Source organism: Dryas octopetala, chromosome 9 (assembly GCF_963921425.1).
Source record: "Dryas octopetala chromosome 9, drDryOcto1.1, whole genome shotgun sequence".
Taxonomy (NCBI): domain Eukaryota; kingdom Viridiplantae; phylum Streptophyta; class Magnoliopsida; order Rosales; family Rosaceae; genus Dryas; species Dryas octopetala.
Genome location: NC_141374.1, coordinates 6,036,453 through 6,106,288, shown reverse-complemented (window position 1 = coordinate 6,106,288; position 69,836 = coordinate 6,036,453). Strand labels below are relative to the sequence as shown.

The 69,836-nt window shown below is 35.1% G+C and overlaps 10 protein-coding genes and 1 non-coding gene across 15 annotated transcripts in view; 7 read left to right on the top strand and 4 right to left on the bottom strand.

Annotated features, from left to right (window-relative positions):
• LOC147273437 (proline-, glutamic acid/leucine-rich protein) overlaps window positions 1-554 on the bottom strand; it is a 13,368-nt gene extending 12,814 nt beyond the window's left edge. Inside the window, exon 1 of one of the 2 annotated variants that reach the window (XM_086256844.1) lies at window positions 429-554. The gene's annotated coding sequence lies outside the window, so the exon portion shown is untranslated. The remainder of the gene's footprint in view (window positions 1-428) is intronic. The other variant, XM_086256845.1, reaches the window with a different exon arrangement.
• A 5,457-nt stretch (window positions 555-6,011) lies between these two features.
• Window positions 6,012-6,602, top strand: LOC147273436 (uncharacterized). The gene has a single exon (XM_086228219.1). The coding sequence runs from the start codon at window positions 6,012-6,014 to the stop codon at window positions 6,600-6,602; it is 591 nt and encodes a 196-aa protein (XP_086084345.1).
• Window positions 6,603-13,626: 7,024 nt separating this feature from the next.
• On the top strand, window positions 13,627-14,387 carry LOC147273435 (agamous-like MADS-box protein AGL80). The gene has a single exon (XM_086228032.1). It carries the CDS (start codon window positions 13,688-13,690, stop codon window positions 14,333-14,335), a length of 648 nt encoding a protein of 215 aa, XP_086084158.1. The 5' UTR covers window positions 13,627-13,687; the 3' UTR covers window positions 14,336-14,387.
• A 4,089-nt stretch (window positions 14,388-18,476) lies between these two features.
• TRNAW-CCA (transfer RNA tryptophan (anticodon CCA)) lies at window positions 18,477-18,548 on the top strand. The gene has a single exon. It is a non-coding gene; the product is annotated as a tRNA-Trp (tRNA).
• Window positions 18,549-18,804: 256 nt separating this feature from the next.
• LOC147273433 (PCNA domain-containing protein) lies at window positions 18,805-24,704 on the bottom strand. Its single transcript, XM_086227840.1, has 8 exons — window positions 24,624-24,704; window positions 21,553-21,703; window positions 21,334-21,423; window positions 21,055-21,209; window positions 20,545-20,665; window positions 19,437-19,556; window positions 19,255-19,325; window positions 18,805-19,164 (listed from the first exon to the last, which is right to left on the bottom strand). The coding sequence occupies exons 2-8, from the start codon at window positions 21,661-21,663 to the stop codon at window positions 18,918-18,920; spliced, it is 915 nt and encodes a 304-aa protein (XP_086083966.1). The 5' UTR covers window positions 21,664-21,703; window positions 24,624-24,704; the 3' UTR covers window positions 18,805-18,917.
• A 3,809-nt stretch (window positions 24,705-28,513) lies between these two features.
• HSFA1D (heat shock transcription factor A1D) lies at window positions 28,514-34,767 on the top strand. The gene is made up of 2 exons (XM_086256419.1): window positions 28,514-29,083; window positions 33,078-34,767. The coding sequence occupies exons 1-2, from the start codon at window positions 28,793-28,795 to the stop codon at window positions 34,299-34,301; spliced, it is 1,515 nt and encodes a 504-aa protein (XP_086112545.1). The 5' UTR covers window positions 28,514-28,792; the 3' UTR covers window positions 34,302-34,767.
• A 938-nt stretch (window positions 34,768-35,705) lies between these two features.
• MKK10 (MAP kinase kinase 10) lies at window positions 35,706-36,743 on the top strand. Its single transcript, XM_086228217.1, has one exon. The coding sequence runs from the start codon at window positions 35,706-35,708 to the stop codon at window positions 36,741-36,743; it is 1,038 nt and encodes a 345-aa protein (XP_086084343.1).
• Window positions 36,744-37,212: 469 nt separating this feature from the next.
• On the bottom strand, window positions 37,213-41,430 carry SAMBA (valine-tRNA ligase). The gene is made up of 3 exons (XM_086227675.1): window positions 41,129-41,430; window positions 40,095-40,205; window positions 37,213-37,563 (listed from the first exon to the last, which is right to left on the bottom strand). The coding sequence occupies exons 1-3, from the start codon at window positions 41,292-41,294 to the stop codon at window positions 37,502-37,504; spliced, it is 339 nt and encodes a 112-aa protein (XP_086083801.1). The 5' UTR covers window positions 41,295-41,430; the 3' UTR covers window positions 37,213-37,501.
• Window positions 41,431-41,530: 100 nt separating this feature from the next.
• Window positions 41,531-44,623, top strand: LOC147273429 (phosphatidylinositol-glycan biosynthesis class X-like protein). 4 transcript variants are annotated; one of them, XM_086227673.1, is made up of 5 exons: window positions 41,531-41,649; window positions 41,814-41,935; window positions 43,140-43,530; window positions 43,664-43,830; window positions 44,219-44,623. In XM_086227673.1, exons 2-5 carry the CDS (start codon window positions 41,825-41,827, stop codon window positions 44,513-44,515), a joined length of 966 nt encoding a protein of 321 aa, XP_086083799.1. In that variant the 5' UTR covers window positions 41,531-41,649; window positions 41,814-41,824; the 3' UTR covers window positions 44,516-44,623. The 4 variants fall into 4 exon arrangements, with proteins under 4 accessions (XP_086083799.1, XP_086083797.1, XP_086083798.1 ...); XM_086227671.1 differs by having other exon boundaries at window positions 41,540-41,649; window positions 41,734-41,935; XM_086227672.1 differs by having other exon boundaries at window positions 41,560-41,665.
• Window positions 44,624-45,372: 749 nt separating this feature from the next.
• On the bottom strand, window positions 45,373-50,260 carry LOC147273428 (syntaxin-22-like). The gene is made up of 7 exons (XM_086227392.1): window positions 49,833-50,260; window positions 49,054-49,147; window positions 48,277-48,416; window positions 47,992-48,066; window positions 46,523-46,680; window positions 46,337-46,437; window positions 45,373-45,761 (listed from the first exon to the last, which is right to left on the bottom strand). Exons 1-7 carry the CDS (start codon window positions 50,021-50,023, stop codon window positions 45,696-45,698), a joined length of 825 nt encoding a protein of 274 aa, XP_086083518.1. The 5' UTR covers window positions 50,024-50,260; the 3' UTR covers window positions 45,373-45,695.
• A 12,240-nt stretch (window positions 50,261-62,500) lies between these two features.
• Window positions 62,501-66,564, top strand: LOC147273427 (binding partner of ACD11 1-like). The gene is made up of 5 exons (XM_086257437.1): window positions 62,501-62,674; window positions 64,087-64,190; window positions 64,278-64,353; window positions 65,514-65,594; window positions 65,676-66,564. Exons 1-5 carry the CDS (start codon window positions 62,669-62,671, stop codon window positions 66,237-66,239), a joined length of 831 nt encoding a protein of 276 aa, XP_086113563.1. The 5' UTR covers window positions 62,501-62,668; the 3' UTR covers window positions 66,240-66,564.
• Window positions 66,565-69,836: the final 3,272 nt, after the last annotated feature.

Genomic DNA, 69,836 nt, shown 5'->3' with positions numbered 1-69,836 from the left:
TTTTACATTTTCATTTCTATTTTTCCAAAATAGCCTTTCATTTATCTTATTAACTAAATTTTGTCTGCACAAAGAATTAATTCAAACTTTATAACAGTTAAGCCTTTATTACTATTACTTTTATATAATAAAGATAAAAGTAAAGATAAAGATAATTATAGGCTTATTAGAGGAAAAATAAATAAATAAATAAACCACTGCATGATGCATTTCTGTAAAGTTTGTGGGGAAAAAAAAAAAACTAGTCTAACGTCACAAGTTACAGAACCAGATAATTTAGCATTACCCATTAACAATTTTGTTTATATAATTACCAGAAAAAGTGCTAGACAACCAGAAAAGATAGGCAATAAGCTTATAGCTGTAAAAACAAAAACAGAAGAAAATCCCGAACTCAAATGTTAAAGAGGAAGAGGAAGAAGAAGTACCTTTTGGCCGTTTGAGAGCAGTCAGAGCAAGATTGGGGTTTTGGGGGGAACTGGGAATTGTGGGAGTGTGGAGGGAGGCTCGGGTGAACAACTCAACAAGAATGAAAAGGTTTGAAGAGGAACTTGAAGGGTGTGATGGGCTCTGCCGGGATCACGTATGGGCTGCTGGAGAGTGGAATGTGTTAACAAAAATGCTGGAGGGCATTAGGGCTTAGGATGATGGGTTAAAGCCCAAAAGGCCACCCAAAATCCATCACTTCAGAAACAATGCATGCCTATGTGAAAAAAATGTAATTCTATGAAAATAAAATGTTCTCTAGGTGCCCACATTCCCTAGACTTTCATGCTCATTTTAAAATTGTTTTTTGTAAGCCTCTGAAAAATTTTCTAAATTATTTGGAGTCACTTAAATTTTTGGTGGTTTATTGAAATTGGAGTGAATTTTTTACGGTTCATTGAAACAATTTGACCTCCTATTTGATTGAATTCGATGTCTAGGGTTTGGCTACTCTGTGTAGTTTATGGTTTTTTTAATTTTTTTTTTCACTAAGGATATAATAGGTAGTTTGGGGGGAGAAGGGATAAGGTGGTTTGAATAGCTGCCCTCTTTGTTTTGATTTGTTGTTTGGTTGGTTGTGCATTGTTCCCTTTTTGCTCCCTCTAGATTCATATAATCATAGGTCTCATTCTCTAAGTTGTATGACTTTCCCACATAACACCAAGGGTCCTATACATTTCAATCCTTTTTCAACTGACCTATTATGATTTGGATGAATAGATCCCATAAAACCTCCTTTTGTTATCTCCAAAGGCCCACATGGTCCCTTACCTTGCTATTTGAAGGGTATGGTCCTTTAGTGCATTCATGGGTCTCTTCCTTATATTTCTTATACTTCCCCTTATGCAATATTAAGGGCCCTATTCTCTCTTTGCTACCTTCCATGGTCTACATCCTTAATTCCTTATGTTGAGGATAGGTCCCCTATTTATATCATAGGTCATATCCATATTTCATTGGTCCTATATTTATCTCTCCAAGGTCCCATTTAATTGTGAAATTATGGTCCTACAAAAACCTCCCACTTAATTTACTAATTAAACAGCTAATAAGTGGCTAGTTTTTTAAATTTAGAATTTAATTTAAATGTGTCATTTTAGTACTATTTACCTACATGATATTAGATTGTTTTATTTAGTATTTTATTTATTAAAGAGATATTTAGGTGTTTATAAAAAAAAAAATATGTAAACTAAAATTTAATGCGGTGCACACGATCAATTTTTAGGGATGAAATTGTCATTTTCTCATTATAAAAAAAATAACTAAATAAAAGAAAAAAAGGGAGGATGCAGAAAGCCCTCCTTCCCCACCTTACTGTCCCACTTCGGTCGGCTACCTCCCCCCACCACGTCGACAACCCCCACACCTCTCTTCTCTTTCTCTCTTTCTCATTCTCTTTCCATGGGCACGAACACCGTCAGATCCAAGGGGTGTCGATGGAATTTGCGTCAAGTATAAAGAGAAAGACAGAGAGAGAGAGAGAAAGACAGAGAGAGAGAGAAAGAAGAGAGAGAGAGAGAGAGAGAGAAGAGAAAATGGGTCTCTTGCACGGGGTGGGGGGGTCGCCGCCGAGAGGGAATGGATGCCGACTGGACTGGGGAAGTGAGGTTGGGTGGGGGTGGGGAAATTAAAGATCTCTGTATCCTCCTCTTTTTTATAGTTTAATTTTATAATTATTTTTTCATATTGGTTGGAGTAAATTTTACCCCTAAAAATGATGGGCATTTTGATTGAACTAACAATTTATCCTCATTTGAGGCTTACGTTAGGTTTGAGTCATATTTTTTGTCAAAATGAAGGTCGTGTTCTAAATTGAGATTGACCCTAAGTTGGAGTCTTTTTTCTAAAGGTTCCCCTTTTCTTTTCCTTACGTAACCATATTGGTCTTTTTTTTTTTTTTTTTTTCAGTTAATGATGAATAGTCTATTCTACACTCCTATGTAAAATCAATTCACCCAATATTTTGAATGTAAAAAAGGTCCTGCCAATAATAAATAATCCTATGTTTAAAAAGGAGGCACTGAAATTGTCAAAAAGATTTGGCATTCTATATATAAAGCTCCTTATCGAGCTCTCGGTGTGTCCTTTAATTTTTTTTTCTGCGTATTGAACTGATAGCCACTATTTGACAATAACTTTACAGTGACAAATAGTAACAATGATTATTACTGTTGAAATTATGGTGGATGTGACTCTATAAGCTTGAATTTTGTGTTTATGTTAGTTTATTTAATTTTTGACATGTTTATGTAAAAATAAAAACAAAAGGCATAAACATAAGCTATAATATATATATATATATATATATATATATAACAAGGCATTAACATGATACTCATGCACATGTCAAAAGTTGATAAACCAACATAAAATGCAAAAATTCGACCGTATGGAGTCACATCCATTCTTGTTATATTTGTCATTGTAAAGTTTATGTCAAATAGGAACTATCGCTGCAGATTTTTTGTCGAATAGGATCTACCCACATTGTACAGTTTGTCAATTTGAGCCTTTTTTTATTAATGTGGGTTTATTTGTCTTTAGATGGACTTTTTTAACATTCCAAAACAATAGGTGGGTTGATTTAAGGGAAAAATTTACAAACATGACACATACTTTGATAGTTGTTTCATTTCAGGACATTAATTTTGATTCGTGTTAATGAAGGACACATACTTACAGTTTGTGCCAATGAAGGACAATTTATTACTTCAGTCAACATAACCGTCTAAAATAAACCATGTGCCACGCACATGATCTATTTTCAGGGGTATAATAGTCATTCCCCTATATGGAATCAGTGAACCTGATGACTATTATACTTTAAGGAAAGATATTTTATTTTTACAATTTACAAACTAAATATCTTGATAGATTTTTGATCTTTTTGGAGATATGATCTTCTAGTAAAGGTGTAAAGGGGATTTTGGCTTTCCAAAAGTGAGATTCTCTGCTGCAATTGAGATTGAGATTCGACATGGAGTTTCTGAGAGAAGAAGAAGATCCACCTGAATACAGTAAGTGGTCCCCTAGACTGCTTGAAGATTCTCTGTGTGGTTTTTTTTTTTTACTTTTTTGTTGGGTGAGTGTAGGTGTTGTGTTCTATACAGTTTGAAATTAGTTGTCTGTATATGAAATTTTTTATCATTGTTGACTGTACAATATGTGTTTTGTGTCCCATTTTTTATTGGAATTGTTTTGTCGTGTGACCCATATGCTCAAAAGCTTTTGGCCTTTTTTGCGTTACTAGTGCTTTGATAGGTAGATGAGACCAAAGAAGTTGAATAAATTATTGATGGTGTTGTGTGCAGTTGGCAATTGGTAGGTGTAGAATAAATGAGAATCTTGGAGTTGTGGTGACTTTTAGGCCGATGAGTGATATTGGAAAATATATTATACAAAAAGAACCAATACTGGTGGGTTTTTGACTTTTTGGAGTGTATAGAATAATAGAACAATACAATGTACAAATAAATAATAATTAAGAGTGATGGGAATTATAATAATAGAGTGTACATGGAATTGTTGTTGGCTATGTGAATTAGAATGTACAGAAAAATAGTAATTTTTAGGAGTGCTAATGTTCATTTATCTTTTCCCTTTTGTTTTGGAAATATATATGGTTTGTTTTTTTAAGTACCATTATTTTGATCATGCTAATTGTCATGAGTGGGGGATATTATATTAAAGGATACTAAACTATTAACCTCATAATCTAATTTTCCTTAGTAGCATTGTACTGTTATTAAAGTAGTTTTCTTTGTTTTTGTGGGCAGTTAATCTAGACCACTTCACTTTGGAATTTCACCATGGTGGTAAGTTGGTGGACTTAAATGATGATGGCAGTGAAAAGACCTATGTGGGAGGGAACGTCACTTGGGGGGATTATGCCAACATTGATTTTATGTCTCTACTGAAGATGGATGGGCTTGCTAAGCTATTAGGATACAATGAGAATATAGTATATTATTATAAGGAGCCTGGACATCCAGAGCACAGGGGATGGCCCTTTAGTGATGCATGTATATTGAGACTATGTGGATTTCAAACACCTCAGAGGGTAGCTGTGGTAATGAAGAACCAATAGAGATTAAAGATGATGAACCAGGGGTGAATGCTAATGAGCAACCTGCTAATGAAGGACATAATGTAGAGGTACTAGCTACAGATTTTGGAGAGGTACAACTGGAGAAGAGCATAATAAGGATGACACAGGTGGTGGCGAAGCTGGAGAGGTACCAGCTACAGATGGTGGTGAAGCTGACATAGATGCAGGTGATTGTGACACAAAAGGTGATGACTTTGATTATATGGATAATGATTATGAGCAGAGTGCAGATGAATCTAACTGGGATGTGTATGTGGACCCTGAAGTTTACATTGATGAAGATGGTGGGGGTTTTGGTGAGTTTGACTATGAGGATATGGCTGATTCTGATGAGATTGGGAGTGTACAAAGTGCATCAGAGGATGATGAAGAAGCTGAGGAGCTAAGGAAGAAACCCCGGTTCAAGCCTCCCAAGCTTACAATTTTTAGGAGGGATGTTGATATGAAAGATCCCAAGTTCGTATTGGGACAATGTTTTCCATCCATGGAAGTCTTTAAGGAAGCTGTGAAAGAATATTCCATTTTGAATGGAAGAGAGATATGCTTTAAGAAGAATCATGCTCAATGGTGCAGAGTAGTGTGTGCACCATTTTGTCCCTAGCATATCCATGCAACCAAGGATAGGAAGACTAACAATGTGATTGTTACGAAATTCTTGGATGAGCACACTTGTACAGCTCCTCCCTACAATATCCATATCAATGCCAAATGGTTGGCTAATAGATATGGAGATGATTTTAGGACCAACCCAAAGTGGGATGTTGGTGCTTTCCAAAAACAAATCATGAAACAATGGAATACACAGATAACCAAAACAGCTTGCTATACAGCTAGAAGGCTTACTGTAAAGGAGATCCATGGTCAGATTGATGAGCAATATGGGAAGCTATGGGACTACGCTAAGGAGTTACAGAGGAGAAATGAAAATACCACTGTGAAGATTAAATCAAACCTTCTTCCTGGAGATCAATGCCAGTTTCAAAGAATTTATATATGCTTTGGTGCATGCAAGAAGGTTTTTTTAGAAGGATGCAGACCTGTGATAGGTATGGATGGGTGTTTCCTTAAAGGCCCACATAAGGGACAACTTTTGAGTGCCATAGGGGTGGATGCCAACAATGACATGGTTTATAGAGATATGCAGTAGTAGAAATTGAAAATAGGGACACATGGGGCTGGTTTATAGAGCTATTGATGCATGACTTGCAGATGGAGAATTCGCAGATATGTGATAATTAGTGACAAGAAAAAAGGACTAACTGATGCAGTTAAGGATTTGCTCCCCAATGCTGAATATAGGCATTGTGTCAAACATTTGAGAGATAATTTTCGAAAGAAGTTTCCTAGTCTCTTGTTGAAGCAGATATTTCAGAATGCTGCAAAGTGTACTTATGAAGCACAATGGGAGGCATAGATGGACAAGATGAAGGCAATAGATGGTGAGGCCTACAAGTGGTTTGATGATAAGCCTCTTCATCATTGGTGCAAAGCTTTTTTTAGGACTGACTTCAAGTGTGATTTGATTCTGAATAATTTATGTGAGTCTTTTAATGCTGCAATTCTAAAGGCTAGGGACCAACCAATTCTGACATTGCTTGAGAGGTTGAGAATGTATATTATGTTATTGTTTGCAAGAAGAAGAGAGCAAGCTCAAAAATGGAAGTATGAGCTAGGGCCAAGGATCAAGGGGATAATTGACAAAAGAATGAAGGAATGCAATGTGTGCAGGGCATATTGGTCTGGTTCAAAGAAGTATCAAGTAATGACAGCATATGGTTATCAATTTTCAGTTGATTTGGATGGTAAGACCTGCTCTTGTAGGCAATGGGATGTAAGTGGAATGCCATGTTGTCATGCAATCTCCTGCATTTGGAAGCTGGGTGGGGTTGCAATTGAAGAGTATGTGGATGATAAGTATAAAGTTTCTGCCTATATGATAACATATGCCCACAGAATTAACCCACTACCTGGCCAAGAGCAGTGGGTTAAAACAAGGAAGGCATGACTAAAGCCCCCAAGCTATAAAAAGCAACCTGGAAGGCCCAAAAAGGTAAGGGCTAGAGATTCAAGTGAACCTCAACCCCCATCAAACCCAACAAAATTGAGAAGGTATAATATTACCATTACGTGCAAGACATGTGGGAAGGAGGGGCACAATGCAAGGGGATGTGGAAAAGAAAAAAAAACAAAAAAATGTAAGACTAACTATCTGGAAATGTATGTACTAGTTGATATGAGATTCAAATAATTTAGTGTGATTTGTCTTTTTAATTGCAGAGAAATGGACGGATGCAAGAAGAGAGACAAGACTAAACCCATAATGAACCAACTAAGAAGGTGACTATTTTTCAAGGGCAGTTTATTGTGTTCCTTATTTGATTGCAGTTCATGGCACAACATTAACATCCCCTAATTTGATTGCAGGTCAAAAGGAAGCCCCAAGTGCGCAGATTGAAGTCTAGACAATCATGTCAATCAAGAAAGGCTTCACTGAGACAAGCAATTGTTATAGGGTCTTCTTAACCTTCATCTTCATCCAACCCACCAGTGAGAGATGTGTCATCTCAGCCTCCAGTTTATGTGAGACCATCCTCATTATCCCAGCCAACATTCATATATCCACAAGTAAGACCCCAATCCTTATCACAGCCTTCTCCATCAAATGTGACTAACACTAAGGTCCCAAATACAAGATTCAAGTCACCTGCCAAGAAGAGAGTCCCTCGGAGGTTCCCTTGATGTGAAGACTGCTTTGTTTTGTTGCATCCATGAAATGTAGTTGGGAGAGAGGGAAATGTGACTATTTTTGTGCAGGTTATGGTGAAAATGTGTAGGTTATTGTTTTTGTGCAGCTTATGGTGATGGTGCAATGCATGTTATTGTTTTTGTGTAGGTTATGGTGAAATGTGACTATTTTTGGGAGATAAGGAAATATGACTATGTTTTGGAGATAGGGAAATTAGTAGTGCCTTTGACTATTTTTGTAATCATGCTGTGGTGATTTGGCAGGAAATTGTGACTTTTTTAAAATTGATTGTTAACAATGAAAGAAAACTCATTTCTTTTCAATCTTTGCAGTTTTGTCTTGCAGTGTTTTGTAGAGTAGTAGTGCCAAGTGACTGACTTTTGTTCTTTCTACTGTACCCTTTATAGTTCAATATTGAAGTTTATAAATTAAATGACAGAAAAGTTTGTTCTCTTTGAATCCAAAGTATGTTAAAGGGAAATTTGAAATGTAATATTTTCTATGCAAATGAGTCTCTTGGTATATTTTCTATGTAAAATCCCTATTTACATGATGAATATGTCCATAAAACTCAATTTGGTATAAAAATACAAGGGAATGCAATTTGGTTAAAAATTGTAATTTGGCCTAAAAATACAACTTGTCCAAAATAAATGGTCAATTTTCCCATATTAAACTGCAATTGGAGATGATATATAAACTAGTGCAAGTGGAAATTATTAATTATGCATGTGCAAGTAGAGAAAAATGCCATGCACTGCCACACTTGACAATTCGAAACAATCTAGAATTCATTGAACCAAAATGCCAAAATAACCATTCATTAAACCAAAATTCCAAAATAACCAACAATATTGCAATTACAATATAAGAGATCAAGCCTTCCATGTCATTCTAGACACTAACAAAAAGCCAAAACAAGACCAGCCTTTGTCTATTTTATTCTAAGCCTTAAAGAACCAACCCCAATACATTAAGAACCCGCAACCTACATTTCTGGACCAAACAAAAATAACCCCCAACCTTGCCATTCAATAAGACAAACACAAATAACACCCAAGAAATGACCAAACAAAACCACATATGTGACCCTTGCAGCCGAAAATCCTCAATAGCAGTGTCGTTGAGCCGCCGCTTCCATCGTCACAAACGTCCTCAGGTACGTTCTTTGAAACTCTAAACTCTGTGTATTTCCTCAGATGAACATAATTTCATGTTTCTGTGATGGGTTTCACATAAATGGGGTTTAAATAGACAGTTAGATTTATATTTTAGGAGGGAAGGTTGATAAAAATGGAGGAAAATTACCCAATAATAGCGGATAGTCAATGTACAGGTGATTAGTCATTGGGTTCACTGATTCCATATAGGGGAATGACTATTATAGCCCTGAAAATAGATCATGTGTGTGGCACATGGTTTATTTTAGACGGTTATGTGGACGGAAGTAACATATTATCCTTCATTGGCACAAACTGTAAGTATATGTCCTTCATTAACACGAATCAAAATTAATGTCCTGAAATAAAACAACCATCAAAGTATGTGTCATATTCGTAAATTTTTCCCTTGATTTAATATCAAGGGTACTGTAGAATGGACGCACTTATAAATCATTATATGTAAAAATTTCAGTTTTTTAACAAAACAATTAATAGAAATTGCCAAATTCAAAACTAAATTCAAAACAATATTCCCCAAAATAAAAAATCATCTCCCAAATTCATAATTCCCAATCACCGCGCCCACATCTCCATCTCTCACAATCCCATCAAATTATAGGGTTTTATATTAAATCTAGAAATTTGAATCTTATTGTAGAGAAAAAATGTTGTCCCATTTGATCACCAATGGTTCCATTCCTTTGACCCCAAGCAACAACAACGCGAGGGATTTTGAGAAAGAAGGAAAAGGTGAGATTTCAATTCTCTTCTCCAATTTCACCATTACTTTTCAGGTCAATCAAAGTCAAAAGGTAGAGACCCATTGAGTATATTCTAAGACATATGTAACACCTCAATTGAGTTAAATCCCCTTGGGATTCACCAAAAAAAGTAATTACTCTTCAGAAAAACCACTGTGAGATCAACAAAGAAGTGCAAGCTCAAAGCAATTTCTTCGAAATCAACAAAGAAATGCAAGCTCAAAACTATTGTGATGTCTGGCAAATTGAAGGTCAAACCTTGATATTGGAAGAAATAACAAAAAATGGTTTGAAAAGTTTTATGGAGGCTAACTGCTTGCATAGCGCTATTGAGGGGAATAGATGACCCTGCCCAAAAATGGAACTATCCATATCTCATTTGCTATCTTTGACATGAATTGCAATTTGGTAGTCGAAGAAGAGAGAGAAAGATGGTTATGTTGGTGGTGAATGAGAATTAGCGATTTGGAATTGGAATTGAAGGAGGATTTCTAATTGTGATGAAATTTGTTTTTTGAGGCAATTAACGTCCAATCTAACAGAGGTATAACATTGCTATGAATTGAAGATATTGGGTATGAGATTGTATTATCAAATGATCTAATATGATTCCTTATTGATGAAGGAGATATGATAATATTGTAGGAAATCATGTCAGTTTATTATTTCCTTTTATTGTACAGAATTCCCTTAGATTTAGGATCTATTTCTTGCTAGCAAAGTCTTGTAATTCTTATATAATTGTATGGTCTACCCATTGTTGAAACTTACAGAATATACAAGTATACTAGTTTCACAAATTGCAAGATTTTAAACATAGGCCCCGTTTGTTTGACCGGAATAGTAGAATGAGAATAAAAATTGTATTTACTTTTCTGGCAATTATGGAATGGAAAAGATTTGACATTTCCATTCTAGCGTTGGGAACACGTCAGGAATCAAAGTAGAAAATGGTTTACAATTTTAATTTTTGCGTTTGGTAAATCCCGAAATAAAATTAATATATTTTACAAAATTGACACTTTTTTAATATATCCTTTAAGAATGAACCATTTTCAATATTAGAATGAAAAATATTATTAAGAGCATTTTGGATTACTGAAATCTATATCTAATTTGATTAAACATTAAAACATATCCCAAATACAAATTAGAAAAAGAAATGTTTAAAAATGAATGAAATATATAATAATATACAAAATCATATAGGCCATCAACGTGTCTTCTGAAGAAGAAAGCCACACCTATGGATCATGATGTCATCGTTCTTCTTCAAGTTATGGAATGGTGCTAAGCTCCATTGGTGCGATGGAGTAAATCCACAGCAGGCAACTTGATACTAAAATTTTGAGCGATGCCGTAGAGGAGAGATCGAAGGGGTTGTGGGTGTTAAAAAACTTTTTTGGTTGTTAAAATGGCAATCTGCAGTGATTTTTTATTGTACTTTTGGATTAGTTTTGGATTCCCTATCTTGAGCGGAATAGAAATACCACCCCTGCTCCCGTATTTCATTTCCGCCTATTTGAAGGAATTAAATTCCGGTCAATTCTAGTCAACTCCCAACTTTTATTTCTTTTCCGGTTAACCAAACACTACATCTCAACGGAATAGGAAATCAATTCCCATTCCTAATCAAGAATACGGGCACAAACAAACGGAGCCATAGTGTATTAAACTGAAACTCCTAGTAGTAAATTTGAGGTATTGAATTGAAATTAATTCAATAAATAAAAAGTAAATGATTATAAAGTCCAGTGTTGGACTCCTATTCCCTCTTAGACCCACTTATTTAATTGAATTTCTCAGCCAGTCCACCTTATTTTCTTCCGGCCTACTTTTAATTTTCATTCATTCTCGTCTCTCTCCGTCTTTCTCCGTCTTTCTCCTACTCCCTCTCTCATTTTTCTCTCCTCACTCATGCCCAGCCACCCCTCCTTCTCGATCTGTGTCGTTCCACGTGGGCTCGGAGGTTGAGTGATGGTGCTTGGACGACGTTGCGACTCTAATCTCGAAGCAGCCGGGTTCAGTGGCTTTGCTACCACTGTTGAGCTACTGTTTTGAGTCCGATTGGCGAAACTGGTGTTGATGGGTTGGGTGTTGGAATGGGATCTGGGTCTATTTCTACCACTCAGGAGGTTTGCGCCGTCAACCGGGGACAGGTATAAAAATGCCTTCTTTTTGTGATTTTAAGTTGGGTTATGATTGATGGTGGTTTGTAGATTTTGGAGGTGAATGGATTCAAAGTTATGGCTTATAGGATGTGTCACTAAAAGTCAAGAACTAAAATAAAATCAGTGACGTAATTGAAGTATTGTGGTTGCGACGTCGTCTTAGAGCACTTTGGCCACTACTGTAGGAAGTTCATCTTCTAGGATAAACTATGAATTCCCACTCTAGCCATTTTATTTATTATTTTTCTAAAAAAAACCAACCCGATTTTTGTATTATTTTTCTCAACAACACCAACCCAATTTTTGTTTCGTTTCATTTTATTGTATTTTTTTTCCATTAAACCATGAATGAGTAGAAAATACTTTTGTTTCTTCGCTGCCAGATCGAACACAGGACACGTTGGCTTTTTAGATATACCCTAAAGCTAACAAGTCACTACGAAACCAGCAAAATACTATAGTTTCTAAGTTTGAATACTTTATTTTGTCTTTGAGAAGGAAATTTATGATTCAGAATAAAAAATCAAAATTGAATTAAAGATTTTGAGTATTGGGTTTTGTATATTTTTATTTTTATTTTTATTTGAAATTTCCATGTTGGGTAAGATTTTTCTTTTGACTTTTAATGATGGCTTATGGCTTATGGCTTATGGTGGTTTATTTGGAATTTCACTATATACTAAATTAAAGCAATGTACCTATCAAATGTGGGTGCCTTACAATCTTGATATCAGATCCTTGGAAACATAGAACTTAGAAGACAAATTGATCTGATTAAACAATTTGTTTATTTGTTTTGTTTTATTTTGTAACAATATAAGTGAGACTATGAAAATATGTAAGTGAAGTTATGATTGTCACTAACAAGTAGTAGCAATATGTAAGTGGAGCTTATTATTGACAAACAGTAACAATATGTAAGTGGAGCTATGTAAGTAAGGTTATGATTGTTATTGTTTGTCAGTAGTAATATGTAAGTGAGGCTACGGGTGTTACTGTTTGTCAGTAACAATATGTAAGTGGGGCTATGATTGTTACTGACAAACAGTAACAATATGTAAGTGAGGCTATGGTTGTTACTGTATGTGTCTAAACATAAACTTTTGGTGGTGATTGTAATTGTCAGGCAGTAGCAATAAGTGATTGTTACTGTCAGACAGTAGCAATATAATTTTTACAGCTAGGCAATAACAATAGGTAATTGTTACTATTCGATAGTAACAATTATATTTATTATTAAAACGCAAAAAATTATGGATGTCACATCTTGATTTTTTGTGTTTTATGTTGGTTATTATTTAACATGTTTATGGAATGAAAAATAACTAAATTATGATTTTTTTAATTTTTTTTTTAGTTTATGTACCAATTGGCACTGAAATGATAAAAAGAATAGAAAAAAATTGGCATTTTTTTTGAAAATTCTGTAGCGCACTACAATAACGGATGAACAATAAATTTTAAAAGTAGGCTGCTACAGTAGTTTTCTGTGGTGGGTGGGCCGGATGAACAATAAATTTTAAAAAATGGACTTTAAAAAAAAAAACCATAAATAAATACATATATTGTAGATACTAATTAATTTTGATTATTTGATTTTATGAAACTACATAGCCTACATTGTTAATTAAACAATTGTGTGAATGTATTTTACTGTGGTGCATATATTGAGGCCGCTTCTTATGCAAATATGTTATCATGTGGACGCAAACCACCCTATTGAGGATAATTGTATATATGTATATATATGTTATGCAATCAAATATTTTCATCATTTTAGAAGGATTTTTTTAATATATATATATATAGAAATATGACAATTAAGGAGGTAGCTAATATTTCAATGGGCGGGAAAAAGATGGTGTTTGAAAATCAAAACGAGAACTGAGATGGAAATTAGGTTAATTTGGCGCTTCTCACCACTGTCATCCTTTATGTTTGCATCCTAATTTTGTACCGACAAAGGTTATGTGTGGTCTACTACACAATTGAATCATGAGAAATACAATTGGCATTGGAATGGTACATGTATATTTCAGTACCTTGGATTTAATAATAATGGCCTTCCCTATTTTAGCTAGGTACGAAAATAAATACCCTAGCCTAATGAAACATTATAACAATATAGATTTATTAACTTTAATGTACCCCAACTTTAAAGACCAAAATGGCCCTGCGGCTACATATCCCTAGGCGTGTATAGCTTTAGAGCACTAGAGTTGAAATCCAAAGAGAAAATAGTATCAACCATGAATAGGAGGAAGGCCAAACTCGAATGGATAAGGAGCGAAACTGCTAGAAAATCTAGCTTCAAAAAGAGGAAGGGAGGGTTGTTGAAGAAAGTGAGTGAACTGTCCACCTTATGCGGTGTGAGCGCTTGTGTTATTGTTTATGGTCAGAACAACGACGAACATGCTGTGTGGCCGGCTCGTCCAGTAGTAGAAGAACTGCTCGAGAAATTCGAAAATGTACCGGAAAGTAAGCGATCCAAGAAGATGATGAATCAAGAGACTTACCTAGAGGAGAGGCAATGCAAAATGCAAGAGCAACTGAGGAAGACTCACAAAAAGAACAAAGAAATGGAGATGACAAACATCATGGACCAAATTCAAAAAGGTAAGCCACTTCATGATTTTGAGTTTGAGACTGAGGAACTAACTAGTTCGGTCATGTGGTTAAAGGAGAGGATGAAAGAGATTCAAAAACGGGTCGAGTATTTTGAGAAATATCCGAATCTTTACCCACTCGGTGCTTTCTCTCCTCCTCCTCCTCCTCCTCCTCCTCATCATGAGGAAGAAGAATCTAAGTTAGGTTATTTGAACAAAGAAAAGGGAAAGCAGATTGAGGAAGATATTGTTTCTGGTGGTGATGGTAGCAACGCTGGAAGTGACATCTAATTATGTTTGAATTATGTATTAATTTCTCATTTATAATGAAATAATATTTTTTTCATTTTAACTATGCCATTTTGTTGAGGAGTCCTTGCTCAAGCAATTAGTATAACTATACTAATAAGGCACCAAACAATGTTGGGTCCACACTCCACACCACAATATGTTGGAATTTGTGTGATTTAAAATCGAAAAATAAATTTAATTTCATATTTATTATTTTGGTGGTTACATTTTATTATTTTGATGATTTATATTTTATGTTTATGATGCTATTTATTGTAAAGTTTCTTATATTTATTTCAGTTTTAAATATTAATTTGATCCTTATGTTTTTAATTCTTATTGATGGTGATGTGGTAAGTAATGCTTATATAAGGTGGATGCTAGATATGGAGAGGAAGATATGCAATCGACTAAAGGTGGAATAACATTCTCCATTTGCAACCACTTTAGTTAGATCATTCTATCAAATTTCTTATATTATTATTTATATATTTTAAGTATTTATATTTTGAATACGTGCAAGGGAGATCAAGGTTCAATGATAGATTTTAGTTGTACCCAAGAGCTCATTAGGTTGTTGTATCTTGGGGAATGATGTCATTCAACTCTGCGCAGTAGGGCGAATCTTTATTAGGACAATGCATTTGCGTGTCTTAACTCCTATCCTATTTATAGATATATATTATTGTTTAATTTACTTTATTAATTTATGTAGCAAATTACATTTAAATCAATAAAACATTTCAATATTACATAGTGGTCAATGTGAATTTTCTTTTTCTATAAAGGTTAATGAGTTTTGAAATTTTATCCCACTTTAGTCAATAGGCCCAATTAACTTGCTGATGTCATGTATTTTAGTGCGTTGTAAAATACCAATTTATCCATTCCGTTATTTTCATTACTTATGAGCGTAATATTACGACGTTGCTCTTGATTTGGTTTAAGGTATATAAATGAAATTTAGGATTTAGAATTTAGAATTAGGGTTATGGAACTTATGGCTTAGGTGCCAAAACCCGGGAGCTAAACCACTAAGTTGTTTTGTTGCGTAGCAGCCAAACACAAACCTAATATAAATCTAAATTTGCATAGTAGTGTATGCTTATTGATCTATCGTAATTTATCTTTTTTCATTTTGGTCAATGATGACTAAAATGAAATTATGAAAAATTGCATTATGAATATGTAATTTTGAAAACGTTTTATTGATGTATTTTTAATTGGCCCATATTTTTATTTGGTCTACTTTAATGTTATGATATTATTGTTGTTATTTGCTAATTGTTTTATTTTTGAAGTCTACAACAATTTCATCATGTTTTTAGCAATCTAACAGAATTTGTACAAAATTTCTAGAAATCAAAACAACATGAATTTTGAATGCAAGTTGTCATGGAAATCCTATGGCTTTGAAAGAGGTCAATAGAGTCCATCATGCAAATTTGAACTTAAGAGTGCCAAATAACAAGCAATGGATCAAGATAAATAGAGTTAGTTACACCAATAGTTCACTTATTATTCACTTAGTCCAAGAAATAAAATTTCGGGTTTTGAGAAAATTTCGACGGAAATTTCGAAGATTTATAAATTTTGACAGAAATTAGACGGAAACGACGGAAATTGCTATCAAAATACGGAAATTTTGAATGAAACTTTACCATATGTTTTTTTAACATATTATCTACTACATTGATAAAAAAAACATTGAAAAAACCAAATTATATAGAAAGTTTCATGTGATATAAGATGAATATAATGCGCGCTGAAGGCAAATACTGTTAAATGAAATTAATATAATGAATAAATGAAATTAGTATATTATTTATATTCTATAATCTATACACTAAATCTTAATACTAAACTCTATATACCCTAATACTTTTTATACTCTATAATCTATATACTAAACCCTATATACTTTATAATCTATACTCTTTATTGTTTAAGATATCATATATGATATTAGAGTTTAGGTCCTTTAGGATATTTTTAATTATTTTTTATATAAAAATATATTAGAGTTTATTAGTTTAGGATTTAAAAACAATTAAACAAAACCCCAAAACGGCTAAACGAAATACCAAATCATTTTTTTTCTTTTCAATTGCCCAAAAGTCCTAAACCCCAATCAAAGAAAACCTTTTATTTTATTTTTTCTGTTCTTTTCTTTTCTCTTTTTTTTTTTTTTTTTTCTTTTTTTTTTCCTTTCCTTCCTTTTCTTTCCCCGTGACTCTCCTTTTCTCCTTTTCTTTCCTTCCTCCTTTTTCTTCTCATTTCTTCTTCTTTCTTCCTTCCGCTTGTGCAGCACTGCAGCTTCTCTCTCTCTCTCACTTTTATTCCTCTATCTCTCTCTCTCTGCATCACCATCACCATCACCATCACCAACTCACCCTCACCCTCACCCTCACCCTTATCTCTTTCTCCCTCATCTCCCCCTACCGCCGCTCACTGCTGCGGAAACCCACCGAAAAGCAACTACTTCCAAGCTTCAGCCACTCATCTCTTCCTCCCTCTATCTTTTTCTCCTTCATCTCCCCCATGCCGCCCTCTCTTGCTCTATAGATCTGAGATCGTCGAAAATTTCGGCGAAATTATCACGAAAAATTAACGATTATGCGTTTCGATTTCGAACCCTCCTAAAATCGAAATTTAAACCCTTGACTTAGTCCCGTGTTGGTCCATGAAATTTTTTTTTGGCCATATTCGTCCACAAACTATCTGACGTTTGCCATGTTGGTCCGATCCGTCAAAATACCTCAAACGAACGTCAATTTTGGTCACGTGAGGAGCACATTGAGGGGTAAATCAGTATTTTCCTGTCCCCTCTTCTCCCCCTGCAACTTCTCTCTCTTACTCTCTATCTCACTCACTCTCATGTCCCCACCACCGACCCCTACCCTCCCTCCCCCAGCCGTCACCTTCCCCTATGCTGCCTCTCTCTCTCTCTCTCTCTCTCTCTCTCTCTCTCTCTCGCTCACTTTTGTTCACCTTTAGAGGTAGAATTTTGCCTCTCCATGTGCGGCCCGCGTGACCAAAATTGACATCCATTTGGGGAATTTTGACGGACTGGACCAACGTGGCAAACGTCATCAAGTTCATGGACGAATATGGCACACACAAAAAATTTGTAAACCAACAAAGGACTAAGCGAATAATAAGTGGACTATTGGTGCAATTAACTCAGATAAATATATACAAAAAGAGAAGGAATTTTTTCTTCACTGTTTTAATTAGTTTACAACAACAATTAAGGTTGGCAAAATTTCACTTCTAGTCTCTATAGTTTGGACAAGTTTCACTTTAGTCCCTTTTGTTTGAATTATTCTAATTTTGGTCATGTACTTTACAAATTATTGCAATTTAAAGAAATGTTAGCATTTTCATTCATTAAATCTTCGAATTCATTGCACTATGGGTCATGTACTTTACAAACTGTTGCACAAACCATTAACGATTCAATGACGAATTTAACAAATTAATGGACAAAAGTGTAAAAGTGTACTTGAATTGCAAAAATTTGTAAAGTAGAAGACCAAGATAAGAATAACCAAAGTGAAATTAAGTTGTATTGAAAGTGTTGGACAATTTCGGTGCTGTATAAAAACTGTCCAACAATTTCAATGTTGTATTAAAACTGTCTAATAGTTTCAACGTTGTTGTTTTTTCAGAAATAAATAAATAAATACTTTGAATGCTTGACGCGTGTTTCAATCTCTTGGCTTATCACTAATTCCGCATGTGGGCCGGCCTATTAGACTATTTAAACTTTGGATTTTAAAAAAACCTAAAAGATAGATTTTTCTTAAGAAAATAAAATTAGAGAAATATGATAGTTATCCTAAATAATTTGGAAAAGCTTTCAAAGGAAATTAAGGAATTGCTTTCAAATTACTTAGAGGGTAAAAGTGTCTTTTTTCTTGTCAAAGATTGTCAAAAAGCAATTTTTGTTAACCTAATGGGTCGGTGAAATTAATTAATAACCTGATGAGTCTAGTTAAAATAAACTCACACAGTCACACCTCATGCATGAAATTCAATGCATATATTAGTTTCTTTAGTGGGAAGTGTGACGTATTTCAACTGAAGTGTGACCAAAGCTTTAAAGATAATATTTTGTTTGCTGGTTCTATACATAAAAGGATCTGTGGCGCAATGGTAGCGCGTCTGACTCCAGATCAGAAGGTTGCGTGTTCGATTCACGTCAGGTTCATATTTTTTTTTCCCCCTCTGCTTGGGTTGGGGAGCAACAAATACATAATTAAAAATTAAAAATTATCTACAGAGAAAATGTAAGCCGTGAAAGCAGTCCGAGATTGAGTGAACTTGATTTGAGAATCCAAAGAAATAACTACTCGATCAATCATACAGAACTGAAAATCTTTACTAAACATTGGAAAAATAGAACAATGCCAACCATGAAAAGAAAAAAAAAAGTCATTTTTTGCTTGCATGAATGAAAACATTTACATAATCAGTTTTAGCGAGGATATGTGGGTAACAAAGTGAGATTCATTGCTGACAATAAGATGTAAAACTGCTGCTGCATACTTGATTGCAAGTATGTTCCATTAACAACTTACTACTCATTAATAGTCCCTTCATCTTCTTCTGGTTTCACGAAGAATTCGATATAAGCAATTCGACTGGGTTGCTGATACCCAGCAGAATCTATGCGCGGGTGTGAAGCCAAAGGTCTTGCCACTGAAACCAAGTGCTGAACTTTCAGCAATCCACCTCTCCCAATAGTCAACTTGCTTCCTCTGTTATCTTTAATGACACTGCTGGGAATGTTTGAAGTAGTTGCTCGAAGAAACTTGTATTTGTACCTAAGAACATCAGGGTAAGAGCCAACACAATTAAACAACTGGAAGTGAAACGGAACAGCGTATATAATTTTTTGAAAGTGATTAACATACCTGTAAGATACTTGATGATCACAATGAAATGCAACCAAAAGATCAGTATTTGCATAATACATCAAGTCTATCTGCAAGAAAAACATATTTAAAACTCTGAATATATTCCAATCATCACAGTATGAGGATTGATCTGGATGGTTGACACAGTATGCTTGCTTGTAAATTAGAACACATTTTACCTGTAAATCTCCATGGCCTTCACCTCTGAAGGTAACAGTAGGAGGAGCTGGTTGTAGATTGATCTGGATGCTTGACCCAGGCCATTCAAGATCGTCAATTGCTTCCTTCAGTGCTGCAGACTGTGGTTTAGATTAGATGTAACACAACAGTAAGGTAAAAGAGCTACAATATGATTCAAGAACATATTCAATATGTCAAGAGCATTTATGTTTGAGCCCTAACCACTACATATTGTTTAACGAATGCATGACTCCTTTCTTAACAAGAATCATTAATTCGATATTTTTTCCTTTTCTTTAAAGGGTTAATGTCAAATACACCCCCTGTGGTTTGAGGACCTCCCCTTTAGTTTTCTTTGTGGCATGTCCCCTTTTCAACACATTGTAATATCATAGATTAGCCTTTTTATTACACTGGATTGATGACAACACCCAGAAATATAGCGTACACAAATGTCACATCTAAACTCTAACACATACATCATTGTCTTATACATACTCAGAGAACTATTTTAATTCATGATTCAGAGACACACAAACTCACACAATGTCCACATAAACACTTCAATTACATTGAACTATATCACACGCACCTAATCTCATTAACCTCAAACTTTATATATAATTGGAAAAGGAAACTATGCACATTTAACGGATGACAACACTGATAATGACAATAAGGTGATTACTAGAAGTTGATTTGAAGGTATTATGAGTTGCTTATGAAATGGAAAAGAGGTTAACTCCAAGAGGATACAGAATCTTGTCACCTCAACAATTGTTAAGATAAATAACCAACTAATACCTTTAAACACTAATATTGGATTTTAAACATTTAATCCAGCAGATATGGGCTAAAAGGTGACTCTCCAGGTGGGAAAATGAAAAATCGGAGGTGAAATATTATTAAAAGGTGATTTCCTAAGGATGCCTCAGTTGTATTGGAAGCATAATGCTATATGGAACTTTAACTGGCAAAATGGCAAGTATGATTTTTTTTTTTTTTTTTCAGCACCACATGCAACAATTTAAATTAATGGTTAAGACACTAAATGATGGAGAGACCAATTCATGTGCCCTTCATATGAGTATACATGAATGAGTGTACCTTAACAGTAAAAGTGATCGGGGTGCTCCCTGCAGGTTCAAAATTGAAGTCCCATGAAACTGTGTCTGGGATTCTTGTCCTGATCTCTGCATAAATGCAAGCATCCAACGAATCAACAGACCTAAAAGAAATTGTAAGAGAACATTGTCACAACAAGATTTTGATTCATTCATGGATTGAAAACACAAATACAAGGATCATGAACAAGTAGCTTATGAACTAGCTGTTGTAAGGCTGAACATCCACATATGAACACGACTTGCCCCTATCTTACAGAAAACAAAGAATATTTACTTGTAGGAGGGGAAGCTTACATATAAGCAGTGGTTCACCACATGTTTTCCCATTTAAAAAAAAAAAAAATCTAAATAAATGCATGGTTTGATTTTGGACATAAAAAGTAGCCAAATATGCAAATTTTGTTGTAGAGCATCACAATGAGTTTGTATGACAAGGTTGCACATAATTGATGTGGAAAAGATATAATAAGAATGGAGCATATGAACATACTTGAGAAGCAACTGCATGTCAGGCCCTGGATATCGAATTTCTAGCATGCTTGACTGTCCAGGAACTGAAAATGTGTTCAAGCAATCCACAAAGAGGCCCAAACTTACTCCGAACCTCGGCCGACCTTGCCCATTGTACTCATAACCAATAAAAAGCTACAACCAACAGAAATTTATTAATTTAGAATGGGGTCTGTTATTTCCTGCATTTTCCCACAAGCCAGAAAGGGAGATTAAGCATTGTTGCAAGCAAAATGTGAAAATCAGTAGTATTATATACCTCACGTTGCAGATAAACTTTGGCCTGAAGACAACCAGTTTCCTCGACAATTAAAACGATGCCATGCTCTGATAATTCCATAACTGCATCCTAATTGTAAAAAGAGGAGAGAGAGAGAGAGAGAGTCATGAAAACCCCTGATAAGATTATTCCAGTGGCACCAAAAGTAAGTAAATCTGAAAGTTGGGAAGCAAATCAAAGAATGGGGGTGGGACCCACCTGTTGGCGTTTCCATCGAACAGTGGTGAGGGCATCAACCATACCCTGGACATTGTCCAGCTGGCACACCAGGTCAGGGGCTTCTTCTGCCTCTGACCTCGACGAGTTCATATTTGACTTCCCTGGTAGACACCCTCACTCGACACCAATCCTATCAATTTTGGAGGTGGATAAATGAGAACACAAATTTTAGGAAGTTAATTAACAATAACTTCAATTCAGTCCAAGCAAATAAATTACTACTCCAAGACAGGAACACATATCTCATAAGCATTATTCAAGATACAAGTAGCAATAAGTTTTTGTCCATTGCACAAACACATGAAAGACAATTACATCAGTAAGACCACAATAAAAGAGACCTAGTAAAGTAGAACCACCAGCTTGTTTTACCATACAAACAAGAAAAAAAAAAATCTCAATAGAAATGAGATGACTTAATTACCAAAAATAATCCAGCACCATTGCATGGTTCCCAGTGAACATGAACATGCTTGAATCTCTGCCCAGACTACCCAACTATGAAGTACCCAATATTCTCTTCCATACTTAGGTTTAACAATTTTAGAGATTCAAATATAATAAATATAAATCATGGGAATCAATTAAAACAAAAAGACAACATATTAACGGGAATGGAGCCAGGATTCCTTCTTGGGGTGGTCGTCTATACCTCCAAACAAACATATTTTCTGTTTTTCAAAGACAAAGTTGTGCTGAAATTTCAGCATTCTAGAGAGTATGAAGTATCAATATCCAAGACCATGTCCCTTTCTAAATGCAGGTTCTAAGTTCATTTTCACCATTCTAGGGAGTATGAAGTATCAATATCCAAGACCTATTTGCAAATAGTATCACAAGGACTACAACATGCCTCACCAGGGGTTGAGAATTTGGTGTTAGGTTAGGCGCGGAAGGCAAATGATTTTTTCTTTTTCAATTTTTTTCTTCAAATATATGAACAAGGACAAAATAGACATTGAAGGTAATATAGAGCAAGTTATTGATTGCAAAAGAAATAATTCTACAAGTTATATAAAATTAACTAACAATAACTTCAATTCAGTACAAGCAAATAAATTACTACTCCAAGACAGGAACACATATCTCACAAGCAAAATGCAAAATAAAGTACCAATCATTTACACAAAATATAAGTTTTTGTTCATTACACAAACACAAATGAAAGATAATTATATCAGTAAGACCACAACAAAAGAGACCTAGTAAAAGTAGAACCAACAGCTTGTTCTATACAATCAAGAAACACAATTAATCTCAATAGAAATGAGATGACTTAATTACCAAAATAATGCATCACCATTGCATGGTTCCCACTGATCTGTTATTTTGGATATGCTAGCGAATTATGCAAAAAAATTTTCCAATCAAACATTGTAGGTTCCAATAATGAAACATTATAGGGTAGCCATAGTATAACTAAGGCCAAAAATATAGCTACACATACTAGGGCAAACAGAAACTGATCAAATAATAGAATCAAAAGATAAAAGTAAATCCAAATATTACTTTAGAGTCCTAAGTTCTATTTAATCAATGCAAATTGCACCATAACGATTCAACCAGTCAGAAATTGAGAGTGCCAATTCCAATTCAATCAGTCAGAAATCATTACTGATTACCACTATGTAAATAATTGCAATAGAAATCCAAGAAAACAAGCATTGAAATAGAAATTCGATTTTCATATCAGCAAAAGCAACTACAGATACCATACCACCTAAATTTTTGGACCGATTCATAATCAAATGAATCTTTCTCTTAGTCGGATTCTTTTGTCCTTTGTGTATCCAACAACCAAACAAAACCAAATCGAAACTAAATCCCAACTTCAAGAACCAAATTGACCCAACAGCTCAGTGAACATTATAAAATATCAGCAATTCAAGACTACAAAGTCAAATATTAAAAAAACTTTAAATTTACAAAGATAAAAATATATGCATTAAGTCACCAAAATACCCTCAGCACCAACAGTAAAAGAGGTTTTATATTATCTAAAAAAACATTCAGAACAAACAATTGCCAATTTTCATAATCTGTAAAAGGGGGGACACTCCTAGATTACAGGTAGCTGATGAGAGTTATTCCTCGATTGATCACAGATGAGGAAATGTAAAATAGATAACGACATGATTGGGAATTAGTCATCCTAAAATTTATACAATACTAAACTCATAAGTCAAAACTAGTAAATAGCCTAAAAATTAAGCAAAAAAAAAAAAAAATTAGAGGAAAATCAATATATCCGCAAATTACCAGAGGAATTTCAGATGATAACTTATCCAAATATTAAAATTGTACTACCCAACTATAAACAATATCATTACATTGAAATAGAAATAAATCTGGTTCACAAAATCATGTTTCTCCTAAAGATTTCAAATTCTTTAGTTCTATATTTGACTGACTTTGTATAGTTAAAACTACAGGTTTTATAACCCAAATGAGAGCCTTACTCCAAAACCCATATTTATCCTAATCTGGCTATGTTTTCTTATATACAAACTCAAGTGAGAGATTTACTCAATACCAGAACCACTAAAGGCATGCACATATAATAGTACATATAGTAAAAATAAAAAATGTTCCTGTTATGGATAATTTTTTATAGTTTTAAGATGTAAACACAATATGTGATTTCCAAAGTAATAAAGAAATATAAAACATACAGAAATTTAAATAAAAGCCTAGTACAATAATTTATGCATAAACTAAAATTGCAAGATATCATATATGAAATATTGAAAAAAAAAAAAAAAAACACATAGATAAGAAAAATAAGAGCCCCAAAATTCAGATTAAAAAAATATGAGGTCTAACTATTCGGATGTGAAAACCCAAAGCAATTGATTTGTCATAGTTCTAAGTATATAAGGCATTGGGCAAGTCAGCAAGTTATAGGAGTAAGCGCAGCAAAGGTGTTTGATTGTAATTCATGGAGAGACTAAATAAAATTTCATGGGGTTTCGTTTCAGAGCAATCCGTTTCCATTTCATCGCGAGAGAGAGAGAGAGAGAGAGAGAGAGAGAGAGATGGAAGTTAATTACCTCAGAAATGGGTTTGTGTTGCAGGAGCGTTGTTACTTGTTGATGCCAGAAGTTTTACTACTAGTAGGAGTAAAGAGAGGGTTGTTACTTGTTCCCTGCAGTTTAACTAAATAGTCCAGTCCCAACATCTTCCCTCTTCCCGCCTTTTTTAATAGTGCCCTAAAAAGAAAAAAGAAGAAAAAAAAAAAGACAAAATAATCATTTGCAACTAAAAAATTGAGTATAAATTACTCCCAAGTTCTCTTTTTGAAAAAATTTTAACTACAAATTCAGTCAATTAATAAATTAATTTCATAGTAAAAAATAAATAAATTAAGTTCAAGCCCAATATGTCTGTGTACGCTTGCGTAGAGTTGAAAAAAAATATCATCAAGCACTTAGCACGCTGAGCACTCAGTACTCTGCCGAGTGCTCGGTGGATGCAGATGCATCTGCACATTTTTATGTTGCAAATGTATCTTTTTAGATTGCAGATGCAGCTTTCAAACGCATGCTAGGTTGCCCTGATGCATCTGTTGAGGGCTTGACAATTCTCACCGAGCGCTCGTTGAACAGTTTAAGCTTCTACTTAATTTTTGGATCGACTGGAGTATGAATTAAATTTCTTTCTTATTTTGGGTTTCTAAAAGCACCCAAAATTAAATAATTAAAGTTTGGCCAATTTTGTTCACGAAGTTTGGCTGATTTTTACTTTCGTCCATATACTTTCCCACTGAATTTTGGCGGGTCTTACACCTTTTTTTGTGCGGTAACGTTGTAAATTCACATCTCTTTAAGATGAAGTCAATATAGAATAAGATCATCGAATCAACTGCTCTTTTTAAAGCTTTTGAGGTCAAGTTCCTCTATTAACCTATTGTTATGGTAATCGATCCCTTACAAGTTTATCTAGATGCTCTTGTTTTTTCCTATCTTTCACCCTATGGTCCAGCAAGCAGAAGAAGAGTATCCCAAAGTAAGTACCACTATGGTATCAAGGTAAATAGATCCTCAAATGGAGAAGTTGGAGGCAAACATTAACTTGCTAGTCAATGGCCAAAATACAATGTGACGTGGACTCCACAAGAGATTCTTTAAATAAGTTTATTTAAGAAATCCCTTAAAGGAAAGGCATTGCATATAATTATGTGAATAATATTAGTTAGTGTTCTTTTTTCGGTATATCTATATGTATTTTTTAAACAAATTAAAAATAATGAAACATATAATACAAGATCAAATAAATTAGAAAATATATAATGTTAATATAAAATTGGAATTAATCAGAATTATCATATTTGAATGCTTTCAGAAAGTTTTGGATTGGCATTCAGATAGGATTGAAATTTACAAAAGCATTTCAATTCCATATATCCAATATTTTTTAGAATTTTGAATTTTGGAATTTCAGATTTTGAATTTAATTTGGGCATGCCAAAATTGGAAATTTTTGGATTGGAATTGACTGGATTCAGATTTTTCAATCTAGACTTAATTCATACATTTCGATTGTACTAGTACGTACGTAATTCGGAATGAATCAAATTTCCCCTAGTAGGATTCGAACCTACAATCAGTTAGTTAACAGCTGACCATTCTACCACTGAGCTACTGAGGAACAACAGGAGATTAGATCTCATAGAGTTCAATTCCCGTTTTCAAGCCATGACCAATATATGTTTTTATGAATTTTATTATTTAACTCATATTGATTATCTTGAGTTTTGGTTGAGAAATAATGATTGTGAGTTGGACTTTTGTTTTAGAAGCATTTTATAAGCCTTAAGATTTGATTTAATAGATTTATTAAGTGAATTTATAAAAGAGTTATATTTTCAGTTGTCGTATATAAATAAAAAAAATTTGTGTTGTGGATTTTTTTAGTATGGAAAATGGTTTCAAACCGCCATATTAGTACACTTCCTTGTTGGTACATATTTGCTCTGCACTCGCTTGGAGATTTCTCGGCATTGTATGACCAGTGATACAGATAGGTCTTTGGGACCCATCTTAATTGGCACACATATTGGCTTTGGGCCATGTGTCGAGATGTCTTGCCTTTTAAGGGCAACTCTGCGTGCACGTATGACCAGTTTTGCCTACACGTGCATCGAGATCAATTTGCATGCGTGTATGACTAGCTTATTTGCATGCATGGTACGATGCAAAATTTTGTACAGGTGTATAACCAGCATATCCCACCTACCTGTGTGATAAGCTCCGCACATGTATATGGCCAACATTTCCCTGGGTACTAGTGTGTTGTGTGTTTTCAGTTGTTGAGTATTTTAAAATATGAGTTTACAGTAGCAAAGATTGTAAGTATGACTGTTTCAGTTGAGCAGTTTTTATTGATTTTCAATATATCAAGATTTACTTGAGATGAAAGATTTCAGCTTGAAATATTTATTTACAAATTGACAATATCGATTTCAGTTTGAGAACTTTGTTATTTTCAGATATGGATTTTCAGTTTTAGATTTTATTAATTTGTGAGAGAGTGATTATCAGTTTGTGGTTTATGTTTGAGCATAATATCTTTCAGAGAGTTTGTATTCTCAGTTAATTAATTTAATTACAAGATGCATATGATGAGTTTCTTTTTACTATTGCATCACATTCTTTGAGTTTTCTACACATTTATTATTCTACGAGTTTTCTTATACATTGGACATTTTTGAGGATTTGAAATATTTCAATTCATAAGCTTTCCTCATACCCTGAGCATGATTGTGGATTACAAGAAGATTTTGAAATGAATTTGTGAAATGATTTTAAAATTGGGGGTATTTAAAGGAAATAAGTTCAAGGAAAATGAGATGTTTTATAAGATGATTTCAAAGGAAATGTTTTAAAATTATTTTTGTCTACTTACTGAGATTATTCTCACATTTTGGTTTTAACGTTCTCCCGATGTATTAGAGATCACTGAAATCGGATCGCACCACGTTGAGGCATTCGAGTTTCTCATCCCCAACTTATTGGTATTCTTGATCAAGGTTTCCCTTATAACTGTATTAATGAGATATAATTGTAAATCTTATTATATATGCTCTGATTAAGTTTAATATTACTTATGAGACCTTTATTTGATTTGTGGTTGGGATTGGCTGTTGAAATTAGAAGTGTTATTTGATTTTTGGATAAGTGGAATTATTCAATTTACAGTGAAAGTGCTGTTGAATTTTTGGTAGGATTTTCCACTTATATTAACATCCTATAAAAATCACAAAGATAGTTGTGGTTGGCGGGCCAACACCCTATCGGTGTTGGACTTCATGGGTAATTCTGAGTTCTAGGGTGAAATCTGGAGACGATCCTGTCATTTTAAGCAGATGGGTTGTAGACTTATAATTACTAATACACTTCATATGGGTTGAAAACATAAGTAGATGTGTAATTAGCTTAATCAACAAGAAGAGCTGCTTAATACATATATATAGTCCACATCAGTCTTAATTAAAACTATAAAACACTAGGGGAAAAGAAAGAGTCTTAATTAACAAGAAGAGCTGCTTAATTAGCTTAATTAAAACTCTTGGTACATAAGTAAAAAAAAGCAATACCAAAATCATCAGTAATATTAAATATCATTTCGACCACTTGTATTTGTTTCTCATCGCTGCATTGAGATGGTTGTGCGAGTGCGACACCGCCGAGATCACTATGTGTGAGCCAAACCCCGACCACGATTCAAGCAGCGATGACGAACCGATCTAGGTCGTCTGTGGTGGAGACATTTAATTAATTATAATAAATCTCGTGGGGGTGTGGACCAATCTAAAATTACTCAGAAAGAAAAGGACTAATCTAAAATTTTCATAAAAGAAGAAGGCAAAAAGGAAAAACAAAAATTTCAAATGGTACAAAACAAGATTATGCAGAAATAGCAGAAGAATTTAAGCAATTGAACGACATCATCCGATACCGTCCCCCAAAAGCGGCAGCCGTTCGTGCCCGTTTCGTACGTCGGTCTCCCTTCCCACTGTCCGTACGCAACACATCTCTCTCTCTCTCTCTCTCTCTCTCTCTCTCTGATATCTACTATCTTCCAGCAGTCTAGGGTTTAAGCCAAGCTATCTGTACCAATTCTTTTTGAAATGGCCTCTCAAAAACCCTAGCCAAGAATCCCCAATTCTTTTTCATTATTTTTATTTTTTTCATTTGTAATCTTGTTTTCAACGGCTAAAATGGTGGTTGCTAGTAACAACGGCGACGAGGCGTCATCGTCCGGCGGCGGTGAGGCCCCCCAGCAGGGGGCTCCGGCGCCGACGCCGTTACTGAACTCGAATGCGCCGCCGCCGTTCCTGAGCAAGACCTACGACATGGTAGACGACCCGGCGACTGACACGATCGTGTCGTGGAGCGCCACCAACAACAGCTTCGTGGTTTGGAACCCGCCAGAGTTCGCTAGGGACCTCTTGCCCAAGTACTTCAAGCACAACAACTTCTCCAGCTTTGTTAGGCAATTGAACACCTATGTATGTGTCCCTATCTCGTACTTAGCCACTGGATTGTTTATGCTTTTATTGGCCATTGATTTTGGTCACTGATTGATGGAAACAGAGATGGGTCTATCTGTGAAGTATGGTATGTGGTTTACTCAAATGGGAACCAATTAGGTCTTTGAGGGTGCTGAATATAAAACCCAGATTGTCAATTAGGTCGTTGTTGGCAGGAAAGCTCGAGAAAGGAAAAGAAAAAAATAGTATTTTGAGTGGCGATCTTGAGATAGTAATGTATTTGAGTGGGAATCATGAGCAGTGTAATTGAGTGACTATCGATAAATGGCTAAAGTCCCCCCATTTGGTTGCTAAGAAACTTCAGGGAATAATGCTTAAAATGTTAGGAGCTTGCTTTTTAACTAAGTAATTTTATTAGGAGTTGAAAACTTTTGTTTTTCGTTTTGTTTTTTTGGTGTGAATAATACTATGACTAATAACGTGGAAAGAGTGTCAGAAATGAAAATTTGATGCCTCTCCTTCCTGCATTTTCCCAGCAGCCAGATGAAGACGAAGGGGGATATAAAAGGGAAAGAAAGTGAGTGCTCGATTACAAGGCTAATGATAAATTTAGATTTTAATAATGTTTGTTGCTTTGTTATCTCAACCTTGCTTAGGACTAGTCAAACATATTAGCTTCTGTTCATAGAGCAGTGTAGAAATCCTACTCTTTTTTTTTTTTTTTCTTTTCCAAATGGGCTATTGAATCTATTGTGCATTGCAGATTAATCATTATCGATATATATGAGTAGTTCCACTCTGATCACACATCAAGGATATGGGTCTAGTAAATTGCCTGTTTTCTTTGTCTTCATAGTTACTTCACAGTTCACTCTAAGAATACTGAGGGTTCTGTGATCCGAGGTCCATGAACAAATTAGAACTAAAAATGGAAAATTGAACAATGGACAAATGTGCTACCAGATGTTTATCGGGCTTTCTCAAAATAAAGGAAATTGCTGTTTTTTTCTTTATGCACTTAGTGTTCTGTAATGCTTGCTTTTGATGCACTTTGTGCTATCAATGATACTTATTCTAAATCTTAATAGCTTAATGAGGATTCCCAGCTAATTCAATCAAACCTTCTTGGTCCTGTGTTCTCAGATAATGAGCAAGTCATGTCACTTTAATGGCCGAGACAAGCATATGATACAGATTGAATACACCCCACTGTGTAAAATATGTGTTAGGTTAATGAGAATACTTCAACAAACAGTTTATTCAACACCTTGGTTATATTATGCTTCTTTTTTTGGTCACAAATTGTCTGAGTTGATGTATGCTTCAAATGGTTATTTTGTCTCATGATAGAAAATATCTTCCCTTACATGAGGTGGCTAATATTTTGGACTGCTACCATAATGTAGTGGGGAAATTTGTGACTACCCTGACTGCATGCCATGTTATCAAGGTTGAAAATAATAAATATTAATGTCTGTGCAAATATGGAAGTTTGCAAAGTGGGGTTTGTGATTAATGTCGCTAGAATGTCAGTCAATTATCTTTTTCCTTTTACCTGGAATTTTGGCTTTGGAAGAAATTTAAATGAATCTGAAGTTGGGAAACTCACTTCTCTCACTTCTCTCACTTCTCTCATGTCTCTTTTAGGAAATGCTAGATTATATTCTTCTAGATCAGGTAATAGAAGTTGGAAGCTGGAATCTTCTTGGATTTTTTGTGTAAGTTGTAGTTTAGGGAGTTCTATGACATTGGTACAGAGGCTAAAATATCTGCAATTTGGTACAGAGGAGAAGACCTACTGTTTTCCTTTCTTCTTGTTGGTGAATGAGAGGTTAAAAATGCAGAGGATTTGTTCCTTCACCTATTGCATTAAATGTATGGTTGAGGCTGTTTCAAAACTGAATTGTGTTGGGTAATTTCAGCTGCATGCTTGTCCATTTTTAGTTAAAGCACAAGGCTTTGCTGTGGGAAAGAATGCAAAATTTCTATGGAGTTGTATTGTGCTAGTGATGCTTTGGGTAATTGGGTCGGATCATTTAGGAGCCTAAAATGTTATTATCATAGTTTTGTGGTTTGATTGCTAGTGTTTTGCTTTGTATATGAGGTGGATTCTTTGTCAATTGATTTTTCTATGCTTGACATCAGTCAAATTCTGTTTCTTATTGAAAAGAGAAAAAAGAGAAGAGTATGCCTTCACAGGGGATGTAAATTCTCATGAAAAACTAATACAAGGTGCACAAAATAAAGAGCATACATGTAATCAGTATAATAGGATGAATGTGGTTAGGTTTGGCTTTGATGCACTCATCATCCTAATGACTACCTTATTATTGGTTCTTTTAAGTTTTTGCAGCTCCCCCAACATCAGCAGTTCAACACTTCATATAGGCATTGGGTTTTGAATGCATTAATTTGTTAATTTTGTTGCATTATCTTTAGGTCAAAATTAAACTGGCTTTTGGCTCTCTTTTTTTAATCACTCTTTTGACTTTGCTCCATCACATGCGAAGGAGATGGTTGACATCAACACCTTCACATGTAGGCACAAAAGGCACAAGGTCTTGGTGGTGGGAAGTAGGCAAAAGTTCAGTGCTGACTGTTATTTGGGTGACTTGGATGGACAGAAACAGGAGAATATTCTCTGACTATAAGGAACATAGGTTGAAGGAGATGGTTGACATCAACACCTTCACATGTGGGTGCAAAAGGCACAAGGTCTTGGTGGTGGGAAGTAGGCAAAAGTTCTGTGCTGACTGTTATTTGGGTGGCTTGGATGGAGAGAAACAGGAGAATATTCTAGGACTATAAGGAACATAGGTTGGAAGGAGATGGTTGACATCAACACCTTCACATGTGGGTGCAAAAGGCACAAGGTCTTTGGTGATGGGAAGTAGGCAAAAGTTCTGTATTGGTTGTTCTATTCATAAAAAGGTTCTTTCTTCTAGAAAAAAAAACTTATGAGTTTAGGGTTATGGAAGAGTATGCATAACATGCCAAATGTTAAAATTGAATCACGAGGATTGAGATTTTTCTTGCATGCACTGGTTTCCATATGTACCAAATAGAGCATACGTAGGGTTGATCATCAAAGTCATTGTATTACATTATCAATTTGGTATTTTAGTAGTGCTTTGCTACAGATTGGCTAATCCTTTTCTCTGAGTCTTTGCTCTACTTCACGGTAATATAGCATCCTTCATTGAAGAAATCTCTCTAAAGTAAGAAGTTCAGTTTTATCAGCATTACAATAATTGGTCTAATCAATTCTCTTAATTTAAGGACTGGAAAATCATTGCCATTTGGCTTCTTATGATTCACCTTACCTTTCTACAATGTCCATTTTTATGTCAATGTCTAATCTCTTGAAGTAAATCAAATCTCTTGAATTAAATATTTTTATCTTTTTGAAATGTAACCATTAATAGTATACCCTCTGTCATTTTATTTTCTTACAGTTCCAATTATAAATGTTTACTTTAGTTGAGAAGATTCAAATTTATGTACTTTGGGGTACTATGACAACTGGGTGACATCTTTTATAATCTCTGAATGAAATGCAACAAGCGATGCAAGGATAGATTCTTCAGATAACATTGCTCGGAGCTGGGCAGTGTTGTACTGACTGGGTTACATATTTTGGTTTTGGGTTGGTAGTAATTATTGAGTTATATTTTTCTGGAAGCACTGGGGTTGAAGAACTTGTTTTTCTAAGAATGTTGTTTCGGATAAGTTCCCAGATGTAGGGATTCAAGTGAATGCTAACCTCTGCAGTTCATGGTGAGCTAGGTTGTGTAACTTTCTGAATGTGCTGCTTTTTCTTTTTTTCAATATTCTTTTGGGAATAGGCTTAATTCGCCTAAAATGACTATTCTCTTGAACAGTATTGATCATCAATGTTTGCCTGTCTGCTTGTCCTGATATTGATTTTGTTTCTTTCATTGCTTTTCTGAATTGTGCAGTTTTTTCTTTTTCATTATGCTGATTGAACCCCCCTTCATATTCGGTCAAACAGGGATTTAGGAAGGTTGATCCAGACCGCTGGGAATTTGCAAATGAGGGCTTTTTGAGGGGCCAGAAGCATCTCCTTAAGAGCATCAACCGGCGAAAACCTGCCCATGGACATAGTCAGCAACAGCCACAGCCATCACATGGACAGAGTTCAGTGGGTGCGTGTGTAGAGGTTGGGAAGTTTGGTCTTGAGGAAGAGGTTGAGAGGCTTAAAAGGGACAAGAATGTGCTTATGCAGGAACTTATCAGGTTGAGGCAGCAGCAACAGTCTACCGATAACCAGCTGCAAACAATGGTGCAGCGTCTTCAGGGAATGGAGCAGCGGCAGCAACAGATGATGTCATTCCTTGCAAAGGCTGTGCAGAGCCCTAGTTTCTTGACTCAGTTTGTACAACAGCAAAATGAGAGCAATAGGCGCATAACTGAAGTCAACAAAAAGCGGAGACTCAAGCAGGACGATATTGCTGAGAACAAGCATTCTGGTACTCCTGATGGACAGATTGTTAAGTATCAGCCTCCAATGAATGAAGCAGCAAAGGCAATGCTCAGGCAGATCATGAAAACAGATACTTCTTCTCGGCTGGAATCCTTTAACAGCAATCTGGATAGTTTCCCAATTGGTGATGGTTCATCATCATCCAGTGCAATGGACAGTGGGAGCTCTTCAAGCCGTGCGTCAGGAGTGACACTTCAAGAGGTCCCACTGATTTCAGCGCATGGCCCGTCTGCTGCAATGTCTGAAATACAATCTTATCCACAGACTGCAAACTCTATAAAAGTTACAAGAGCTCCATTCTCAGATATGAATGTCCTTGGAGCACAAGAGGCGCCATCAGTTCCTATTTCTCAGGCAGATACGCTTGCTCAAATACAAGAAATGGTGCCCGAAGGTTTAGTTGATATTCCCGAAGAAAACATGGCACCTGAGGCAGGTATTGGATTTATTGAAAACATGGCATCTGAATTAGGGGATGGATTTATTGACCCCCTGTCAATGCCCATAGAAATTGATAGTCTTTCCTTTGATCCTGAAATTGAGGCATTGTTAGACAATTGGGATGAGTTTGTACAAAGCCCGGGGCCAGATGAAATGGATTCAACCCCTGCAGAAGGAATGCCCATGGGAAATGAAGGGAAGCCCACAGAGAATGGATGCGACAAAACCCAGCATATGGATAAGCTTACTGAACAAATGGAACATCTTACATCAGATACCAAAGGGGTTTGATCTTGTTTACCTTATATGCATTAGTCTCACATATTAACCAAGCTATACCCCAAACACACACTAAATGATCATATTAATCTCTCCGGTCCTCTTATATGGCCATTGGAAAAGCAGCAGCTATGCCTTCTGTATCAGTTCAACCTGGCTTTCTTTTGTACATATGTGATCTGAGTTTTAGTTCTAGTTTTTGTTCCATTTTCAATTTTATTTTCTTATGTCACTGTCCAATGAACTCAACGGACATAGTGGTTTTAGAGGCCAAAGCTTTTGTTACGTAGGAATACTAATGGATGCTTGTTTCTTAAAATTTCATCCTCCTTGTCCCTTTTTAGACATTTCACATAGTGCTTTTTTACTTAGCATGTGAGAATAATGTATGCACGGGAAGTATGTTAAACAGTAAACTTATTTAAGGTTCAATATAAATTTTTGTTGGCCTGCAAGGGAACAACGGACATTTTTGTTTGATATGATTCCATATAAAATTAGAGCCGTATAAACAACTAAAATATTTGTGCACACATTGCGAAATAGTAGAGCATAGGAGGATGATCATTCTTTCCTCTTTTTTTCCCTCAGTTTCTTATTATGAAAAATTGTAATTTCATGTTTAAATTTATTTATTATTAAGAAGTTCTTTGAAATTCTTTGGTACTTAAAACTCCAAAATTTAAAGTCATAGAATGTGTAAAATTTCTTATTTGACCAACATATAATAGAATTCAAAAGTAATGTGGGTGGTGGTGATCGTATTAAAGTCGGTGATTACGACAATGAAAGCATAGATAGTGGTATTGACAATGATTGTATGAATGGTATGATGGTGGTGTTGGTGGTAATTGTAGCAACATAGTGGTGAATGTAGACGTGGTGGTGGTGTTGACGGAGAAGTGTTGGGTTGCAGAGGTAGTGGCGCCACCCAAAAGTCTTCTCAGATACCCTTTAAATCATAATATACTACGTACTATAATTAATAGTAGAATTAAAGGAAGCTATACATGCATACCGAAAATCCTGCAGAGGATCGCAACCCTCGCTAAGGTGTTGTGTTGATGCACAGAATTTGTCATTCTAGGAGCATATCTAGGAGAGTTAAGTAGTGAAGATAATAAATTAAAACAGATAAAAATAAAAAATTAATTAAGCATACGTGTCGATATAAATCTACTCATCTCAAAAACTAACTACAACATTTTCCATGCAAACTTCACCAGCCCGTTAATTTTGGGTTATCTAGTTGATCACAGCCACTTGTCAGCCCTCCTATCACTCACAAAACAACTCATCGTATATATTCTCGTTAAACAAACGCGCGTCAGATTGATTTGTTGGCATTAAGAATTCTTAATCATTCACAAATTAAGGTTTACGATCAAGAGAGAGATCATTAATTCTTGGGTGTAAATGACATTAGTGAGAGAGAGAAGGCATCAGCAAGCACTGAGGCTCTCCCCACCCCCACCACCAATTCCAGCAGCTGATCACTTATGGCAGCGGAGGCTTTTGCCTGCTGCGGCGGGGCTCACTAGCCCGGACTCTCCGCCGGGCATTGAAAACCTCTCCGACCTCCAGAAACTGGCTGTTCTCGGCCACGGAAATGGCGGCACGGTCTACAAAGTGTGCCACAAGAAAAGCTCGTCGATTTACGCGTTGAAAGTCCTCCGCTTCAGCCACAACGCCACCGCCATCTTGCAACAAGCCGCGCGCGAGGCAGAGATCCTCAAACTCGTCGACTCGCCCTACGTCATCCGATGCCATGGAGTGTTTGACAATGGATTCGCTGATAATTACGATGGTGGGGGTGATTTGTGCTTTGTCATGGAGTACATGGAAGGAGGCTCGTTGCATGACGTGCTGCGAGCGTGTCAGAGATTACCCGAACAGGTAATCTCTGACGTGGCAAAGCGTGTCCTCCAAGGACTGCACTACCTGCATGCCATGCAGATAGTGCACAGGGACATCAAGCCCTCAAACCTCCTCATAAATGGTAGAGGGCAGGTCAAGATTGCGGATTTCGGGGTAAGTCATGTTGTGGAGGGTGCACTTGAGGCGAGCGACTCGTACATGGGCACGTATGCGTACATGAGCCCGGAACGGTTTGATCCGGAGAGGTGGGGCGGCGACAATGCAGATGGGTTCGTCGGAGATGTGTGGTCTCTTGGATTGGTGGTGTTGCAATGCCACATGGGTCGATTTCCACTGATAGGTCCGGGGCAGAAACCAGATTGGGCAACGTTAATGTGTGTGATATGCTTTGGGGAGAGGTTGGAGATGCCGGAGACAGCATCACCGGAGTTTCGGAGTTTCATTTGGAGGTGTCTTGAGAAGGATTGGAGGAAGAGGGCAACAGTTGAGGAGCTTCTTGACCACCCTTTTGTCAATAAAAGTAGTACTTGTTGTGGTTCTACTGAAGAGCAGCTCCTTAATTATTTGCCTGATTGAAAACTGCTTGAGTTCCTTCTTAGTTCTTAGTTATGTTTATTTATCTTTTACTCTTACATTAGATTTTCTATTTATTTTTTTATTTATTCATAACGATTTTAACCATTTTATCTCTTTTGGTTTTTTGGTTTGGGGTAGTCTGCTTAACAATTAGCGAATTCAACTGAACTGCTAGCACCAACACTGCCACAGCACTGTGTTGGTGGCCATAATAATGTGTTTCAGAAATAGAATGTCTAATTCTCAAATCAAACGGTTACTGGACACTAATTTCTAATATTTTCCTAATTGGAAAGCTACCTTTTTGACTTTGGTATGCAAATCTTCACAACTTAACAAATCTAAATCAAATCGTTAATTGACTGACTATTAGCTCTCTGGGGCGGGAAAATAAAATGAGGGAGAGAGAGAGAGAGTCAAAACACTCTTGAAACTCTTAAATTTAAGCCAACATTGCAATCCATGCTACTTTAAGAATGTTATATCAAATATATTGCATGCTAGTGAGATTCAAGACTTTGATGGACCGGAAGAATGATGACCAAATTGTTCATATACATTGACTCATTTGTCAAACACAATGACTAAAGAAAAAACAAATGCGTAACAATCTTGTGAAAGCAGCAACTCCATAGTATTCACCCCAGACCCCTTCTACATCAATATGCTAGAGAGTGTTCACCAATTGAAAGTAACAGAAAGGAAGCCTCGTACATCATACAAATACAAGAAACACACTATCCTTCCTAGCTGAAAAATCATTTTGGTGGGGCCAAATTCCAATTATTTGAAATGTCCATATGCTTCTGTAGAAAATCACCTGAATAAGAAAAAAAAAAACAGCAAATAATAAACTACTAAATGTCACAATACAAATATTGACAGTATAAAATATCATACAATGAGTTCAAAGCAGTTAAAAGAGCTGAAAGACCACTACAGAAATAGAATCAGGCTCTGATAGTCACACAAGAGGCTCGCAAGTAACTTCTTTCAGCCTAATAAGAAAATAGAAAAATCAATAATCAGAACAGAGGAATAGCTTTGTGTCAAAGCGATGAAAATCTGTATGCTTCTTTTACACAACCAGAATTCCATGACAAGACATAACATTGTGGCTTCACCACTGTATGTCTCGTTCTTATATCTAATGGTAACCTATTAGAGGCAGTAGTTAATGAATGGTCCATCATTCTCAAAGTACAAGTTCCACACACGAAGATGTTCACGTGAGAATATCAGCCTTTCGAATGGTGCCTATTGTCAGATGAAAGATGTAAAATCACACAAAACACAAGAGATATGTCTAAGGGTTTGTTTGGGGTTCTCACTAATAATCAAACAGATATTACATTTTAAAAGGGTTAGCTTAGGAATAATACCCATAGAGAGTCCCCTTTCTATGGTGGGAGAGGGCTCTTTATATAGGAGAGTGGACAGCCCTCTCCTTGTACAAATCCAATGTGGGATTGAGGGAGCCTTATACAATCTTGATGTGGGAGTCTTCACTTATGGCACGTTTACTTACATAGAATGGGAGTCATTCACTTTCCACTCTAATCATGTATTTACTTGTATTGGGGAATCAAAAAATGAGTGGGGCCCACTCCAAAAATGAGAAATCACTCCCCCAATTTCATTCCTTGGGGGGGGAGGGACATGGTATTGACTCCCATTCCATCAGGAGTCATTAAATCATACCAAAAGTACCCTCAATTTTTTTAATAATTCCAAAATACCCATTAAGAAAATAAATTTTTTTTTTAACAAGACTCAAACCTTTTAGTAATAAAACCAGTTTTTATTCCGATTCAAGATCATTAGCAAACAAAGGAATAGGAATCAACTTCAATTTCATTCTCATTTTAGATGGTTAGTAAACAATTTAATGGGAATGACTCCTCTCCTCTCCAATTCCTTCTCACACTCATTCATTCTCACTCCGATTCATTTTCTCTCACATTCCATGTTAGTAAACGTTTTCTCTCCTAAACAATCCGATGTTAGATTTCAGTTAAAAACATATGATATGAACAGAAGCCCCCAAGTCTCCAGTTAAAAGGAACTTCTTGGCTGGGAAGTTGTAAGAAAGAATTGACATGTTGGCCGAGTTGAGCAGATGTTCTCGTTGCTCAGAAGAATGTGCTCATGGACTCTCTTTTCTGCTATGTAATCTCTCTTCAATTATTAGTGGGAAACTCCAAACAAACGTCATGGACATAGCCAATTTCAAGTGTGGACTATGTAAATCACTTGCGTTCTATGTGATTGTGATTTTACATCTTTCATTGGACTGTTGATCAAATTTTTGGCATCAAAAAATTTTATTACAAATTATCTATATAAATTGTGTTAATTTGATTATGGCTTTTTGATGGAATGAATGAATGTTTTTTTATTGTTATTATTAATATGGTGTTGGACATTGTAATGTTTTGAAATTTTGTGTGCTACTTCATGCTTCTAAGATTAAGCATTTTTTTTAGGCATATCATGCTTTCTCCAAGTGGTTTGTTGTTTCCACAACCTGTTCATATTTCAAAAGATACGGGACTCCACAATATTATGTATTTTCATTATCTCCTCTTCTTGCACAACAATGGATGCCATCTGCATCTCATCCAACTTCCATTTAAACTGGGTATCATGTAAGGTACCAACAAATCAAACTACGATGGGGATGATTCTAGAGTATGTCTTTACGCATTTTATTTCAAGGCATAACTTGTTAGCTTCCTAATGTGGTCATAAACTCAACTAACACCATCATAATAGAAGGACGAGCATCGCATCACATGTTATCATCTTCTGCAATTTTTTCAGGAAGGAAACTCTTCTTCAAGCATAATACCTTTGCATTATCCCTAGGTGGCTTTCTGTTAGGATTTACAAGCACAAAGTGGGTGCCAGAAGCTGGGAGGGGAAATGACTCTACTTGAAAATTCCAAGTTTGGGACATCTAGAAAACATGCATGACTATTTCACCGCAAACTAGTAGGAACCAGGGAGCAAATCACTCGAACAGCATATACTAACAACAGGGCCATTAAAAAAAAAAAAATACAATAGTAAAATTTGTTTTATTTTTTAATGAGTCAAAGATATAGAAGAATTTAGCAAAAGGAAAAAAGAAAAAGAAAATAGAAACGGAAGAATTTAGCAAACCATAGAAAAAATAGCAGAATTGAGCAAAAAATAGAAACAATAGCAGAACTTAGCAAGAAAATAGAAAAACTAGCAGAGATTAGCAAGAAAATGGAAAAACTAGCAGAATTTAGCAAGAAAATCACAAAGTAGCAGCAATGCAACATCTCAGCAATTAACCAAAGGTAGTTAGTGGGTTGGACTAACCTTGTCTTGATATAAGGTTGATACGGGAGCGTGGTCCTTCAAACATCCAATTATCTTCATCAAGGGATTTAACCTCCTGGTTAAGTGCATCCATAAGATTGGATTTTATAACTGCAATTTACAATATATTTCACATAAACAATATGCATTGGTAGCCAAGGAAGGATAAGAAAAGGCATTCCAATACTCATAAACTCCCCAATCTTATTAAGTCTAAATAGGTGCTTTGCCAATTTGAGTTGAATTTTCTTGGAAAATAGAAAGAGATTTTTCGCCAACAAACTCTTCCACAAACTATTCATAGTGATGAACCTAACTGTGAAAGACAAACCCAATAGTTGCATGCAGAGAGTGGGGAGAAAAAACAGCTCCAATGGGCTCTCTTTCTCTGTCTCTGTCTGTCTGTCTGTCTGTCTGTCTGTCTGTCTGTCTGTCTCTCTCTCTCTCTCTCTCTCTCTCTCTCTCTCTCTCTCTCTCTCTCTCTCTTGCTGTCTCTCTCTCTGTCTCTTCCAATCACATTTGATTCTTTTTTTTTTTTTGCAAGAATATGATTGTTGAAAAAAAAGGGTTGTAAAGAAACGAATCATTGACAAAATATAGCCCTTGAATCAAAATTGTGTTAGTAAAAAAAAAAAAGGAAAAAGAAATAAGGCTAGCTAAATACATAGCATGGTTGGAGACTTGGAGTAGCCACTTTAAAAGTGGTTAGCACAAATTTAGTTAAAAAAGAAACAGGGAGTGTGGTTGGAGATGCTCTAACTAACCATACTTCTAAATTGTCATTCCAAAATCTTGAAAATGATAGTATAAACCAACCAAAGACATTGCCCAATTTCAATGACCCAGTTGGCTTTTTCTCTCTTTCTCAAGGAATGTTATACTACAATAGCCTAAACCCAAATACCCAGTACAGATAATGTGAAAATACAAAGACTTAACCAGAATTGACTAATTGAGAAAAAAGCAAAAATAAATAAAATGCTAACAGGAATAATCGCAAAAAAAAAAATAAAGAGGTTGTTAAAGAGACAAACCGAGCATCGCTTCGTCTTTGCGATCTTGAACAGAAACGAGATCGGCATTGAAGTAGAAGTCGTCAGTGGACAAAGCAACAGTGCTGCCATTTCTTTCTCCTCCTCCTTTTTCTCCAACAATTGCTGTTGTTGATATCGACGAATGTGCTGGTGACGAACTACTCATCTCTCTCTTTCTTTCTTTTTTTTTTTTTTTTCCTCTTATTCTCTTATTTTCCGGGAATATTCACTTTCTTCAGCAGACCAAAATTCCCAAATCCACTGTTGGAGGATTTCTCAGTTTTTGGTGAGTCCAAAGTGAGAAAAACTTCAGTGGGGGAGCTCCTGCCACCTCACCATGCCGAGTGACGAGAGCAGCCAATTAAAACTTGCCATTTGTTCACTCATTTTATAATCACAGAAAAAAGAAAAATACAGAACAGTCTCTTTCTTCTTCTCTCTCCCTCAACAATCAACACCGAAGCCATGACTGCAATTCACTCAGCAGAAACGGCGTTTCTCTCGCAATAGAAAAGAAGAACGTGAGACTGAATTTCTGTGTGTGATTTATTAGATCTGAGAAGGATTAAACTAAGCGAATTTTTTTTTTTTTTGTTAAACTGCAGAATGGATTGCAATATTTGATTCAAAGCCATTTTGTTTTGTGGTGTTTTTTTGTTTTTGTTTTTGTGTTTTTGTGTTTCAGTTACTTGCTATATGGAAACTCAGAGACCTATCCGCTTGTGCGATTTTTTGTTAGTGGGATTTTTCTTTGTGTTCTTCTCTGGGATTGGTTTTTGCATCCAGTGTTCTGCAGTTTCAAGTGAGGTCAGTGCTTTATGTTCATGAAGTTGTACCACATACCAATTTATGACATTAATACATTGCAATTGTTTCCATTTTCTGGTTCAAGGTTTGCAAGTGATAATCTTTTGAGTATTCTATTGTTTGCAAGGTTCAAGCTCTGCCACACATTTTGTGTGATGTTTCCCTTTAAATCTGGGTTTGCTACTCATATTTAGAAAGGTTCTTGATAGTTACAGAAATCCCACGTTGGTTGTGGTTAGTATCTCTCACAAAGTTTTGGACTTGGGGAGTGAGTTATGCGTAGAGTAAACATGCTTTTATATTGTTTTGATTTTCTTTTTCTTTTATTTGGAAGGAGAGAAATATTACAATTCTTTTAATGGTAAGGCAAGTTCATGACGTGATCAAAATGGTGGCTTCCTAGCTTGTGTTATGGTGTTTTCTGTTTGTAGCCCCCCATGCAGTAAGGATGGTTTTTTAAATGTCGACACCCTTTTCTTCCCTTTCCTCTTGTAGTTGAAACAGATCGTTACTCAATTGTAATCTGCATATGGCCATTAGTTTTAGAATTTTGAAGACCAGTGAAATCAACTCAAAAGTGCCTCTTTCCAGCTGCTATGGAATTTTGAGCCCTTGTAACTACTTGTTTCATTAGGGAGTACCTGTTCTGTGCACAACTTCTCATGCAGCAATGATGGTTGTCTAAATGTCGTCATCTATTTCTTTTTTCTTTTTCCTTTTCCTCTTGTAGCTGGAACAGGTTGTTACTCCATTGTTATCTGCATGTGGCCCTTAGTTTTAGAATTTTGGAATGCTTAATAAAATCAACTCAACAATGACCCTTTTCCAGGTGCTCTAATATTTTGATCCCTTCTAAACTTGAATCCACCCACTACGCAGGCAAAATGCACTTAGTAGAGAACTACTATAGATTATACTTGTGTTTAACAAGTTCATCGAGTTCGTAATGCGAAAATCTCCACCTTCTAAGTATCGTGGTGTAGATGAATACTTCTTTTATTTTTTAAAGGAAAATACGTATTCATGAATACCTAATTAGAGATTAACTTTCTTTTTCCTTCTTGTTTATATATTTTTTTGCCTAAGCACTTTTATCCATTATTGAGAACAAAGTAAACACTATCATATATTGCCAACTTTCATCTTCCTTCTTTACGATTACTATAAAGATTTTGATCTCTTGCTCATATTCTTTATTTTTCAGGTGGGAAGATGTGAACCAAGTTATGAAAATTGTGACTCAAATATCAGTGCTTGTCGTGCTTCCAAGAATTTTATTATGCAGTCTTATTCTGAAAAATATGATAACTTGCTAGATTCAGATTTCCAAGATTTTATAGCACAAGAACTTCCTTTTGGTTTGTGTGAGGTGCTGCCACATAATCTGGGTCTTGTGCTAAGACTCTCAGTTTTGCGTCGCAATCTGATTGGCCAAGGCTCTCATCGTCATCTCACTTCATCCATTAGAGTTAGCATTAAACCAGAGTCCGTATTTGAACTACCTACTCACCATTGTGAAGTCATAATCATTGAAAGACTGCCATCTGGGGTATTTGCTGACCCATTTGAGCTTCAACATCTCCTTCAGCGTGGTGGTAATTATTCTTTCTTCTCCTTCTTCCTCCTCTATTTTCTCTCAAATGAGTCAAAATACTACCCATAACCAGTTATGCAGGGATATTGCACTGATTTCATTTCTTGTTAATTGGAGTTTTCCATTTAATGCAGTATATAGCGATGTAGCTGTTTTCGGAGATACAAACTTAGAATTGCCTTCGTTTCTTTCCAATCGTTCTGCTGTGGAGGTTCACATGGATGTTGGTCATAACCTCTTGCTGAGGCAAGGTGAAGAGTCTAACATCAACATAGAGCTTCCGTTACATGCACGATATCCAGTAAGTGAGAAGGTTATGAATGAAATTTGAAGTGTATCTGGTTTCTCCTTGGTTATTCATACTCCTGAAGATCTTTATCAGCTATGGTTTTCCTATATCCATTTAGCATAGCATATATGGTTTGAAATAAGGAAATTTGGCCAAGTATCAAAAATGTAATTATCATGCATGCATGCATACATGATGAGGGTATGTCCACTGGTATATGCAGAGAAAAGTTGGCATTTTCTAGTGATTGAAATGTTTGAGGAGCCTATGTTTTATGCTCTGGACAATATTTATTTAATTTTTTATTCTGGATTATCATTCCTTTTCCAAAAGAAAGGCTGATGTATTCCTTTATTTTATTTTATTTTATTTTCATCTTACCTTACTTTTCTGGGTGCAGCCTGTAGATGAAAGCGGCTATTGGGAAGTCAAATTTGGTGCACCTGATTTGTTCATGCGTTGCAGCGTTGAGGGAAAGTCACATAATCAAAGCTGTTTATATATGATTCCAGACATTAATGGTTCTGAATTAACATATGGTACAGTTGTCTGGAAAATACCTTCTGGGATGAAGGCACATGCTGGAATTGTATACATTATCACTTTCGTTGCAGCCTTATTTTCAGCTATTTTAATTGCTGCCACATCCATATTTTATTCAGACATCAACTCGAGCAAAAATTTGAAAGAATCTTAATTCATCAAGCAATTTTGTTTGCTCTACTTAGCATTTCGCTTATATGTCCTGTTTTCAGAATTTACACCAAGCTCCCAAATTCAATCTATTCTTAATGATTTATTGGCATTCATTTTCTACTTGATTTTTAGATCTCAGATTTATACACTTGCGTTAATCTTATCTTATTAGGCTATTAGCTGTCAATCTTGCCTGTTCTGTATTATCAGAACTTACCATAAAATTGAAATGTCTACTTCAAATTTGAAAATTCCAAGTTTTTTTTTTTTCCTAGATTTGAGAACCCCATGTCCAGCATATGTATTTTCCTAGTCTGCCATGACTTGAATACCCATCCCCTCCGAAGGTCCAAAATGAATCTCAAACCCTTGGTGTAACAAGGGACATATTCCCCTCCTCGTTTTATAAAATGTTGCTACACTAGGCGGCAATGAAAGGTATTTTAAATGAAGGCGTTTGTGTTCCACACATACATCCAAGGATCCACCCCAAAATTAACAGTTTGGCAAATGAAAATACATTTTTCAATTTAGATGTTAATTTATGGACGTTTTTGAAAAATTTATTAATTCGTGAACCCAGATGAAATTCACCCTATAGTCGGGTGTTTATTTTGAACTTGAGCCTTAAAATAAAATAGTAATACAAATAACTTTGTTCCCTGGATCCCACCATTGTCCAGCCAATCAATAACTTCTCAGCTCCGATATTGTATATACAAATAATAGAAATCTACATTGGCATCAAATAAACAGACCATTAAATACTCCAATCGCAACATCCTGATGAAGTCTTAAAACAAACAAGGACAAGCGCAAGTGCTGAAGGGGAGGCATTGCCAATCAGAAGCATATAGATGACATGAAAATCAATAAGAATTATGAATTTATTGATATATATAATAATATGGATAGAAACAAAAAGACCATTACATAACAAACACATAGAACACCATCTCAGAAGCCCCAAACACCAACTTACAGAAAAAGAAGAGACACCCCACACCCAACGAAAACAACCAGATATTGTAAGGACACCCCCGCTATATACTAACTTGGACCAGGAATGGCAAACTCAAGCCATGGTAACCCAAAAAACAACACATCAGAGAAATTAGCAAAAGGATGTTGAGGAGGATCTTGAGTTTGCTCTCTCTGATTGAATGCAGACAATCTTCTGATTAAGCTGCAAGTACTATTATCACAATGAGAAGCACGATTCCAAATATTACCAAGAGCAAGCAAGTCTGCAGGAAACCAAAAACAAAAAGATGAATGAGATTCACAAATTTTAGAAAATTCTTTAGATAAAGAAATCATATACAAATTGAGAGATGGAGATAATAGAGATACGCTATATTCCTCTCAAGTGGGATTAAATACATGAATTTGTGTTTACAAGATCCCAATATACATGTCTAACCCTAAAGATGTATACCATGGTTCTGAAAACTGGAATGGACTGACTGGTCTAACCCAGTTCAACTATAAAACTGGACGGCCAACCAATTCGGTTAACCCAAAAATCCTAAAAAATGTAAACCAGCCCATTCCCCATAAAATTGGCCAAATCAACCTATTTTCAGTGGCTTGCCTTTACTATTTTTAAAAAAATATTGTTTTAAGGTAGCAGAGGATTAAACCCAACCCTACTAATTAAATGTAAGACCACTGAACACTAAGCTATACCTTTACTTTAAACAAATATTGTTTTACATATGTGTGTATGTGTGTATGTGCGCGGGTGTGTGTGCGCGAGTGTGTGTATGCGCGGGTGTGTGTATGTGTGTGTAAAATGTCATTAACAAGTGTCATAAATTACCAGAGACGAATTTGATCTTTGGGTCTTCGAAGCCTTCGCAAGTTGGGTCTTTGCCTGGGCAGTTGCAGCCTGGGCACCCTCAATATGGGAGCCAATATCATCTAGAAATCAGATATGATCCACATAAGGAAACATGAGCCAGATAAATAATAGTGCCTTTAAGAGAGTAAGAACAAGATAAGTTACCAATCATGGTTCCTTGCTCATGAACCAGTATAGCAAGATCTTTAAAAATCTCATTCACTTCACCAATTTGTTGCTGGATTTCTTGTATTCCTTGTTCTCTTTCCTCGATGATAGCCTCATTGAAGGCAATTTCATTGTCAAATAGCAAGACCTCCTGTCTGCAGCACAAATAATTTCTAACTAAGAATATATGACAAATCAAACCTTCGTAAGAGTTTTAAGCTTAAGTAGATAAATCAAAGAGTAGTCAAAATTTTGGAAACAGCTAGCAGAAGTTAGTCAGAACTTCAAGTCTCTCAATTGGAAATGGAACCAAGGACGGTCGATGCTAAGGTTTCACATGCCAAGCATTCTTATGCAAAAAGAATCATTTAAGGAGAGAAGATAACTAGTATTTTGATGCAGGACAATACAAGGTGAGCACTGCTTATGATTATGGTGGGCTTTGGATGGCAGAAATTTTAGTAAATAGAAGAGATTTAGAGGAATAGAAAGAAAGAAAAAAAAAAGGAAGAAATAAATAAAGATTCCAATTGCTGTAACTACGAAGAATTTAGATAGATGGAGAATAATAGGGAGGAAATAAGAGGAGAAAGAATGGAATGAGATATCAAGGCCACAAGTACTTAATTTTAGTTTAGTCCAATCTGATTTGTTTTACAAGATATAAAGTTATTTATATGCTTCTAATAATACTCCCAGGGGGTCCTAGAAATATTAAAGACTCATTAAATAATAGAAACATGCTAAGGGCCTGTTTCGTATAAGATTTAAAAACAGTTTTTCATGTTCAAAGCAAATACATTTTAAAGACAAAAATGGCGTTCGGTGGGATAGTTTCAAAAAAAATAAGAATCTAAAAATTTCTCGAAAACGACCCCTTTTTGAAAGATGCAAAAATATTATTTTCAAAATTAGAGAAGCTCTCTTCAATAAGATTTTGTTACCAAACAAAAAGAACCTTTAAAATTTGAACACAATTTTCAAATTCAATACCAAACAAGTTTTCAGATTAAAAAATCCAAATTTTCATATTGTATCCTAATTTCTATAAAATGGTTTGAATAGCAAACCAAGCAGTCCAAATAGACTCAATCAATAATATAAGGCTCTCAAGAAACTTAAGACATCGAGTCTTTTCTAAGACCCAAATACAGTAACTAATTAAATAATAGAAAAAATGCTAAAAGACTCATTAAATTATAGGCAAATCTTAAAAAAATTAAAAGACTTTGACTTTTTGTAAGACCCCAATACTTAGCTCTTATAAATGAATTATTATGAACCTTGATTTGGCCAAACAATGAATTCACACGAAGAAATATTCTATTGCAGTTGCAAAACCATGTCACAGTAATTACAGCTTCTGAATAATGATAGCTGTAGCAAACACATGAAAATGGCCACTAGTGCATTTCACATTATGGTATCATTTAAAGTCCTCGTAAAAATCATCAAGTAAAACTCACCGTCTGGATTCCACAAGGAGAGCACGCTGTTCTGGACTCTTATCTGAAGTTACATCTATCTCGCTAGCAGTGTAGCTGCATGAAGCATTAAAATAATGATACAACTTAAAATTACGGGATTGACAACACTAGATGTGATGCAAACAACTAATTGTTACAAAAAGACATCCTTAAAGTTCTGTCAATTAATCAGTATGATGAGGTTGACCTTCTAGAGTCGCTACATAGTGCACACAAATAATAGAGAATGGAATTAAATTGTAGAAAACCTCTGATAAAAATTACCTGGATGGAAGAACTGCTTGGGGAACAAAAGGAGCGTATGCTGTTTCCCTCTCAGCTGCAAGCCGCTGAGCCTTCTGAAATTCTCTCAGCACTGCTTGAAAATCTTTAGCAAGCTTAGCATCTGCAATCTTCTTGCTGGCCTGCAATTAAGTTGAATACATTCAAGATCATCAAACCCCAAAAAGCATAAGAAAAAAGAAACCAAAAAAACTAAATAGAAAAAAGAAAAGTTTTAGATCTTAAAAGAACAGCCCACAATAGAGAAAAACAAAGCACCATATCAACCAATCGAATTTATCAATTTCAAGGGGTCATTCTAGAAATTGCCTAAAGTGGACAAAAGCAGGTTTTAGCTCCACATGATATCATTAAATATGAGATCAATCTTAAGTTGGTTTTAAATTCATGGCGCTTAAGGACAATAAATTTTCCTTTCAACATGTTTATAAACCAAAAAATTTATTGGGTGATAACCACCATGACTCCTAGGTTTTAGAGTTCTATTAATTCAAACATGTTTTTTATAGAGAGCAATCTCACAACACGAAGTGCAAAAAGGAGGCTTGTGAAGATTAAAGTTAACCTTTGAATAACATATGCTCCTGCCGCATACATGAGGTCATAGACAGTTATTCACCAGTTGTGACATTGAGTATCGGAAGTACTCAATCAAGATACACGTAAATATATCTGACAGCAGGTGCAAAGCGAAAGACATGTTTGTTTACTTTGTGTGTGTGTGTGTGTGAGGTGGAAGAGAGAGAGAGAGAGGCTTACATTAACTTCACCATGATGATCTCTTTCACTGGCTTGTTTAAGTTTTTCTGAAGTATCCTTCACCAACTGCCCAATATGTAGCCTTGTCTTGTGCCTGAAAATCAGGAAAAGGCCAATATGGGAGCGGAAATGATGGAATTATCATGCAACATTATCTTGCTGAAATCATTCACAAGAGAGGGAAGAGGGGAGAGAGAGAGTGCCAACATTCCATACAAACAACAGGAAGATGAACCGGACAAGTGAAGAAAGATTAGAAATTGGCATCACCGTAAGGTAACATGACCCTAACTTCTTATGCAATCACATGATGGGTGAATATAATCAAATGTCATACATACTAACTGTCCGGAATGGAGAAAAAACCATGCTGAATAACCATAAAAGAGTTGGTGACTGGAAAGAACTAAATCGCATTGCTATCCAAAAGATGTCGTTATTCCTTATGAGCAAGTCACAATTAGGTTCTATTCCCCTAGACATTTAGAAAATTTTGAGATTGCAAACTGATGGTATAAGTACCTACAAAATGCTAGCCAAACAGCTCCTAATCCATCAAATTATCCACTATCAACCGCTCAACCCCACAATTCTCATGAAGCAGTCCATCCAAACAATCAAACTCAGCTTATTATGATACTAGCAATAACAGAAACCCAATTCAATCTTCATCAAGCCAAAATTCTCAATAATTCAACCATAAAATACAAAATTCATGCACATGCAAACCGAGCAATTTAAACAAAATTCAACTGAAAAAAAAAAAAAAAAAAACTCACAGCTTTTCGCGGAGCTCAGGCGTGTCCTTGGGGGTACCGATGGTGTTGACGAGCCTCTGGAAGGTGGATACGGCGGTATTGATCTGGAAAATGCCAGAGGCCACGGCTTGAGTCGGGTCCTGCTTGCCATTGATGAGGTCTCGCCTCGAATAACCCGACCCCCTTCCTGCTTCAAGATCCCGAAAGCTCATCTCGCTTTTCCCTCCCAAACCCTAACCCTAACTTTCCCGGGAAAATCCCGACGAGAATTTCGAGAGAAAAAGAAGAGGAAAGCTGGTGTTTGGGTGCAGGGATCGAGAGAAACCTCGATGCGAAAAAAGAATTAGGGCAAAGAAACGGGTGCTAAGCACGATGCGATGATTCGGGTCAGAGAGAGATGAGAGAGAGAGAGAGAGAGAGAGAGAGAGAGAGAGAGAGAGGAAATGAAGACAACGAGGGCGAAGTTTTTTTTTTTTTTTTGATGAGAGGGAGAGAGGGTATAATGTGCGTATGTATGTATGTATGTGAGGTTGTTTTTTCTGGTGGAGTTATGGGACGGAAGCCCCTGCCGGCACGTTGATGTGGGCCCAGAAAGGTACACGTGGGTGGTGCTGATTGGTTTAGCTTAATTTGAAGGGAATGCTGAGTATTTTGTGTGCATTGTGATGCCATCACAAGCATACACATATTTACCAAAAAAGAAAGTCTTACACATGCACATACAATGACTCAAATAACTTCAAGATAAAAATTGGAGTAGTGTTGCATGGCCCAAATTCCAAAAAGTAAAAATAGAGTAGTTTTTTATTTATCTGAATTAGAGTAGTAATTTCCACCCAAAAAAGAAAAGAAAAAGGAAAAAAAAACTGATACATGCTCGTATAGATTTTTTGTTTGAATTTGATGCTCATATGGATTTGGAAGTATTAAAAAAGGGGTAATTTTGTTGCGTCATCGAACCATCGAAAAATTATTGAGTGTATCTGATACATCGTCATATGGTGTATATAATCTAACGTATAAAGATATTATTAGATGGTATATTTATATTAGTAAAGTATAATATTAATAACATCCACATATATTATGACACGTTGAATTTTTTACACCACGTGACGGTGTATCGATTACACAAAATAATTTCTCCTAACCATTATAAATAATGTTTAGTTTATTGGAACTTTCAATTTTTTACAATTGGAAAAATTAATAGAAAATTAAGTAAATGATTTTAAAGTCCACTTTATAACCTCTAGTGATAAATAAACTCACTTAATTTTCTTAAATATTAAAAAGGTTCACCTAATAATAAATAAATTCACTTTCTAAAAAATCATAAATTAAGTAGAAACCCAGTTTTTGAAAGATTTTTAACTAGAAACTCAGCTAAATAAAAAATTAAGTAGAAACCCAGCCAAATAAAAAATTAAATAGAAACTCAATTTGTCCGAGAAAGCAGATGTGGAGAACAAAAAAATACATTGCCGAGCACTTAATAGCTTGCAAATGCATCAATTTTTTTTTCTTGCAGATGCATCTTTTTGCTTGCAGATGTGTCTTTTTGCTTATAGATGCATCTTTTTTGCTTGCAGATGCATGATGTTGTTTGCAGATGTAGGGTTTTTGCTTGCAAATGCACTTACAAGCGCCGAGCACTCGGTAGATACTTTTACCGAGCACTCAGTGGAATTGTCGAGCGCTTGGTGGACAATTTGAGTTGCAACTTAATTTTTTGGGCTGGTTGGGGTTTGGGTTAAAAATATTTCTTATTTTGGGTTTCTAATTAAAGCACCCTTTGAAAAAAGGGCACTCAAAACCAAAAATAAAAACACGCTAAGGGCACATCTTGTGATGTTTAGTGCCAGTTGCCTGTATCCGATAGGAACTCCAGTCCGATTGCCACTATTTGACAGTGACTTTGTATGACGAACATGACAATGGTTGATGTGACTCTATAAAAGTGATTTTTTGTATTTTATGTTGATTTTATGAACTTTTGACATGTTTATGTAAGAAAAATACATAAGATATAAATATAAGTAGCATTTCTATCGATGTTGTTACACAGTGAGTATAGCCATTGTTCAATTGTAACTATAATTGTCACTCTTTTGATTGCTCAACAGTGGCAATACTCTAGACTAAGCATTGGCGTCAATCAGTTTTCGGCTCAACCCACCAGCCGAGCCGAGTGATCGGGTTGAGAAACTACCAACCCAAACTACTCGGAATTTAAACGAGCTGGTCGGTTTGGGCCCAATCGAGTTGGCGAGTTTGGTGGCTCAGTTTGAGCCCAGCTCGAATTGTTTTTTTTTTTTGTTTTTTTTTCTAAGATAAAATGCACCAACATTTCAATGTCAATCAAAATCTTTATATGATTTTAGATGAACTTGTGTTAAATATCCAGCTTTAGTTAATCTAAAATTTTAAATCGCACAATAAACCTTATAAATAAAGCAAATATAATTTGGTGGAGCATCAAAATAGTAAACAATAATTATATTTTACAGAGTTTGAGTAATACACAAATCAAAACATCCCATTTATACAAGCCACATGGGAATTGTCCCTTCATATTTTCTACAAATACAAGCAAAAGCTTAAAAAATTGACCTTGACTTGCTTCAACTTCTGATTAGAATTGGCAACAGTTGACATCTCTACACCCAGTTTTATCATATGATGAGGAAGTATTTAGAGATAAAAAGATGCATATCAGGTTGATGGTGTACTAACTAGTACTGTATTACACATAAGACGTGTCAAAAATGGTGTTAAAAGAAGAAGCTTGAGAAACAAAGAAACCTAAAAATCCAACATAAATAATAAGAACAATGTCCCAACAATGTCCTAACATATATAATAAGAACAAAGCCCCAACAATCCAACAGAATTAATGAGAACAAAGTCTATATAAATAAAAACAAAGTCCACATAAATAAAAGCACAATCCCAACATAAAGGGCAGCAACCAAAAGACTAGCAGAGGAATTCCCAACATAAACGGCAGAGTAGACTAGCAGAGGAATTCCAACATAAATAGCAACAACCAGCAAACTAGCAGAAGAGGCAAAATATGCATTATGCAAATAGTTCGAGGAAACGCAAAAATATTGAAGAAAATAGAAATAACATTTGAAAAAATGTTAGCATCAGTCAATGCTAAATAATAATAGACCCCGACGTTGAGGACATGGATGCTCCGGAGACTAAGAATTCTACAGAACATTAAAAAAAAAGGTTAGAATACATCATAGTTCATGCTTTTACAAAGAATATGTACAATTGATTTAAGTTTCTTTTATTACATCACTCTACAACTTCACAAAACTCCAACTCCGAAATGGTTGGTTCAATGGTTGAACATATATGGGTCAACATCAACTAATTTTGGGAGCATATTAGAGCCCTCACCATCTTGGGAGTTACTAAAATCCTAAATGGATCAATAACACGCCCTCTAATGCTAAAGCAAGACTTAATTAGACATAAGGATGCCTTTACTCGCATGGCACATAATCCAAGCATCAAATCATCCCCCCATCTTGGCGCACTTCATCATTTTCACTTACATTGAAATCACTTGAAACTTGAGTCATAACACTAGTAACACTAGTACTAACTGATTGGGCAGCAACATAAGATGCATTATAAGACTCAAAAATGAAAATTTTCAAGTCAATCACTAATAAGCCTAGAGGGGTGAATAGGCTCAATTACAAAATTATCCAATTTTAAAAATTATAAGACTCAAAAATGAAAATTTTCAAGTCAATCACTAATAAGCCTAGAGGGGTGAATAGGCTCAATTACAAAATTATCCAATTTTAAAAATTACCAAGTTGATTAATTATGCAATGGATTAAAAAAAAACAAATCAAATTGATTAATTAAGCAATCAAACTAACAATCAATCACACAATGCACACAAGATTCGTTGATGTGAAAAACCGTCAATTTGGAAAAACAGCAGGATCTAATCCAGAGTAAAAAATCCACTATGATATTGTCACACCCAAATCCCAGAGAATATTCTAATATCTCATATTGAGCTGTGAGTCACATCTTAAAATTGTATAAATTCAAATTTCTTACAAAATAGATGTGAAGAAAACAATTTTACTTATTTAAATAAGAAAACCCCCTATTTCTGTAAGAATTAAATATATATTCCTCCTCAAATTGTTATTAATACTTAAATTAAAGTAGGTGCAGTCAAGACTACGTACAAAATAAATATTCTTTATTTTACATAAGTTTATTCATGAAAATAAAATCACAAGCATGAGTTCTAAGGATATCCTAGGCATCACTTGGTGGTTCCATCACTTGAGCTATATGGTTATCACCTGCACAATCTGTTAACATCGTGAGCTTTGGGACTCAGTAGGAATTTGTATTAGTTCCTCGTGGACAACTATTATAACAAGCATTAGAGTTTATAAACGAGTTAATGAATGATTATGCATGCATGAACTCACTCCATTTCTACCTTGTTACCTCATACGTAAGACAAACAGGGCTGCATGTCTCATACCATGCATTTTACCACTATGGCCTCAGATTACTTACCATATGAGCTAACACCCATTTTACCCCTTTCCTCTCGATCCCCAAGACATCCTCATTTATTGGTACTAGAGTCCCACAAGATCATAAGACATCCATTTCCCTTAGTACCTCAATTAATTAGTTTCATTTATTAAACGACCACACACCAGGTTCTTAAATGGATATGTACATGCTTTGATGAATAATGATTACATCTTTAAGTAATGTTCAAATCAAGTAATACATACTTGATGAATGATAATAATCCATAATGATAAAATGATCATATTAATAAAATATTCCACACAATTGTTGCAACAGTGGATGATGGGGTCTTTACATACACTACAACAAATATGGCCAAAGGCCTTTATTTTTTGCACCTATAGATGAGAGGGTGCCTATTGACAAATGAGGTGGTCACTAATACTTATTGTTAGTGATTACTATGTTTATGATGGAGATAATAGTTGCCTTAGAACCCACTAATTTGTAAGATAGTTGATTTTTTGGTAGCTTCATAAACATAGTAACCAAATTGGAAAATTAGTGGGATAATAATTCTTTTCCCACCCTTAACCCAAACTAAATTTCTAATGGTGGTTGTGCACAAGACCTTTTTTCTTTAAAACTAAAGTTGAAAAAGTGACAATTGACATTTTGGGTTTAGGGATGAATTTATAAAATATTTCATTAAAATTATTTTTCTATGAATTTATAAAATTTTTTGTTTTAAAAAGAAATGTTTTTATAATTAAATTGGTTTAAGGTTTTAATTTGACAAAATTAAATGTTTAGATTTTAAATGAGTTTTTGGTCTAGTTGGATAGGGCTCGGGACTACGAGAGCGTAGACACGAAGATGTGAAACGGAGCTACAACAATTAAGTTTCGGGTATTTTAAGTTAAAGGGCAATTTTGTAAATTTGTCATATAGGGTTTTACTATAAAAACCTAACTTCAGCATCTTTTTTTCTCATTTGCCTTCAGAAGCAGCCGCACACCACCTGATGTTTCTCTATCTTCTCTATCCTCTGCCATGAGCCCTCTCCGGCCATCTCTTCGTTGTCCGGCAGCCAACGTTGGGGACATAGACCCTAATCAACTAGTCTTTTCCTCCTCTCTCTATCCCTGCCTTTTGTTTGCTTAACAACTCAATGAAAACATGGATTCAAACCGAACCTGATCCAGCTTTCTTCTCCGATGGGTCACTAATTCCAACGACCTCTTGCCGTTGAGTTGGTCCCGAAATCTTCTCATGGGTGAGTTGAGTTCAATGGTGTAAATACCTAGTCTATACAGCCGCCGCACGTGGTGGTTCGAAACCCTAACAGCAGCGACCTTCCTCCGTCGTTTCCGGCGATATGGACGGCGGATTCCAGCGATCTTCATCAGGTTTTCCTTCTCTCATCATGGCCCTTCCATTGGTGCACATGTATGACTCCGATTGTGGATGAATCAAAAACCCTCAAATCAAACCCTAGAGTATCTACATCCACTTTTAGTCATTCCTTTGGTATAATTCCATTTATTTTTCAAGTTCTTTGTATTCCGATTGTTCACCTTATTTATTATTATATTGTTAGTGTTAAATATTATCTTGTTAGTTGTATTCCTTTGGTATCATTAATATATCCAACTTTAGATTTTATTTAGTGTTAAATATTATCTTGTTGTTTGAGTCTATACCACAAGTTGAATGTTATGATATGCTACTTGGTTTTTTGGTGATATTTGGAACTTCTTTCATATTTTTCATTTTCTCCTTTATTGCTGCAGATTTATGGGAATGATCAAAATGTATGTTTTCACTTCTATTAATTATAACTTCGATTATGGCATGTTTATAACTCCAAAATATGGTTTTGCTTATGTTCAACTTTGACCAAACAAAATTCCTTTTTAACTTATGTTCTTTTCCCTTATGAGTTTATAATTTGTGGTTTTGCTTGGTTGTGATGTAGGACAAGAAGACCAAAAAGAAGACTTGAGGACCGAACCTCATGGGAGAGGACCGGACCTCCAGAAGCTGAGAAGAAGATTAAGGACCGGACCGCATGGGAGAGGACCGGACCTCCAGTAGCTGAGAAGAAGATTGAGGACCGGACTTCCAGTAGCTTGAAAGTGCGAAACCTCTATCTTCATTTGCACTTTTCTTCTCTCTTCCTTTTCATCCTTCACTTTTTTAATCAACAACCTTATCCTTTTCATTTCTTTTTTGTTTAGGGATGGCTAAATTCCCTGCCCTCGAAAATCTTCATGGGGACCCGCCCCGATTAAGCGGATATGGTAATACCATCCCCGTCCTCGCCCAGCCCCGTATACCCGTTTAATAAAAATATTATATTATATAATTATATTTTAATTTATTTTCTTAATTTTTGTTGCATGTCTTTAAAATTTAATAGTATTCACTTTATGATTTAGTGTTATTGTAATATAATATGATGAATTTTAATGTATTTAATCTATTATATTATATATTTATATTAATTTGGTATATTATTAATAAAAAAATTTATTTTTAAAAAATAATAGAGGCCCCGAATACCCCCGATGGGGACCTGATTACCCGGCGAGACGGGTATGGTATTGGCAAACCCGTCCCAAACCCACCCTATTGCCATTCCTATTTTTGTTCTTTATCCCACAAACCCCACATGTTTAGTATTGTTTTGTTTATTTGAATTGTTGTCTTGTATTCTTCCTATAAAAGGATGTTTGGTTGTATTTGTTAGAATTAATGAATATTGAAGAAAATTGGTTCCAACTTCTAAAATTTTGAATTCTAATTAGTTAGTCACTAAAATTCATGGAGACATTGTTTATTGCTTATGTTCTAACATCAATACAGCAACCTTAAATTTAATGGTGAAGGGAAAAAATCAACTAACTGCAGCATTAGTGAGCAGCTGCCTTGTCAGACTGTCATGGCAGGTTTTGGCAGAAGCTTCCACCATTTCTACATTTAGGTGGTCTTAGCTCCCTTGCCACCCCAACACCAACCTCCAACATGCTCTATGGTGACTGCAGGGTGGTAATGGGCAATACAAACTAATAATAGTGGTTGTTGCATATATTCTTACAAAAAAAAATTGGTGAGCTTTGCTAAATAATGTTGTAGTGATAATTAAATATAGGCAACTAATAATTATAAGATAATTTCACTTCACAAGTAATATAAATACATAGAAGTGCTAAGTACCAATAGCATTACTGACTAAATATATAAAGGAAAATATTAATAATATTTATGTAATACCAATAAAAATTACTGATTATCAAATATATATGTATGCCAATCATAGGGTACAACTTACCTCAATGTCGTGAACACAAAAATCACTCTAGGTAGATCCTCTAAACACTAGGGTCTATACAAAAATGATAATATTCTACTTTAGGAGCAATTTGATAATACTTGAGACTAACTTCACTCTACATACTATTGTTTTTTATTCTTTTATTTATTTAATTTTTTTTTTGTAGTATCATTACTGCTTTCGTTATGGGTGTAGTGTATATATATATATACATATAGGCTTTCAATGATCCGAAACGTCTATTTTTTAGGTCTCCATTAAGAGATTATCTTTTCAAAAAATTAAGTAAATCAGAAACCATTTACCATATAAGATTAAATGGTTAACATTTCAAGTTTTTATTTTGTTGACCATTTAATCTTTGTAGGTAAATAATTTCCGATTCACTTAATTTTTTGCAAGGATGATCCTTTAATAGAGACCTAAAAAATAAATGGTTGAGATTGTTGAAATCCTATATGGAGTGGGCTCTATTGAAAACTTGTGTAAAAAATAGAATGTCACGGATCTGCCTGTCACACCCCGAACCCCGGGAATGCAACAGATGCACCCACCTTGAATATCCCAAGAGATTAAACACCGCTAATTAAGCATTAATCCCTCAAGACACCCAAGGCTAGTTAAGCATTTTGAATTAAATGGACTGGGTTGGATCAGAGATAATAAATAGCGGAAAACATATGAAGTAAAAATAAAACTTCTTTATAAAACCAACCCTCAAGGTCACAATAGTTCATTTCAATCTTGAAGAATTAAATAAATTTGAAATACATAGCAAATATAGAATAAAAGTTTTAAAACTACGCAAACGTATAATCGAAGAAAATAACTCAAAATCATCTCCAAACAATGGAGGTAAAATCATTCAAGACCTACTCGAAACAAGAAAACAATCAAATGACATCATCAATTAAATCTAGATAGTTGACAAGTCTCAAGATGCTGCTCTGCTCGATCCTCTTCCAAGTTCGTCTTTTTATCATGCTCGTACCTATAAAAACATTTAATAAACAAGGAATACAAAAATAATGTAGAGGGTAAGCATCTCATACGAACATAACTTCTCTCAAGGGACCTTGTTAGGTTTGAAAACAAAACCATTCCTAGTGAAACACATAGTGAAAATTTTTTTTCCATCGGATTCTTAAATCATCCAAAAGAAGTTCTTCAAACATTTCCTTTGAAATCCTTTACAAAACATTTATGACTCAGCTGCACAACAATTATGATTATAAATATGCAATTTCACAATAAATCAATCATACCTGATGGTCGATACACGTTAGGTACAACTATGGCCAGCTATTAAAAGAAATGACATTCATTGTGAGAGTGTTACGGTAAACAGATCGAAATAGGAACTCACAATTGAGAAGCCATATTTACTGCCACTTGATCAATCATGGGTCCTCGTTTCACACAAGCCCACGTAGCCACGTATTAGCTTGGCTAAACTTCCCATAATGTACTAATTAATTTTTCTAGAAGGTTTAGGAATTTGAATTCAAGATCACGAACTCTCAGACCAATTATACAAATATAGCATATTATAATAATTTAAAAATACAAACACACACAAAGTTCATAGTCAGGAATGTAGGATAAATCCTGCTACCTAGAATCCAATGCTCTTCACGTATTCTCTTGTATAGCCTATGCATCCCCATCCATTTCGAATTTATCGCCTTCTTGTCACGTCACAAAAACATCATTCGGTAATTGGTGTTCCTAGTGTCCGACAATACGACAATTTAGTCAAAAGTTAAGTTCAACACAAACTTGTTATAACCCATCATTTTAGGTCACACGTCCCTAAAGACTCTAGTCCTAAGTGAACTAAATTCTACTCTTTAGGGTTTCTAAGTTTCAAGTTAATTTTAAAGTCAAATCACTTGACTAATTGATTTGGTTTAAAACAATTTCACAAATTAATTTATGTTAGAATAAATCAAACCTAAGTATTATCTAAGTATTTAATTAATTAGTATTTCTCCAAAATATTACACTAATGAATCAAGTTTGAATAATAGCTTAAATCCAATTTAAACTCTACAAGTTAATAACCTTTAATTAAATCTCCAAATTAAAGTTATAACTAATCATGCTTAATTAACCAAATAAATTAAGCATTTAAATCTCCAAGATAAACCTAGGCATGCTTAATTAATTAATAAATCATACTTAATTAATCTAAGCATGCAACCTAATATTAAAGCTTAAGAAAAATAAATAAAAGACTTACTCAGTTGTACACCTCCAAAGATAAACTTCACTCCTAAGGGCTCCTCCTTGGCAAGCTCTCCAAAAGAAAACTTTTAAACTATGAAAATTTTCTTCTCTTTTGATATGTCTCTTCTTAGGGAGACTCCCAAAGAACCAATGAGTGAGTATCTCAAACTTCACTTGGTGGTGCAAGTGAAAATGAGATACAAGAGTCTCTATTTATAGGCAAAAGGGGGTGAGAAGTTTTTCTAATTCTCCAATATGGAATATGATGCACAAAAGTGTCAAAACCAAGGGAAAAATACATAAAAACTAGAAATGGGTCAACATAACCTGGCCGAATTATCCATTTTGTGAGACAAAACGAATCCGGGTCGTCCAAATACAAAACACGCGGGTCACACATAATCGGTTTCTACAGTGACCAGTTTTAATCAAATGGACGGCCAAGATTAAAAGGTGATTAATGAGCTCTAATGGCTCAGATTTAAAGTGGATGGCTTCAATGTAATGCGGCATACAAAACCTTCCATGTGAGTGTGTCCTGCATCAGCTGCTAGTCGCCCCGTCAGCGTGTCTCCTCCAATTGGAGCGCGCCACGTGGCGGTTGTCAGTCCAATCAGCCATTTCTTTTAATTTCTGAATTTCCTTTTCTTTTTTTTTTCTATTTCTCCAAACTTCATAAATTCACCAAAAATAGCTCGGGACTCCAAATAATTTTCCGAAAAATCTTACGAACTCGTAATGATGAATACTAATTTCCAATAACCTCAAAATTAATAGTCAAATCACTTATAGAAACATTATGAAAAATTCTCAGCTCATAATTTAATTTTGAAAAATGAAAACAAATAAAATAATCACCAAACTCTTGAATTTCTTTTCTACAAAATTCACTATTAAGCAACTAAACTCCAAAACCACAACCAAAAATCTAAGTTAGTTAAAACAACGTTAAGGGAAACTTCAATTTCTTTAAACAAACCTTAAGAACGAAGTTAAATAGCTTAAGTAACAAAATTAACAAAAGCAAAAAATTCAGAGTGCTACACGACCCCTTTAATGAAACAATCATACAAAACAATCATGTCTTCCTATCTAATTAAGTGAAACATTGACTTTCACTCGAAATTAAACATTTCTACTTCCTTTCAAACTCAGGCCAACCCACCTAATAGAATTATAGAAACCCAAGCCCAAATTAGGTTCTTAAACCTTATTTCTCCTCCCAACAAATTTGGACTTCCAGTCTCCCACCTTCATCCCTCTCTAGTTCTCTGTCATCTTTTCTTTTCTTTGACTCGCTCCCAAATTCATGTTTTTTAATCAATTTGAACTAGGTATACAAGGACCAGAAGTAAAATGATAATATATCACAATTCACAAGAAGTTGTAGAAGATGAAGAAAATATCAAATAGTTTGAGGGTTGATTATTATGTTTTAATGAAAATCAATACTGTATTATGATTATTTTATATATAATAATTCTATACTTTTAGAGCCCGTTTGGTTCAAGTTTTGGAGATCTGAGAATAAGAAATCAATTACATTTCTACGTTTAACAATTACATTTCTACGTTTGATAAGTAGAGAGAAGAGAAATCAATTCCTGACACAAGAGAATCTGATGCCCTTATTGGGGGGAAAATGAAACCCTTGCTCCAGCTTGGATTTTGTTTTCCCCTCTTTTAGGAAAACATTTATTGTTTCTTTTTGGACAAAACTAAGTATGTTATTATTTTAAACAATAATGCTAGTTGTCCCACATTTGTATCACACCTAATATGTCATTACTTTACTAGAATGGTATTTCCTTCTTCTTTTTTAGGTTTTATTTTTTAATTTGTAGTGTCCAATGTATGAATGTCATGTAAGATGGTATGAAATTGTGGTATAAAAATGTGGTAAGTGTAGCATTACTGTATTTTAAAATGTCATCTCTATTGTCATTTATTAAATAAATAATAAATAAAAGTATATTGAAAAACTGACATTTTTTATTTCCAATTCATGCACAATCCAAATATGAAAATAAAAATAAAAATGTAATTTATAGTTTAATTTTTCAGGATTACCAAACACTTTTTTAAAATGAAATTTAACATCCCTTTTCTTCCGAAAATGTAAAGAAATTGATTTTCCTATATCAAACGAGCCCTCAAGGTTTATTATATAATTTATATATCATAAAATGCTTGACCTCTACGCCTCGACTTTTAAAACATCTTTCCCTCCTTTGTTTTGCTTTTAAATTTTTAATAGACAAAAAAAAAAAAAAAAAAAGCTACGGGAGGAAATTAGATGTCGAGAGATGAGGAGCATCTGAAAAATAGCATCTTTGTATGAAGGCAACTGTGAGTCCACTCTCCATCTAACCGCGTCTGGCCGTCTCGGGAACCTGTCTTAACGGGGGGGCCCACCAGTCCAATTAATACCAATCACGCGCTCACGTTCTCAGAGTCTTTCAACAACAACGAAAACGGAAAACCTGACGGCATCGCACGTGCCACTGTCCACGCACGTGCCGTCCTCAAACCCATCCTTGCCGCTTGCGTGCCTCGATATCTATAAAAATATCTCCATCTCTAAAACTCGAGTCTTGACCCAAAAAATTGCTTGCACTTTGTTTTACACCAGACCACCAAGACTTTCTTTGTAGCAGTTTGAACAGGTCTCAGTTTTCCGGCGACTTTTCCGGTCAGTCTCCGTCACCGTCGATCCTTCATTTCGCACCTCGATCTTCTTCAGTAACGCCTCGCCATGTCGGTCAGTTCTCTCTCTCGTAAGAGTGCTTTTTGGGTAGTGTTTGGGGGTGATTGCTTAATCAATAAGTTTGCTCATTGACTCTCTGTGCTAGGGACAGCCATATTAGATCTGTTTTGAACTTTGTGTAAGAAGAAGATTTTGTATGATTGGTTGTATTGGATTGATATCTATAGTAAAGAATTGCATGTATATTACTGGATTTGTGTGGAAATGCTACTTGTTTGACTGTTTCGTAGTTGTCTCTTACATTTTTGTTCCTCAATGCAAATGATCTACTGGGTTTGACTTGTTTTCAAGGGGGAAACAAAAATTGACTGAATGACACAAATCAATTATTGACCAAAACTTTCTGTTTGGATTCATACTCTTGTTTTCTACATTATCCCTGCTTCTCTTTTGGAAAAGCGGCTCAGGATTCTTAATATGTTTATTATATAATTTGTTTATTTTCAGTTGCAGTCTTGTAAATTTAGTTCCTGCCTACAGTTTGAGAAATATGTCATAGATCTGATGCTTATAATGAAATCAGAACAAACCCAAAACTAAATCACTTTATTTTTCTCTTAAAGGTTCTTGATGCTGATGTACTTACTAAATAAAAGGAAGTATTAAGTGCTTTAAGAGTTCAATTTTTGATTTCTCTGTATTTACTTTGAACAACCTTTAACAACCTTTTGAGTTATCATTTGTTTCGAGTTGATTTGTGTTAAATAATGAAGTAAATGAGGGAATCATTAGGAGATCATAGAATGTGATGTCCCAGATTACAAAATATCAAGCGTTTTGATAATTTGTATAGAGGATGTACTAGGGGATGAAGCTCAAGTTACTTTGGTGAAGCAGTGACTTGCAATCTAGGAAGCTTGGAAATGGAACTATGCAGGTTAAGGTTTTCCTTGAAAAGACACCATCCATTTATAAGTTGTATATGGGTTCTTTTCTTGAAAATGGTTGTGATCAACTCATAAATATAATTTGGTGAGCAGACAAATATTGGTAGCTGACTGTATTACTTCCAAAAAATAATGCCTGGTTGTGGTTAGCCCAAAACCCAAATTGTTTTCTAAACACTATCAATAAAATTTTCTTGGTTAATTATGTTTATTGTTATTTTCACGGGGGAACAACTTAATCTATAAATTTTCTGTGAACATGCCTAGCAAGTGTTGGTTGAATCCTAGTTAAGTAGGTATGAAATATGAAATAGGTGTCTCTAGTAAGATTCTTTTCCTTTGTGTTTTTGGAGCATGGTTATCCAATTTATTTGTCTTTGTTATTTATTTATTCATTGTTTAAGCTACTGTAGATTTTCCAAAGGATATTTAATCACATGTTTTGATATCTCTCCAAAATCAATGCATATACTATTTAATCATGTTTTCTATGGTCAAACTCATGTCATTCTCTTGCAGATAAAAACCATTAAAGTCAGCAATCTTTCCTTGGGTGCAAGTGAGAGAGACATAAAGGAGTTCTTTTCTTTTTCTGGTGATATTGCATATGTCGAAATGAAGAGGTTTGATGTTTTATTTAGTTTGATGGATTTCTCATTTTTCAATGTTTGTATATAATTGTAAATAAAGCTTGTCATATGTTCATGTAGTGATACTGAGCGGTCTCAAATTGCATATGTTACCTTCAAGGATGCACAAGGAGCAGAGACTGCAGTTCTCCTTTCGGTAATGCAACTTCTTGGATCATAGTATATTACTTTATCACTTCATCCTTCTGTTTTCTTATCCCCATGATCTTTGCTCTGCATTCCTTGGCAGTTATACTAATAATTTTTCCTGGGAGGTCAAATCAATAGAAGATCAATATAGGCCTTAAAACCTGTTTCAATGGTTTAATACTGTTTGTGATTTCACTTTATGCCCTAGGTGTTTTAGTTATCATTTCTTGCAAATAATATATGCATGTAAGAAACAAAATGCATTTGAGATTGATGCAGCCAGTATGAGGTATGTGAGACTAATGAATAGAAAAATTGTACAAGATGGATTATTCGTATTGGAAAAGCTGGATATGGCTTGCTTTTTAGACGAGGTAGGATTTGTGGATGATGTCATTACGTATAAGAAAAATCAATGGATCTACTTGAAAAGAACAACACATTTAGCTGTCTTAGCAACCTTCTTCTCTAACTTCTATGAACAATAGACCCATGTTGAGCTAGTACTGCACTGGTTGACTTGATTTCATGCTCGTGCTTGTCTCTATGGTTCTTCTTGTACTGCCCCATATTCAACTTAGAGGTTCTATAAGAAGGATATTGTGAGCTGAGGTCGTGAGAACCAACAAGATGGAAAAGGGTCTGCAGGGGGATATGGCATTGTTGAGCTAACAGGTCAAGAAAGGTGTTTACCTTTAAGTTTTTGGTGCTTTAGGTTTTGCTGCACTGTAGGTACTCGTAGTTTATGAGGTCAAAATTTAAGTTTTCATGTACAATTAGTATAGTAATTTTTCATGTTGGAGTTGAGGACACACTGGGCCATAGCATGTCTTAGGGTTGGATGTTTCTCTTTCCCTTCCTCTATGTTGGAGGTTGAAATTCTGTAACTGCTGGTGTTTGTCAAAATAGGAGGTGCATTACTATGTCTGTTGCAATTCCATGGGTAATATATGTGTAAGGAAGCTTTAAAGAGGAAGGTGTACAGAATATTAGTTGGAAGTCTGTCTTATGCATGTTTAATATCTCTCTGCTTCCGTTTGAGTTCATAATTGAGTTTCTACTGAAGCTTTGGTTTCACTTAGCAATAGAATTTGTATGACATTAATTGGTGATCTAACTTCTTTATGCAAATGAGCAAGTTTAACTTGAAACTTTTTGTCATGTCAGGGAGCTACAATAGTGGATATGTCTGTCATTATCACTCTGGCTCCGGATTACCAGTTGCCACCTGCTGCTACAGCACCTTCTGTAAGAGTCTTGCTCAGAGCTTCTGCATCATATTTCACCTCTACAATTTCAATGACCTGTCTATTGCTTCATTCTGTGCAGGTAACAGACAATAAAACTCCTGGTGGTGCTGAATCTGCATTGCGGAAGGCTGAGGATGTGGTTACTGGCATGCTTGCTAAGGGATTTATCTTAGGCAAAGATGCAGTGAACAAGGCAAAGAGCTTGGATGAGAAACACCAGTTGACCTCAACAGCTACAGAAAAAGTTGCTTCCTTTGACAAGAAGATTGGGCTCAGTGAGAAAATAAGTGCTGGTACTTCTGTGGTGAGTGACAAAGTTCGTGAAGTGGATCAGAAATTTCAGGTCTCAGAAAAAACCAAATTAGCTTTTGCAGCTGCTGAGCAGACAGTCAGTAATGCTGGATCTGCCATAATGAAGAACCGGTATGTGTTTACTAGCGCTTCATGGGTTACAGGTGCTTTTAATAAGGTTGCAAAGGCAGCTGGGGAGGTTGGTCAGAAAACAAAAGAGAAAGTGGGAATGGCTGAAGAGGAGCACCACCGAAAAATAGAGGATGACTATGCTCAAGTTCTCTCCGACTCTCCAACAGCATCTGCACAGGAGACCTCCAAGCCGGAACCTGTTAAAGGTTTGATCCTTTGATTTTTATCTTTTGTAAATACCTTGCAACTTTTGGATGCTGTTCTCTTTTGTTTCTTGCCGTATTCTTCTAGCATGAAAGTGGTGAATGTAGGACAGATTCCTCCAATTTGTTTAACATATGCAATTAATGTCTTTACCCTTCTTGCATGAGAATGTCAGTAAACCAAACTTTTGTGAGGTTTATTGATTTGCTTTTTCTGTTTCTGTTGGGTTATTTATCAGTGTGGTTCCCAGGTCATCTGGTGAACCGATATAAACTTTAATGGGCACAAAATTATTGTTGTATTTGTTCCTTCACCCAATGTGCAAAATTATTATTCTTGTATTTGTTCCTACACCCAATGTATGTTTCTGAGCTTTAATCCCAAGTGCTTTTATGTGCTTTCTTCTCAATAGTAATGATCACCGAAGGGGCTTAAAATGAGGGAACACATTCAAGGGTTGGATTTAGTTTAATGAACTTGTGATTTCACTTAAATCCAACCCTTAAAGGTGTTATCTCTCACTTGTTCCTCATTTTAATCCCCTTAGGTGGCATTATTGTCTTCTCAATGTTGAAGGATTGTTTTAGATGTTCTTGGCAATTTAAAGAACATTTATGGTGTTTTTATAGGGTATCGATTTTCAGTCTTTGTACAGCTGCACTCCTCCCTTTATTTGTTCAATTATCAAGGCATAAAAATAAAGGAAGGAGTGCAAACATACAGAAGGGGGAATTGGTGCTTGGAAAAGGGGGAGTCATTCTTTTTCCATGTTGCTAAGTGCAACCATGGGAAATCATTTCCTACTCCATGGTGATCACCCAAAAGGGGCAAAACGAAACCCTCCAAGCAACTTTAAAAATACCTCCATTCCCACTCGTAACAAAGCATTGAAACTTCAAAAGGGTGATCACATTTCCTTTCTTGTAAGAAAGCATTGATTACACAATTTTAAGACTAAATTGCCTCCATCAACATTTAAAAATACCAATTATGTCCAATTATTTCCCATAGAAAAGCATTAACACATTTTTTAGATTAGGTAAAATTAGAAACGTGAACAATTTTTATATAGTGCTAGACATTTTACATTTTTATATCATAATTTCATACCACTTTATGTGGCAATTTACATGGCATTCATGCATTGGACACTAAAAAATAAAAACAAAAATCTAAAAAGAAAAAAAAAACTTTGTCCAGTAAAATAATAACACATAAGATGGTATAAAAATATGGTATAAGAATGTGGTAAATATAGCATTATTCTTATTTTATATTCCTATACAAACCAAACATGGGAAATGAAATAAAAATGCTTGTTATTTTCTCAGCTATTCCAAGAATCTCTATTCCATTCCCACTCTCAAAAGTGGATAGGAATTGATTTTTTATCAAAAGCAATGCATAGTTCGCATTCAGGCCTTAATAAAACCAGGGTGTACTTAGAACTAAGGACACATGATCTATGTGAAATATGAATCAATTCACCAATCAATACATTTAGAAATAACAGCGAATAACTGGTGCACTGTACATTTTGGAGACGGGATGTTTTCCTTGGTGGTGATGGGTCTGATGACAAAACAAGAAAACAAGTCTTGAACTAATAAAAAATAGGAGCTGTTATTTTCACTCTAAAAATGACTACTTGCACCCGTGTGAGAGCAACAAGGAGTGCAAGCTGATAGTTTTGAAATGCATTTATATTTTTCTAAAAAAAACATGACATATAATAGGAGTATAGCAGGACCAATACAGAAAAACACCAAAAATACAAAGGGTCCAAAAAAAATGGTACATAAAATAAAGGATACACAAAGACCCAGTTAAAGATAAAGCCCCACTCTGTAAAATGAAGGCAAACCCTACCGGGAGAAGGTGAAGGTGAAGGTGAAGTTTATGGAAATGAAGGTTACATAAAACAAAAGATACACAAAGATCCAATACAGAAAAAACACCAAGGGGTACAAAAACCACATTACATAAAATCACGCCCAATTAAAGGTAAAGCCCAACTCTGTAAAATAAGGCAAACCCTGGACCTGGAAAGTGGAAAGTGGAAAGTGGAAAGTGGAAAATAGGAGAAGGAGATGGGAGGATTTGAAGTGTATGGAATTGGAGTTATTGTTCTTGTTTCCTAAGCTTATGTTCTTTTTATTTTGCAAATTAGTCCCTAGAGCTTTGGAAGCTTAACAACAATTTAAGCCCTAAAGCTTGACAACAAGAAACCCAGTTATTAGTTTTGTCCCTTTTATTATTATTATTCTTGGGTCTTTTTTTTTTTCAATGGAATCTATTTGATTTATGGTTCTTAGCGAGAAATTAAATTTCGGATTTCGAAAAAATTTCGATGAAAATTTCAAAGATTTTTAAATTTCGACAAAAATTAGACGGAAACGACGAAAATTACTATCAAAATACGAAAATTTTTAATGAAACTTTACTATATGTTTATTTAACATATTATCTACTAAATTGATAAAAAAAAAATTGAAAAAATCAAATTATATTGTAGGTTTCATGTGATATAAGGTGAATATAATGCGCGCTGGAGCAAATACTGTTAAATAAAATTAATATAATAAATAAATAAAATTAGTATGTTCTTTATACTGTATAATTTAATTATACACTAAAATCTAATCCTAATACTTCATATACTCTATATGTCCTAATACTCTTTATACTCTATAATTTATACATTAAACCCTATATACTCTATATTCTTTAGGATATTAGGTTTTATCGAAATGTATTAGAGTTTAAGGTTTAAAATAATTAAACGAAATCCCAAACTTTTTTTTTCTTTTCAATTGCCCAAGGGCCCCAAACCCCCCCTCCTTTTTTTTTCTTTACTTTTTTTTCACCGTGCCTCTCTCTTCAGTCCTTTTTTTTTTTAATCTTTCCTTCAGTTTTTCCCGTGCCTCTCACCCAGCCAAACTTTATCTTCACTGAGTGTAACAACCCAAATTTTGGCTTACGGTAATTTTGTTACTTAAATTTTTCAAACTTGTTTTAAGGTTTGTTTAAAGGAATTAGAAATTTCTTTAAGTTTATTTTAATTAACTTAGACCTTTGGTTGTGGTTCTAGAGCCTAGTTGTGTGGAAATGAATTTTAGAAAATGAAAATTCAAGAATTTGGCAATTAGTTTTTTTTAGAATTAAATTATGAGAGTAAGATTTTTCATAATTGTTTTTAAAGTAATTTGACTATTTTGAGGTCATAGGAAATTAGTACTCATCAATACGAGTCTGTAGAATTTTGCGGCGAATTATTTGGAGTCTTGAGCTATTTTTGGTGAATTTATGAAGTTGAAGAAAATAGAAAATAGGAAAATTTCGATAAATTTCGGTAAGATTCACCGAAATTTCTAAAATTTCTGCGAAATCTTCACGAAAAATTGTTAAACATGTGTTTCGATTTCGAAACACAAAAAAAAAAAAAACAAAATTTTCGCGAAATTTAATACCTTGGTTCTTAGTTCTTAAGCACTTGTTCAAATCTCGTATCCCTTGGGTCAATAATTATTTATTGAGCAAATTACAATTTACGCCCCTGAGGTTTAGGGTGTTTTACAACTTGCACTTCTATAGTTTTAATTTTTTCAATTTA

Bases quoted from the DNA above. Each gene is read 5' to 3' on its own strand.
- LOC147273436 (XM_086228219.1), top strand. From the start codon at position 6,012: ATGGACAAGATGAAGGCAATAGATGGTGAGGCCTACAAGTGGTTTGAT.
- LOC147273435 (XM_086228032.1), top strand. From the start codon at position 13,688: ATGAATAGGAGGAAGGCCAAACTCGAATGGATAAGGAGCGAAACTGCT.
- LOC147273433 (XM_086227840.1), bottom strand. From the start codon at position 21,663: ATGAACTCGTCGAGGTCAGAGGCAGAAGAAGCCCCTGACCTGGTGTGC. The intron at 21,424-21,552 runs GTGGGTCCCACC...TTTTACAATTAG, and splicing joins TTCGATGGAAACGCCAACAG to GATGCAGTTATGGAATTATC. The intron at 20,666-21,054 runs GTATGTTCATAT...AATTTCTTTTAG, and splicing joins GACATGCAGTTGCTTCTCAA to GTCTGTTGATTCGTTGGATG.
- HSFA1D (XM_086256419.1), top strand. From the start codon at position 28,793: ATGGTGGTTGCTAGTAACAACGGCGACGAGGCGTCATCGTCCGGCGGC. The intron at 29,084-33,077 runs GTATGTGTCCCT...TCGGTCAAACAG, and splicing joins TTAGGCAATTGAACACCTAT to GGATTTAGGAAGGTTGATCC.
- MKK10 (XM_086228217.1), top strand. From the start codon at position 35,706: ATGACATTAGTGAGAGAGAGAAGGCATCAGCAAGCACTGAGGCTCTCC.
- SAMBA (XM_086227675.1), bottom strand. From the start codon at position 41,294: ATGAGTAGTTCGTCACCAGCACATTCGTCGATATCAACAACAGCAATT. The intron at 40,206-41,128 runs GTTTGTCTCTTT...TGTAAATTGCAG, and splicing joins CAAAGACGAAGCGATGCTCG to TTATAAAATCCAATCTTATG. The intron at 37,564-40,094 runs GTTAGTCCAACC...TTTCTTATTCAG, and splicing joins CAACCTTATATCAAGACAAG to GTGATTTTCTACAGAAGCAT.
- LOC147273429 (XM_086227673.1), top strand. From the start codon at position 41,825: ATGGAAACTCAGAGACCTATCCGCTTGTGCGATTTTTTGTTAGTGGGA. The intron at 41,936-43,139 runs GTCAGTGCTTTA...TTTATTTTTCAG, and splicing joins GTTCTGCAGTTTCAAGTGAG to GTGGGAAGATGTGAACCAAG. The intron at 43,831-44,218 runs GTAAGTGAGAAG...TTCTGGGTGCAG, and splicing joins CGTTACATGCACGATATCCA to CCTGTAGATGAAAGCGGCTA.
- LOC147273428 (XM_086227392.1), bottom strand. From the start codon at position 50,023: ATGAGCTTTCGGGATCTTGAAGCAGGAAGGGGGTCGGGTTATTCGAGG. The intron at 46,438-46,522 runs GTAACTTATCTT...TCTGATTTCTAG, and splicing joins TGAGCAAGGAACCATGATTG to ATGATATTGGCTCCCATATT. The intron at 45,762-46,336 runs GTAATTTATGAC...GGTTTCCTGCAG, and splicing joins AAAGATCAAATTCGTCTCTG to ACTTGCTTGCTCTTGGTAAT.
- LOC147273427 (XM_086257437.1), top strand. The intron at 64,191-64,277 runs GTTTGATGTTTT...ATGTTCATGTAG, and splicing joins GCATATGTCGAAATGAAGAG to TGATACTGAGCGGTCTCAAA. The intron at 64,354-65,513 runs GTAATGCAACTT...TTGTCATGTCAG, and splicing joins AGACTGCAGTTCTCCTTTCG to GGAGCTACAATAGTGGATAT.